This window comes from Scyliorhinus torazame, chromosome 4, assembly GCF_047496885.1.
Source record: "Scyliorhinus torazame isolate Kashiwa2021f chromosome 4, sScyTor2.1, whole genome shotgun sequence".
NCBI lineage: Eukaryota > Metazoa > Chordata > Chondrichthyes > Carcharhiniformes > Scyliorhinidae > Scyliorhinus > Scyliorhinus torazame.
Window position 1 is genome coordinate 176,496,290 of NC_092710.1, and position 70,128 is coordinate 176,566,417.

The 70,128-nt window shown below is 46.9% G+C and overlaps 1 protein-coding gene across 1 annotated transcript; it reads right to left on the bottom strand.

The window, feature by feature from the left end:
• Positions 1–37,038: 37,038 nt before the first annotated feature.
• On the bottom strand, positions 37,039–51,372 carry rdh14a (retinol dehydrogenase 14a). Its single transcript, XM_072498916.1, has 2 exons — positions 50,984–51,372; positions 37,039–38,204 (listed from the first exon to the last, which is right to left on the bottom strand). Exons 1-2 carry the CDS (start codon positions 51,323–51,325, stop codon positions 37,590–37,592), a joined length of 957 nt encoding a protein of 318 aa, XP_072355017.1. The 5' UTR covers positions 51,326–51,372; the 3' UTR covers positions 37,039–37,589.
• Positions 51,373–70,128: the final 18,756 nt, after the last annotated feature.

Here is a 70,128-nt window from a genome sequence, read left to right on the forward strand (position 1 = left end):
AATATCTGAGATTCCTAATTGAAGCCTACAGTTTCATTGGCTCTTTTATTGATTATAGAACTTTGTGCTTCCCAGCTCCATCATTAAGATCTGGAAACCGAACAGATAACCAATATTTTTGTGCTTTTGATGTCCCTTGTTGGGGAGTAGAGCAATAAGGAGAAATAATCTTTTTTTTTTATTGCTATGTTTTCCCAACTATCAAGTCACAAGCTTTTAGAAAGAAAACATTGCTCTAACCTTTTAAATAAAGTTGTGCTCAATACGTTTTACGATTAAGGAAGGGAATACATAGTTTCTCTAAACAGTTGCTGCTGCCTCAGGCATTTCTAATATGAAAATTGAACAATGGATCCAGATTGGCACCATGCTATCTCAGTATGATAGATGTCAAGGGATATAAATCGGTGAAATAAAATACAGGATGTGGTGCGTGGGTGGAGGGAGAGGAGAACAAAACACTTTTATTTTAAATATCACTGCAGTGGATTTTTGAGATTCTGCCCAGAACTAAATTTGATTGAACATATTTTATCCTGTAGGTGTAATGGAAATTTTTCTGCCAACGGAGTGGACAACTGACATATGTAAAACAAAATCACAGATTTGAATTTGCATGCATGCGTTGGTCATCCATGCTGACTTATAACAGCAGCTGGGATTTGATGAATTCTTTAAACATAAACCTAGGAAAAGGAAAAGACTACCTTACTGACCACAATGAGTTCCAGGTGCCTGTTTTCTTGTAGAAGGTGGCTATGTTTTCTCATTCTGAGATTCTTATAGATTAGAGGTCTTAATGTTCATGTCATAAACAGGCAATTTCATCACCAAAATACCAATTACTTATGCTTGGTAGGAAAGCTTTTTATTCCGATGTATAGAATTAGTCCGAAAATGTAATTCACTCTGGAATGGAACAATGTGAGACATTGTATTAATAAGAGAAATACGGCTACTGATGTGGGACCATTTACCTATTGTGGTTACTTAATCAAAATGAATCCTCTGAAATATTAGTTCAGTGTTCTTATTTGAATGTTCCAAGTAATAAGAACCAGAAGCTAATGATAAAATCAATTTTCAAACTAATCTTTTTTGCTATGTTCAGTTAATGACACCGATGACAGGGCAAATGGCTTATATTTTACTGTGTCTAATGAGGGTACTTCCTGTGAAAGTTTTTGCTGATCTTTGAAATGTGGTATTGTACATGTGTTTGTGGTTTATTAGTAGCAGTAAATCGACAGTCAAGTCTCCAACCATCAAGGTGTCCAGGGTGAACTGGAACAACTTGTAAAGTGATTGTAATACAGCCTGTTTTTAAGTTATGTTAACAGTAGTTGGCAATCACACTACCAGCTCCTAATACACTGCAAAATACACAAATGTTTCATAAATGTTTATAATACCATTTTATATGACATGTGGACATTGAACAGAAGCCTGCCTTTTCTGAATAATGTACAATTTGGAATTTTCCCACTAAATCCTTTTCCAGCTGCAAAAAAGATCCCAAAATCCAGCATCTGAATCACTTTAATTGAATGTGCATTAAATATAATTTCTCTAAATCAGAAGGACTTGCTCTTAAGCGCAAATTAGTGTTGCCTGAGCCAAAGAAGGATCTGTATGATAAATAAAGCACAGTCCTATAAAACAGACAGGCTTTTCCTGTGGGCTACACATTTTTCTTGTATTTTTAATAACTTTTTTCCAGCCCTTTATATACAAAATGTCACTTCTTGTCAGAAACTAGCATGGTTTCTCAAATTAGCTGGTTACATCAGCATTAATCCTCCTTTTGTGCCATGCACCTTGTAATGTCATAGGTTGTAAACCATTTAGCACTTATCACTAAAATGTAAAGGTACAGATGAATCTTTTTGAATACCCAATGACTTTTGAAACTTGCATGTTTATTAACTGCTAAAATTGTTTTTTCTTTAACTCTAGATTGGCTAAAAGTGAATAAAATCTCACTACTATTCTCTCTGGTTCTCCCCCATTGATGTCTGTTCATTATGAGTTCCTACAAACACCTTTACTATTTTATGTTTGGCCTTCCATATCATCTTTTTCCCACCTGGAATCCATTTCATGTTTCTGAAAGTACCAATCTTCAGTCAAGAGGCCCAATATTTTCACGCTGTTATTAACCTGTTAATGGATCATTAATGGGACACACCAGGCAGGATTCTCCGTTGCCTGACACCAAAATCGTATTCGCTGACTGAATTTGAGACTGAGTTTGCGACTGAATCGGGGCTGGCGCCATTTTTCAGGTGCTACACCCCCTCCAAATCAGCCTCATCGAGCGTGCGCCACACGCCATTATGACAGCCATTGAATGTCAAGGGGCGATGGTTTGATTCGCTCCTTTTGAAGATGGTCATTGCCTGACACTTGTGTGGCACGAATGTTACTTGCCACTTGTCAGTCCAAGCTGAGCTTAAGACCTTATGATGGAAGGAAGGACTTTGATGATGCAGCTGAAGATGGTTGGGCCTAGGTAATTCCTCGAAGGAACTCCTGCAGTAGTGTCCTAGAGCTGAGATGACTGATCTCCTATCACCACAGCCATCTTCCATGAGTCCAACCAGCGGACAGTTTTTCCCCTGATTGCCATTGACTCTAGTTTAGCAGGGGCTCATTGATGCCATACTCAGTCAAATACAGCCCTGATATCAGGTGCAGTCACTCTCACCTCACCTCTGGAGTTCAGCTCTTTTGTCCAGGTTTGGATTGATTGAGGCTGTAATGAGGTCAGGAGCTGAGTGACCCTGGCAGAACCCACACTGAGCAGATTATTGTTAAATACGTGCCTCTTGATTGCACTGTTGATGACCTCTTCCATCATTTTACTGATGACCAAGAATCAGTTAATGGGTAATTGTTCAGGTTGGATTTGTCCTGCTTTTCCCATGTAGCTGGTTGATGTGTTGTAACTGTACTAGAACACCTAAGACCGTAAGCCACAGGAGCAAAATTAAGCAATTTGGCCCATCGCGTCTACTCTGCCATTCAATGAGATCATGACTGATCTGATATGATAATTCTCAACTCCACTTTCCCGCCTTATTCCCAGAACCCTTGATTCCCTTACTGATTTAATTCTGTCTACCTCAGCTTCGAACATACTTTTTAAAAATAAATTTAAAATATCCAATTCATTTTTTCCAATTAAGGGGCAATTTAGCATGGCCAATCCACCTAGCCTGCACGTCTTTTTGGGTTGTGGGGGTGAAACCCACGCAAATACGGGGAGACTGTGCAAACTCCACACGGACAGTGACCCAGAGCCAGGATCAAACCTGGGACCTCGACGCCCTGAGGCAACTTGCGCCACCGTGCTACCCTAGCTTCGAACATACTTAACGACCCAGCCTCTATAGCCATCTGCAGTAAAGAATTCCACAGATTCTCCTCCCTCTGAGAGAAGAAATTCCTTATCATCTCTGTCTTAAGTGGGGGACTCCTTACTCTGTTGCTCGACTCTCCCACAAGGGTAGGTGCCTCTCTTTTCTAAATAACACTGATGTGGCTGGAGAAGTGAGGTCCGTCATGCAGCGGAATGCTTGTTCAGATGCGAGTGAGTAACACAGACGTTCACTGGACCTGTGCAGTCCAAAATTCCACAATGTGCACCAAATTAACTGAAGCAGCTAATTAGCACATAATCTGACTACCCCCAGCACTTCTGGCATACACACAGCATGCTCACTCTCGCACACTTCTCAGAGTGGGGTGCTGCCCTCATTATGCCGGAAATGACTGGAAGCACAATGTTCGTCATTTGTAGACTTCGGGGCTTCTATAACACAGGCACTTGTGCCAATATGGGATCCGGTCAAGATGGTTTTATATGTCGACCAGCACAAAGTTTGAGGTAATCTGCTCTTATTGTTTTTAATTTCTCCTGAAAAGGCTCTTTACTAAACACAAAGCAATCATATTTAAACATGATTAAAGTTTATTAATAAGGCAGAGTAATGTACTTCATTAAAATTAGTTACAAGAAATTTGACTTTCCTGCAGGAAAAGGTACATATTTAAGTATAACTAAATAAATACCAGAAGTAGCCAGTTCCTGTAGACATTTGTACAAAATGCTGCCAGCATACTCCATGCAGCTCTTTATGTTGGCAGTGCATCTACGTTGAACATTAATTCTGTCATTGCTGATGTACTTTACCATCCTGATTAACTATTGCTAGAATAACTCAAGCTCAGCAAGGCAGCACAAAGTCCCACAGTCGCATTCATGTTGATCATATGAAAACAGCATAAATTTTCACTTACAACTCATTTACAGTTTTTCTAATAATTGAGTTATACTGTTCAAAAACAAGTAGACAATTGTCATTCACATGAACAAGTGCTGACTTCACCTTACCTCCCATTTTATCCGCGCTTTCATATGCACCTACACAATCATTGCTGTTTTTCACCAGGGCAAAATGGGTGATTTTTTATGAGTTTATTCTTTCATGCTGGCATTGCCAATACTGAATGCCTTGCAATTTTACTTGTCTTCATTTAGTATTTTTCTTGACATGCTTCTTTACTCTGAATTGGTCTCAATTCCTTAGGCTCAACTTTATTATGACCGATGAAAAATTTTAATTAGAACGTTGAGAGAGAAGCAATTGAACACAAACTGCATATTTTGTGGATTTTTAGCTGACACGCACCTTCTTGAGTCTGGGATGTTCTCCTCCAAGAGCTGTTATATGTTCCAAAGGCAACACAAGCAGCAGAATGCAAGAGCTCTGTGGCATATTCAATGTTGATCTGTATTGCGATATGCTCACTCCTTGCAAGACCCCTTTCTATGAAGCAGTATGTTTGGAGGTGGCCATTCCACTGACAATCATGATCAAAGGCTCCACATTAAAGGTACAAATCTTTTTCATACATTGTTAACCAAGTCCAGCAACAGCCAAGTCAGTTGGGTGTGAAGGCTGACTTTGTGTTGAGTTATGAAAGCCTCTGCGGAAGTCTTTTCACTGGTGTCAAAGGCATGTTAGGGTTTGGCACAACATCTGTTTCTCATCTTGCTCCTATGTTTAGGCCTAAGTTTGTCCTTTATAAACACAATCAGAATAAATGTGTAAGACAGCCTGTTTCGCTACCTGTTACTATACCTAGGCGTTCATTCATTTATGAATGTTAAAAAAAATGCACTTAGAACTTTGATCTGGAAAGACATCCTTCTGCTCATTTTCTTCCCTTGCTGTGATCATCTTTTCCAAGTCATGTAACCTTTTATGTGGACTTCTTCCCTTATGGAATTGATGCTCCACACTTAGATGGATGAAACATTGGCCTTGTCTGCTTGTCAAATACCAATTTGTATGTTTAGCGCACTAATTAGAGCTTTTCATTAACTCAAACAGATCCAGTTTCCAACAAAATTACATGCCCAATTACACTTTTGAGTTCTTCTATCAAACCGTCCAGGTATCAATCAAATTCTATTGGCAAGCATCAAAAATGAATTCCTACCATTATCAGTTCTACATATTTGACCATAAAAGTTGCAACAGCTCCAGGAAATTCCAGGCTTCTTGAGTGAGCCAGCTTTATAAACTTTTCATATTACACATCATGATCTGAGACAAACTCTAAGGTGGAAATTTTAAAGGAAAGATAAAATGTTAAGGGTCTGGAGGAGGGGGAGGGAGGAGCTCGGCTGCAATTTTGGGCAGCACGGCAGCATTGTGGATAGCACAATTGCTTCACAGCTCCAGGGTCCCTGGTTCGATTCTGGCTTGGGTCACTGTCTGTACGGAGTCTGCACATCCTCCCCGTGTGTGTGTGGGTTTCCTCCGGGTGCTCCGGTTTCCTCCCACAGTCCAAAGATGTGCAGGTTAGGTGGATTGGCCATGATAAATTGCCCTTAGTGTCCAAAATTGCCCTCAGTGTTGGGTGGGGTTACTGGGTTATGGGGATAGGGTGGAGGTGTTGACCTTGTGTAGGGTGCTCTTTCCAAGAGCCGGTGCAGACTCGATGGGCAGAATGGCCTCCTTCTGCACTGTAAATTCTATGGTAAAATTTTAAATTGCAGACACTTAGGATATTGACCAAAGTCAACGCAGTCATTATTTACCTATGCAGATTGCAACTCTGATATGTCCTCAGAACTTGACTGCTGTTTTTAACTGACATCTGGGCAACTGAGGGGTGCTATTCCCCATCAGCCAAAGCTGCTGGAATCTAGAAAAAGGGCCAGAAGAGGCCCAGACAAGTGTGATTTTGTTTTATGGGTTTCCTTATGGCCCGGAAGCCAAAGACCCAGTGAGAACCTGCCTTGTCCTCCGTGATGTGTTATGTACTCTGGGGTAACACAGGCTGCAACTGGATGCAGCTTTAACCAAAAGATACTCCAGACCTTGAAGTTAGTTCAATCTGATTTATTGAACCAGTAGCACAGTTAGCACAGTTCTCTATGAGTTTGACTCTCTGTTAACCTAAGTGTGGTTACTCTGTCTGACTGAACCAGACTAGCTTTTAGCCACGTGCTGGAGGTGTGATACTGTACATACACCCTGACTCACTCTGTAGATGTTCATCAGTGGAAAGAGGCAGAGTGTGAGTGCCTCGTGCCTTTTATAGTAAGATACCACCCCTGAGTGTCCTGCCTGCTCATTGGTCATGTCCTGTTCTCTGTGTTCATTAGCTGCCTGTCTGTGCCTGTCTGCATATCATTATCTGCATGTCTGCATATCATGATACTCCGGATACAATTCCCCTCGCTGAACCTTCCAATCTACTTACCTTGTGCTAAGAACAACACCCTGGATCCTCAGCAACAGTGACCGAGTCGCCTGATTTTAATGGCTAAACAGTCGTTTCCCACCAACGTCACTGCCCATTTGCAGAAAGTGCAAAATGACAAATCAATGGGATCCAGCCACTAAAATTGGCAGAGGTGCCCTGCTGCACCCACACTAGCCAACCCTGCCCGTGTTTCTGCCGAGGAGTGAAGTTCAACCTTTAACTCACACAGAACTTGATTAAAATGAAAACAATGTTAACACATTCTACTTATGCTTGCCGGATCGTCCCCTTTTCTCGTATTATTTCTCTTCACCTTTCTCTCTGCAGGTTAAATTTTACCTTTTCTGTTACTTTTTTTTCCTTAAGCCCTATCATTCTATCTAAACAAATTAGCTGTTAATTGGCTGAAGTTCATCTCATAAGAATAGTTTTTCAGCCAACCGAGACGCATGACTGTGAAGACATTCTTAATTGCATCAGAGATGGGAGCAGCTTAATCTTGACTTTGTAACATGTACAATTTAAAGAAGTAGGGTGACTTGCCGTATATATCCTTAAAACACACTCCTGTCTTGATGAAATGAAATGAAAATCGCTTATTGTCACAAGTAGGCTTCAATGAAGTTACTGTGAAAAGCCCTACTCGCCACATTCCGCGCCTGTTCGGGGAGGCTGGTACGGGAATAAGAGATAACCCAACATTGATGTACCATTCAGGGTTAACTTTAATTGCCTGTCCATGTTGTTCAAAAAAACTTTTGATATTCCAATTCCTTCCTGAACCGGCTGGTTAAAACAACATTCTTAATTTAATAAAATTGACATCAACTTATTCCAAAATTCTGAGCATTTATCTTCCATTATTTAGTCCATAAGGAGCAAAGGAATGCATGTCAAAGATCAATGGAAACTGGTGCCTCCAGTCATAATGCACATAATCTGTGTCTGTGAACTTAATCTTTTAATTGCACATTTTTAATAGTATTAATTCCACATCAGGTGCAGTAAACAGTTAGTGGTAAGATCACGAGCTTTTGGCGATCGGTTTCACATCAGCATTCCAGATTTCAAATCGCTGCTTAATTCACCTAAAGGCTGCAGACTGATTCTGCCTAATTACTGTCGCTGAATCTGAATTTCTTTACTTTTTGGGTTTCATCATTGATGTAAAAGCCTGGTCTTAGTGTGTCTTAAATTCCTAACAGTACACGTTTCTCACACTAAGATTTAGAAACCAAATTAACAGAACAGAATAATGGTAAATTATGAAAGGAGATAAATATCTTCAACTTTGATTCCATGTTTTTTTTTCAAATTAATTTCTCCTTTCATAGGATCATAGAATGAAAATGCACAGAAAGAGACCATTCAGACATGTTCCCTGAGCCGGTTCTTTGACAGAGCTGAAAGAGATCTTAAATTTGGTCACCATAATATTTTCCTTCAGTTGAGAACAGCTGACCTGAAGACACTTAATGGTCCGCAAAATGTGAGACTCACACATTTCCTAACACTGCAGAGTACAAACCTACCAGCCCCCTTTATCGAATGACAACTTTTCCTGGGTTCTTAGATCTGCTCCCAGTTCTGGTTTTGATCCTTGGTCTTTTAAAGGTGTTGAATGCGTCCAGTGGGCCAGTATGTCAGCAGTCATTTGTTGTGACACAAATGGATATCATACAACAAATACATGCGACACGTAGGTATTGGGTCAATACCTGTTTCTGGCTCCTAGCTAATTTTGGTTAACCTTTTATTTTATTGAAAGAGGGATATTGCTGAAGGCACTGGATACTGCAAAGACCATTGGCCCTGACAATATTCCAACAATAGTGCTGAAGTCTTGTGCTCCAGAACTTGCCGCACCCCTAGCCAAGCTGCTCCAGTAAAGCTACAACACTGGAATCTACCCAGCAATGTGGAAAATCTTTCAGGTGTGTCCTGTACACAAGAAGCAGGACAAATCCAACCCAGCCAATTACCACCCTATCAGTCTACTCTCCATCATCAGCAAAGTGACAGAAGGAGTCATCAACAGTGCTATCAAGCGGCACTTACTCAGCAATAACCTACTCACAGACGCTCAGTTTGGATTCCGCCAGTCACTCAGCTCCTAACCTCATTACATCCTTGTTTCAAACATGGACAAAAGAGTTGAATGCGAGAGGTGAGGTGAGAGTGACTGCCCTTGACATCAAGGCAGTGTTTGACCGAGAATGGCATCAAGGATCCCTAGCTAAATTGGAGTCAATGGGAATCATGGGGAAAACTCTCCACTGGTTGGAGTCATACGAAGCACAAAGGAAGATGGTGGTGGTGGTTGGATGTCAATCATCTCAGCTCCAGGACATCACTGCAGGAGTTCCTCAGGGTAGTGTTCTAGGCTGAACCATCTTCACCTCCCTTCCATCATAAGGTCAGAAGTGGGGATGTTTGCGGATGACTGCACAATGTTCAGCACCATTCGTGACTCCTCAGATAATGAAGCAGTCCATGTCCAAATGCAGCAAGACCTGAACAATATCCATGCTTGGGTTGACAAGTGGCAAGTTACATTTGTGCCACACAAGTGCCAGGCAATGACCATCTCCTAAAATAGAGGATCTAACCACTGCCCCTTGACATTCAATGGCATTACCTTCGCTGAATCCCCACAATCAACATCCTGGGGGTTACCATTGATCAGAAACTGAACTGGACAAGCCATATTAATACTGTGGCTACCAGGGTAGGTAAAAGGCTAGGAATCCTATGGCAAGTTACACACCTCCTGACCCCACAAAGCCTGTCCATCATCTACAAGGCACAAGTAATTTTCCATTACACATTACAGCTGTGTAATGGAATACTCTCCACTTGCCTGGATGAATGGAGCTCCAACAAACAAGGAATTCGACACCATCCAGCACAAAGCAGCCCACTTGATTGCTCCTCCTTCCTCAAATATTGAAACCATCCATCACCGACGAACAGTGGCAGCCGTGTGTACCATCTACAAGATGCACTGCAGTAACTCACCAAGGTTCCTTAGACAGCACCTTCCAAACCCAAGACCACTACTATCTAGGAGCACAAGAGCAGCAGATACCTGGGAACTCCACCACCTGGAGGTTCCCCTCCAAGTCAATCACCATCCTGACTTGGAAATATATTGCCATTCCTTCACTGTCGCTGGGGCAACATCCTGGAACTCCCTCACTAACAGCACAGTGGGTGTACATACACCTCAAGGATTACAGCGGTCCAAGAAGGCAATTCACCACTACCTTCTGAAGGGCAACTAGGGAGAGACAATAAACGCTGGCCTAACCAACGACGTCCACATCCCATAAATGTATAATAAAAAAAATATACAAAATAGTCTCTCACTCCTTTATGATGAAATTTGAGGCAGCTAATTTAGAGAATGGAGTCTTCAGATTGGGCTCCAATGGGCAAAAGGATAGAGAAAACATTGCACAAAATTCACAAGGAGTTGATTGAGTATTACTCTCCCTAAATCAACAGCTGGTATGGAAGCATCCAGAGAAAAGGGGTCTCCACATCCACTGGCAGTCTGCTTCCTGATAAGCCAAAAACTGCATGTGCTTTCATGATGTTGGATAGAATCCATCAGAATTTTGTCATCTGGGCGGCACGGTGGCGTAGTGGTTAGCACTGCTGCCTACGGCGCTGAGGACCCGGGTTCGATTCCTGGCCCCGAGTCACTGTCTGTGAGGAGTTTACAATTCTCCCCGTGTTTGCGTGGGTTTCACCCCCACAACCCAAAGATGTGCAGGTTAGGTTGACTGGCCATGCTTAATTGGAAATTAAATGATTGGGCACTCTAAATTTAAAAAAAATATATTGTCATCTACATTAGAATATGTACTTTCAGGATTATAAACCTATTTATCTCTCAGTGAGATACATTAATGGAAAAGAAGCATTAAATGGGACAATGGAGTGGGGAAAAGAGAACGAAGGAAGGAAAAATGAAGAGAGGCCTTGAAGAGGGAGCACGAGCTAAAGAAGTGAAAAATGTCTCTTGCAGCAAAAACATTCAATATGAGAAAAATCTGACCAGTGCTGAGCTGTACAAAAACGCAGACGACATTCAATTTTTAATATGTAATAACGTGGAACATAAAGAAATAAATCTGACCTTGCTGCAGTAATTAATTGTTAGATTTGCATGAAAATATATGATTAATTTATTTCGCTATTGTTATAAGTAGTTGATATGCTTACACAAAGTGCTGCTGATTACATGTTTTTCATAAATTAAAATATTCCCATATTGATTTGCTCAGTTCTGCTTTTACTAATACGTAGCCTGGGAATTGTCAGGCTGTAATCATACCTGGCTTCTGTATGTCCCTGAATTATTGCACCAGTTTTGAGGTTTTATATAGATTGAATTGCATGTAATTGCATTGTTAACATTGTTGAAATCTTTATTTTTTTATTTTCTCTATTGGTTTGCATTTTATAGTTACATTGCAGAGAACATTAAACTGTTACCTAGAGATCGTTACAATACACACATACAAGAAGAAAATATGATACATATGCAAGAGCCCAGGAGGGGAACTAACAGCGAATGAAGAGGTAGTGGTATTGGGGACCTGCTTTTGGGCACATTCACATTGATCGTCTGCACTCGCCCGCCAGGGACAGTGGGAGTTAGGTCCCTCTTCACCTCCTCCATTGGACTCGACAGGTTCTTTTTTTGAAAGAAATTTAGAGTACCCAATTCATTTTTTCCAATTATGGGGCAATTTAGTGTGGCCAAGCCACCTACCCTGCACATCTTTGGGTTGTGGGGGCAAAACCCATGCAGACACGGGGAGAATGTGCAAACTCCACACGAACAGTGACCCAGAGCCGGGATCGAACCTGGGACCTCGGCGCCGTGATGCAGCAGTGCTAACAACTGTGCGACCGTGCTGCTCTAGACTCGACAAGTTCAATTTGTGGATCCTTGTCCAGTCGTGGGCTATTTGGATCCCCAAGTATCGGAATTTGGTTAGGGCCAGTTTGAACGGCAAGTTTCCCAGCTCTGATTTTCCCCTCTGTGGGCTCACGAGTTGTCTGCCCTTGACAAAGTGTGATGAACGGTTACTGTATTACTGCACCCTTATCATCATGTAAGGTGATGTCCCCTTTAAGACCAGGCTTGGAACATTGGGGGAATCCGCCTCCGGCTCCGCCCACCTGGGAGCCGTATATAAGGGGCCGCCTTGTGGGCGGCACCCAGTAAGCACCCGTCTCGGCACCAGGCTAGTTCTTAGCTTACCGTTTATCTTCTTTACTGTTTTACTCTCCAAGCGTCATTATTGAGGGTACAACACAAAGCCCGTCTGATCTTCATAGAATCATAGAATTTATAGTGCAGGAGGAGGCCATTCGGTCCATCGAGTCTCCACCGCCCTTGGAAAGAGCACCCTACCCATGCCTCCACCCTATTCCCGTAACCCAGCAACACCACCTAACCTTTTGGACACTAAGAGGCAATTTCACATGGCCAATCCACCTAACCTGCACATGTTTGGACAGTGGGAGTAAACCAGAACACCCGGAGGAAACCCATGCAGACACCAAGAGAAACTAAAAACTCCACAAAGACAGTCACCTGAGGGCAGAATTGAACCTGGGATCCTGGTGCTGTGGGGCAGCAGTACTAACCACTGTGCCACCGTGCTGCGACTACCTCTGGTACGCAACTCCTCAGTCACCTCGCCAGGGCCTTCGCCAGGACTTTGGCAACAGTGTTCAAGAGTGAGATGGGTCTGTATGATCCACACTCCGTCTTTGTCTTTTTTAGGGATCAGCCATAGTGAGGCCTATGCCAGCGTGGCGGGAGGGTCCCTCTCGATAGCGAGTCATTGAACATCTCCCACAGGTGTGGGGCCAGTGCTGCCGCAAATGTTTTGCAGAAGTCCACCGGGAATCCATCCGGATCCAGTGCCTTCCCCGCCTACATGGAGTGAATGCTCTCTACAACTTCCCCCAATTCTAGTGGTGCTTCCACTTTCTATTTTTGTTCCTCCCCACAACTGGCATGTTCAGTTCATCGAGAAATTGTCTCATCTTTGAGTCCCGCTCCAGGGGTTCAGAGGTGTACAGCTGATTACTACTACACTCCTGTATGCTTCACCTGATACCGGTGTTTATGTATTTATATTGTGTACCTTGTGTTGCCGTATTACGTATTTTCTTTTCATGTACAAAATGATCTGTTTGAGCTGCTCGCAGAAAAATACTTTTCACTGTACCTCGGTACATGAGACAATAAACAAATCCAATCCAATAATAAGTCGCGAAGGCCTCATCGATCTTGCTTGGCTCCGTGACTCGTCTGCCATTCTTATCTTTCACCTGCGCTATTTCCCTCATGGCTGCCTACTTCCTCAACTGGTGAGCCAGCAGGTGGCTGGCCGTGACTCCATGTTCATGGAAGGTCCCCTGTGTCTGGTGGAGTTGGTGGACTGCTTTCCTAGTGGAGAGCAGGTCAAATTCCATTTGGAACTTTCTCCTCTCCCCCAGTTGATCCATGGTCGGAGCCGTGGAGTACCGCTGATCCACCTGCAATAGTAAATCATACTGGGATGGCCACTTTCAGCATATAAAATGGACACTCGCAGAGCATACAGGGAAAATGGGCAATGCAAAGTACCAAACAGGCACAGAGCCTGAGTGTATTTAGAAGACAGACTGCAGACAGAACCGAAACTCTTGGCCGATTTGCACATTGATGGCCCATCTCCGATAAACAAAAGACTAGTGCTCAGGTAGCCGATACCGTCACAGACATTCCGGCGCCACTACCTCAGCAAGAAGATACAAACAAAGCAAGGCCATTGGCCACTTAGGACACGCCCAGCCATCAAGGCACCCGCCCCTTTATTGGCTCAGATCGATGGCGGTGATCAAGAAGCTGCCCAATTAATTGGGACCAAGTTTAAGGCCCGCCTAAAAGCGCGCGAAGCCCCTCCGAGTATAAGAAGGAACCCCGCCATGTGTTCGTTCTCTTGGAATCAGCTCTGAACTGGAGAGACCCCTCCACCTGCACCACCAGAAGCAAGTAAGTTCAAGTTCAACGCTCGCTACCAGACGGACGACCTTAGCTGTACTCCTGTTACCTCTTCGAACCCAACAGCCTCAGATCCGAACAACGGCCACTGTTCCTCTGACCTAAGTGTGCACCCAAAGTTAAGTATAGGTGTCAGTGATAGACATAGTTTAGCCTGTAGTGTTATTGTGCATGAGTAAATCATACTGTGTGTAAATAAAGTACCATTGACTTTGAACTAACTAACTGGTGTATTGGCTCTTTGATCGGTATTCGGTTGAACCTTGTGGCGGTATCGAGAGATACCTGGCGACTCTGAAAGCATATTCATAATTAAGATTAAGAAAAGCGATCTCATTAATTGCATATTTATAGCCATTAAAAGATAGCAACAGTACTGCCGACATCTGACGGGACTCGACCTAGAAGTGACCTTGTTACTCCGAGAGAACCCAACTTTGAATTAAAAACCCAATTGGAAAAAGTAAAAACCAAAAACGTAAGACCAATATCGATCAAACCTCCAAGATTCGGAAGTGTGTAATTTGCATGCGTACTAACAAGGGATATAAGGTAACCTCGATAGATTTTGTTGCGTAAAACTGTCGGGAGTTTTGCAGACCGGAAAATAGCTTGAGCCGTACCCATGTTTGCACCACCGCTTTATTCCCCCCTGTTCCAAATTTACGGTAGAAACCCAGAGATTACAGTAGAGATGGCAATGAAGGCAATGGAATGTCTTATGCACCCCCAGGAATTCGAGGTCGCAGCGACCAATAGAGCAGTCCCATATGGGAAGAGGAGATTCAGAAGTATCTAAAAGGGAAAGGATGGCTCCTTTGGAATGAATTTTGCATAAATGAGGAAACAGGTCCCGGAAGTACAGGACAGACTTGGTGGGATAACCTGACCGAGATCCATACAAAGAGTATGGGAAAAGTTTGCAAGCCGATGACAATCGTGTCCTGCTTGGCACAATTGCGAGGCACAGAGGAGGTCGTGAAGACGCTCCGCAGAGAGATTCGAGACAGAGAGAAGAATAGTGAGGAAGACGTCACCGAATGCGAGAAAGTTAATAAGTAACTCAGAGAGCAATTAGCAGCGAAGGACAAGGAGATGGCTGATGTCAAACGGGCACACCAATCTTGTCTCGCTCACCTAAGCAGCTTTCAGTCCCAGTACGATAAGGCCTACCAAGACACGCAACGCGCGGTATTGGTAAGAGAAGAGGCAGAACTTCAAGTCGAACAATTATAAATACAATGCCATGATTTAAAGGCAGCCCTACGAGCACTCCACAGTTCCACCACGGAACAAAAACAGAGTTCGGTAGACCACGCCAAATGCCGAAAGCAAATTGCAGACCTGCAATCCCTGCTCTCAGTACAAAATGGTTTCCAAGGTACATTTGGACCCCAGCTAGATCAGGAAAATGGCCCCGATTGGCAGGAGTTAAATGAAACTGCCCATCGCTATGTGCATGGAGCATGTACTCAAGATAAAACCCAGAAAAGGAAAGCACCCCCACCCCCGACTGCACAAGTAGTGCACAATCCCATGATCCCTGTCACCACACAGCGCAGGGCCACAACAAACGGAACCCCGATTTTCTCTACACCACCCCATTAACCGTCACCCAATTAAGGGACGCGTGAGGCAAAATCAAACCATTCCAACCCACATTGGGCCCGCACCATTATTTTGCAAGAGTTAAGCAACAGGCGACCATGTACGGCCTGGTTGAAAAAGAGCAAGTTAAGCTCACAGTTTTGAGCCTTGACCCCTCAGTCGTGGCAGCCCTTCCCGACCCACAAAATGTAGGAGGAGGTACCCTCCAAGAAATGCATGCAGCGACCCTCGATGCGATCTGCTACAATAAGGTAGAACCCGTAGAAGGACTCAATAAATGCAGACAGAAAAAGACCGAGCATCTAACAGCATTTACTGGACGCCTTTGGACACACTTCACAGCAGTATTTGGAGAGTTAGCCCACGCCCATTTGACACCAGAAAATATGGCCAAATGGACTCGTATCCTAGTCTCCCACACGACCGAAGCATGACAGAGATGTTGCGCCAATTATGACCCCCTCAGACGACACGCATAATGAGAAATGGGTATTAAAGAGATTATCCCGAGCTTGGGAACAGGCCCTTCAGGGAAGGTTAGAACAAGGAAAAGTAGAGGAAGAGCAGATAGATGCTAACATGCATCCAGTCAGGACACATCAAAACCCCGCATGGGTAAACAAAGAAAGAAACAGCCCACAGCAGCCTAAATCACAAGAATGCTACAATTGTGGACAGTTAGGACATTACGCCCAAGAGTGCAATGCCCACCAGGAACAGCAGCAAACCCAGCAGGCAAATGCCCTAAATAAGAACAGAGCCAAGCCCATTCACAGTGTTAGCGCCCGTTCCGAGAACGCAGACATGAACGGCACCAATTGACGGTGTTCAGACTCCGCAACTTGGGTCTGTAACACCCTTTGGGACAAGTCCGGAAGGCTGGTAGTAGCAGGCACAGTCCGGGGACACCCCGTAATTTCTTTGGGACACAGGAGGCTCCCGTACCACGTTAAATTCCTCCACAATGTTCCAATGGGATGCATGGCCCACCACAGACATCATTACCCTCAGAGGCTTCACAGGACACTTACAGCAGGGACACATTACGGCCCTTGTGGCTATTCAGATAAGCAACATTAAGACAAAACACCCCGTTATTCTAGTAGATCGACCCCAGACAGCCGAACACATTTTGGGGCTAGATTTCATGAGCTCCCACAATCTTTCGTTTGACCCTGTCAATAGATGTGTGTGGAGAATGGCAAAGGCAGAATGAGCCCCCGCCACGCTCACAGTTGGAGACTACGCACATAGGATTAGCGCAGTAGGAGACTTCTGGTTTGATCCACGAACCATTAGTCAAGACAAAGAAGTTAGAGACATTTTACAGAAACACAAAGCATCTTTTGCCCAGCACAAGCACGACTGCGGCAGGATCGCAGGTTTAGTTAACATCACTGGTCCCGATCCTAAACCCCAGAAACAGTACGGTTTCCCCCAACAAGCAGAGGGAGAAACTGCAAAAGTCATACTAAGTTTACTTGACCAAGGCGTACTTCGTTCAGTAGCCTCAACTAACAATGCCCCAATTTGGCCCGTCAGGAAACCCGATGGCTCATAGCCACTGAGCATCGATTATAGGGAACTAAACAAAGTGACCCCATTAGCAGCTCCCACTGTGGCCACGGGTCCCGAGACAATGTTAAAACAGGAACTCCAGTCGAATTGTTTCACAGTTTTGGACATCAGCAATGGCTTTTGGTCCATTCCATTGGATAAAGCATGCCAATACAAATTTGCTTTCACCTTCCAGGGACAGCAATACACGTGGACGTGCCTACCACAAGGCTTCCACAACTCGCCCTCCACTTTGGGCAGTACGATAGCACAGTGGTTAGCACAATTGCTTCACAGCTCCAGGGTCCCAGGTTCGATTCTCGGCTTGGGTCACTGTCTGTGCGGAGTCTGCACGTTCTTCCCGTGTGTGTGTGGGTTTCCTCCGGGTGCTCCGGTTTCCTCCCACAGTCCAAAGATGTGCAGATTAAGTGGATTGGCCATGCTAAATTGCCCTTAGTGTCCAAAATTGCCCTCAGTATTGAGTGAGGTTACTGGGTTATGAGGATAGGGTGGAGGTGTGGGCTTGGGTAGGGTGCTCTTTCCAAGAGCCGATGCAGACTCGATGGGCCGAATGGCCTCCTTCTGCACTGTAAATTCTATGATTTTTCCACCGACAATTGGCAAATGGATTAGTTAAATTTTCCCGACCCGAATGCCTCGTCAAGTATGTAGACGACTTACTCCTACAGACGGACACTAAGGGAGAGCACATTTCGCTTCTCACCGAATTATTCGGACACCTTCACGAAATCGGATGTAAAGTTAACCCCAAAAAGGCCCAGATTCACCAGGAAAAGGTCATTTATTTAGGCACAGTAATCACCCATGGCAAACGCGAGATCGAGGAGAAACGCATTGACTCCATTGTTAAATTACCCTTGCCCCATAATGCTACAGCCCTCTGGTCATTTCTAGGACTGGTTGGCTACTACAGGAACCACATAGGCGGTTTTGCCACATAAAAAAGCAAGCCCCATGGGAATGGCTTCCACAGCACACGGATGCCGTGGATGCATTGAAGCGTGCCCTGAGCACAACTCCAGACGCACTCGCCCCATACGCAATAGAAGTAGCATCCATCGACCGAACCCTTTCGGCTGTGATCCTTCAGGAAAGACACGATCGTTTAGGCCCCGTAGTCTACGCCTCACAAGTTCTCAATCCGGTAGAGCAAGGATTTTCTGCCTGCGAAAGGCACTGGCTCGCAGTATTTTGGGCTGTTCAGTACTTTGCGTACATAACAGGACTCAACCCCGTAACCATTTTGACAGAGCACAGCCGAACCCAACTTCTACTAGACGGTAGACTAAAGGACGGCACAGTCAGTCAAATTCACGCAGCACGATGGACCCTACACCTACAAGAATGGGACATTACGGTTAAAAGGACTAAGATACACATGTTTCTAGCAGACAATTTACAGTACGCAGGCACCCCACATGAGTGTGAGATCATTACCACCAAGCACAACACAGAACCCTTTGTACCCAAATCAGCTCCCCCGAACTACACCCCAGAGACCCCAGCCCACAGACACAGATCTTAGGATTTATGAGGATGGCTCCTCCAGTTTCAAACGGTGAAAGAATCACAGGTTGTGCTATTTATGTAGAGGACGCGCAGGAACGCGTGTTAGAAGAAATCTCACTGAAATTGCCTGGACATCTAGGTTAGCAGGCAGCCGAATTAGCAGCCATAGCCTACTTTGTACAGCACCCCGACTCGTTCCCGCCCACAGACGACATATACTCTGACAGCCTATATGTCTGCAATAGCTTAACTGAGTTCCTACCCCTGTGGGAATCTAGAGGTTTTGTTTCCGCTGACGGAAAACCCCTACCCTCAGCCCCATTACTCCAGCATATCCTCAAGACATCAAAAGGCCGTAAATACGGTATCGTTAAGGTTCGCAGCCACCATCGTTCCTCCCCCCCCTGGTAACGTTAAGGCAGACACCCTAGCAGAAGCAGGTTCCAGACATGGTCACTTTTGGAATACTCCCCGAGAGTGCCCCAGTACACGCGGTCCAGGTCTCACAGACCAATATTCAAGATTTAGCCCAGGTACAGAAGGAAGACGAAAAGCTCAGGGAAGTTTTAAAAGGTAACTTCCCAGCCCCCTATGATAAGTACAGAAACGCTTTAACAGCACACGATGGCATAATTTTAAAAGACGCTATTTATGTGTTCCCCACCCAAGATAGAAACCAGATTATCTGCCAATTCCATGACAACCATGGACACCAAGGTAGCCCGATTTAAAATCCAACGTGACTCATTACATTGAGAATTGTTTGATTTGCGCCCAGAACAATCCAGACAGGTATGCGAAGAAAGGTCAACTCAGTCACACCCGGCCTTTTAATGGCCCCTGGATGAATTTACAGATAGATTATATAGGTCCCCTACCCTCCTGAAAAAATGGTTTCAAATATGTGTTGGTAGTGATCGACACCTTCACAAAATGGGTGGAAGCTTTTCCATCTCGGACTAACACGGCTAAAATGACAGCTAGGATTCTAACACAGCAAATTTTCACAAGATGGGGACTTCCCCATAGTGTCGAGTCAGACCAAGGCTCACACTTCACAAGACACGTCATGAAAAATGTCCTCACAATTTTCGGCGTACGACAAAAATTTCATATAGCCTATCACCCCCAATCAAGCGGAATTGTAGAACGCATGAATAGAACCCTCAAAGCATCCCTTAGGAAAATGGTACGGCAGCATAATACGACATGGGACACAGTTCTCCCATTTGCACTCATGTTCATTAAGAACACGGTATCGACTTCGACAGGATACATCCCCCACACCATCATGATCGGACGACCCATGAAGGGAACAGAATACTTATTAGGGCTTGATTTGGCCAGCCCCACAGTCACCACCCTCACCCATGGGAAAGCAGTACAACAAATCCTGGAAAACGTTAAAGCAGCCCAGCTCGCCGCAGCTGTTAAACTTGGCACATGGAAAAACAGAGTAAAGCATGTTTCAATAAAACGATACACCCAACAGAATTTTCAGTGGGACAGCGGGACAGCAAGTCATGCTTTCCCTGCACAACGCCAGTTTATTTCTTTCCCCCAAATTGGCAGGACCCTATTCAATTTCCAACAAAGTCAGCCCCTCCGTTTATAAGATCACTTAACCTAATGGCAAGTCAGGATGGTTTCACATTTACCAGCTTAAGGCTTTTGGCACACAGTGCAACCACTCCCACCACATCTCACTCACAGCAGCAGACGAACACGCCTCGCCCATGGACGACCTATTCCTACCCTCCCCCAACTAGTCCAGCCCATCCACGGACACCACTTCGACTCCACCCCCATTCGATCAGCACCGACAGTGACAGCGACAGCGCTGATACGTTAGACCTCATGGAACCACCACACGATTTAAATTCTGCACCAGGTCCCACTCCCAGCGACTCCGAACAGGATATGTCTGACCCCTACGAGACCACTTATGTAAAAGCCCCTGAACCGGACCCACCGCTCGATGACGATCGATTGCCCCCTGCTGCCTCCACCCTAGACATTAAGCATTGGCACCGTGATAATTCCTACCGACTCATCCGTAACGACGAGATGGACCCCACATCGGCTCAGGCCGCCTTGGCACAGCTACTCCAGTCACGAGTGTGGCAACCGGGAGAAGATGATGACTCAGAGTCTGACTCCCACCAGGCTAGCCCCTTTGCGACTCTTTTTACAATGGAACAATGAGGTGTCCAGATGACGAGAGAAAGGAACCGCTTGAGATTTATGCTGTCCTTCTTTCTGATGGAGCCTGCCCGTTTTGTTATTTTAGTTTGATATGTTACATATTAAATGTTTGTATTGTGTACGACCCTTGATACAGTTTATCCATGGCCCCACACCAAATTTTGATGCACTCACAACTACTCTGCCACATGGGAGTTAAAGGAACAAATTTGTCGGCAGACACCCGTTGATACAGTCATAACTACTCTTCTGATTCAAGGGCAATCATAAGAACCAGTTTATCTACGATGAACACAAATTCTTTCCGTTCTTGTCTGGTCACCCAGGCAGCGGAGGAATGGCACTGGTCCCCGCCCTGCCTGAGGACCCCATCTGGTCAGCTAAGCTCGGGCAGTGCACCTACGGCACTGGTCATCGCCCTACCCAAGGATTCCACCCATTCTTGCCCCGCCGCAGCCCACACGCACCCCATTCGGCACTTTTAGTTCAAAACTCTTTTACTATTTCTTAGGATGTGGTTTAAAGAATGCTCTTTGCCACAAGTTTTTTTCACGTTCCGGCGACCCTTATGTCACTATCCCACATGCTATTTACATCCTCAAACACTTGGGAGAAACAATTTGCTGCTGGACGGAGAAATTGTCCGCCCATTCAGCACGTCGACCACACAGGCTGCGAGACTGCTCGCACTGTGACAGTATTTCTTTTTCAGATGTCTTGTCCCCAAAAATATTTGGTGTAAAAAAAAATGAGGGAGTCACATATGGTGACAATTCTAATGGGCAATTGATGATAAAAGGAGAGACAGACAGACATACGAGATATTAAACAAGGTAATAACAGATATTATGCTTGTGCCTACAGGAAATCCAAAACACCAGAAGACAGAGAAAGACCAAGAGAAAAATGAAGACGGACATAATAACCTACATTTGGATCATCGTGGGATCACTACAGTTGCACGCGGAAGCGACCCCTCTGACCCCCACCACACAAGTCTTGAATGTATCCCATCACTGCCATACACCACACCCAGAAACAGCCACTGACACACCAACCTGGTGCGACAACCTCATAAATGGTATTCACTTTCATACATCGTAGAAGAGCTATTAGTGATCGCAATACTCTGCAGTGTCATCCAGACACTGAGACTTTGAAAATGGCGAAAGAAAGCTTCCCGCACTCCAGTATACACCCTTAGACCCCCTATTTTCGGACTCCAGCAAACCCCTCACTTTCTCTAAATAAATAAAGTGCATCGACTATTTTTTTTTTGTTTTCTAATAAAGAAAGGATTTGAATTTTCTGTACTTGACCGCCAAGATACAGAGAAATGTAACGCTGCTACTGTATAGTTTTATACTGTTTGTAAATTACTTTATTGGCTAAACAGCCTGAATATAGTTTAGAGGAAGATAGCTAGAGGTTCCCGTGTCTGAACAAAGAAATGTAATGCAGGCTTGTATGTTATAGTGCCCCTTAGGATTTTATAATGATATGATGTAAATAAAAGCAATTTAGGTAAAGGTTTGAATCCATAGGACAGAGTAGGATAGAACCTGTTCTTGATTGCGGGTGCTCGACTTAGGCAGAGAACAAAGAAGATTCAGTAATGTGATCCTTCACGCTTCGCGTTGAGGATCATAAGGAGGGCATGTAGCCATCTGGGATGGCCACTTTCAGCATATAAAATGGACACTCGCAGAGCATACAGGGAAAAATGGACAATGCAATTAATAAGCAGGCACAGAGCCTGAATGTGTATTTAGAAGACAGATTGCAGACAGAACCAAAACTCTTGGCCGTTTTGCACATTGATGGCCCATCTCCGATAAACAAAAGACTAGTGCTCAGGTAGCCGATATCGTCCCAGACATTCCGGCGCCACTACCTCAGCAAGAAGATACAAACAAAGCAAGGCCAACGGCCACTTAGGACACGCCCAGCCATCAAGGCACCCGACCCTTTATTGGCTCGATTGATAGCGGTGATCAAGAAGCTGCCCAATTAATTGGGACCAAGTTTAAGGCCCGCCTAAAAGCACGTGAAGCCCCCCCAAGTATAAGAAGGAACCCTGCCATGTGTACGTTCTCTTGGAATTGGCTCTCAACTGGAGAGACCCCTCTACCTGCACCACCAGAAGCAAGTAAGTTCAAGTTCAACGCTCGCTACCAGACGGACGACCATAGCTATACTCGAACCCAACAGCCTCAGATCCCGAACAACGGCCATTGTTCCTCTGACCTAAGTGGGCACCCGAAGTTAAGTATAGGTGTTAGTGATAGACATAGTTTAGCCTGTAGTGTTATTGTGCATGAGTAAATCATACTGTGTGTAAATAAAGTACCATTGACTTTGAACTAACTAACTGGTGTATTGGCTCTTTGATCGGTATTCGGTTGAAACTTGTGGCGGGATCAAGAGATATCTGGCGACTCTGAAAGCATATTCATAATTAAGATTCAGAAAGGCTACCTTATTAATCGCCATATTCATAGCCATTAAAAGATAGCAACATCCTTGCCTAGCTGCCCTCTCCTTTCTCTCCCTGAGTGCCCTGTATGCTATTATTTTACCCCCTTATAACCGCCTTCTGGGTGCAGGATACATACGCGCCGATAGCTTGTGATATTCTCTTGCAGAACACACCTTGTTGGTGAGAAAGGCTGTTTCCAGCCTCCATGGGGGGTTCTGGTCCTGCCCGTCTCCAACCTCAAATCCAGGTGGTGTGTTGAGTGGTCGGAGATTATTATTGAGGGGTATTCCATTCAAAATACCACTGGAAGCACCGATTTACCCACTACAAAGAAGTCAATAGTGGAGTATCTTTTGTGTACTTGGGAGAAGAAGGGGAACTCCTTCTAGGACCCTGCTGACCATGACACACCGATCCCTGAGTCTGTCACTGTACTTGTCACTGTAAAGGTCGTCCTCTTATCAAACAATGTGGCCACCCCCCCGGCTCTCATTCCGTAGCACACTTGGTAGGTCTGTCCTATCCAGATTGTTCTTACCCTCCATCATTCATTCTCCCTCAGGCGGAAGGCTACGTTGGCCGTCAAGCTGTTCAGATGAGCAAAGACTCTGGATCTTTTCACCAGACTGAGTACTCTGATGTTCCAGGTGACTATTCTGATGGGGGGGGTGTCTTTGTTCCCCTCCCCGCTTGCGGGGTCAGTCATTCTTACCTTGTGGTTGTTCCCCTGCATGCCGGCATATCCCTTTGTTTGGGGGCCATTCAAGATGGCCACCGTTGCCTTTTGTTCCAGCTGTCCCCGTGTGCGACCTGTTGCAACTAGCATTCTACCCTCCCTACCCCTCCGTTTCCCTCACCTATTCTCTGATTCCCCCCCCCCCCCCGCCCCCATGGACCTACCTGTCCTTCACCATGCCCCTGTGGGCTTCCCTCCCATGTCTCCCCCCCGATGGCCCTTCTCCCCCTCTTCCCCCTAACTTGTTGTTTTATCCCCCCTTTCTTCCACGTGCCTCCTCCCTCTCGGGAGCTACGTCATGGCTCCTCTCTCCTCTTACTTTCCACGTGCCGGCATGTTTGCCAGTATGGTGGGTCCAACCTGGGACTATCGGCTCCTACCCTTCACCCATTTTGTTCACGCCCCCTGCCCTGTTCTCGCTTCGGTGTCTCTCTGCCCTCTCCATGCCCCACCCCCACCCCCCAGGGTATGCAGGTGTTCCTTACGGAGAGCAACAAAATGAAGAAGATAAAGGAAAAAAGAGAATAAACAGAAAGAGAACATTGTTTGTGCTCTGTGTGTTCATCATTGCTGTCCTCCCAACCCGTTTCTCCAGATGAATTTGTCTGCTTCTCCCTGCATTTTAAATTAATGTTCTTTGTTGGCATATGTCACCCAGAGTCTTGCCAGGAACAGCATCCCAAACCATGCCTTGTTCTTGATAGGGCTGCCTTAGCCTCGCTGAGAGCCTCCTCCAGGTGCTCTGGTTACCTCCCATTGTCCAAAGATGTGCAGGTTAGGTGGATTGGCCATGCTAAATTGCCCTTAGTGTGCCCAAAGGTTGGGTGGGGTTATGGGGATAGGGCGGAGGAGTGGGGCTAGGTAGGGCGCTCTTTCAGAGGGTCAGTGCAGACTCGATGGGCTGGATGACCTCCTTCTGCACTGTAAGGATTCTATGATTCTGTGGTTCTCCTGTATTTGGCCTTTGTCGGATCGACCTGTGGGCCTGGTCTACTTCTGGGAGCTTGGGGGTGGGGCATTCTCTGCCCCACCTGCTTCCCCAGCATCTGCGCTTCGTACACTGTTGGGTTTCTGCCCTCTGAGCTGTAGCCTGACAAGACCTTCCCCTTGAACGCTCCCTGGACCACCCCAACCGTCCCACTTCTGTCTCGAGCGAGGCAATCCGATCACTGTGGTCAGTGGCCGCTTTTGCCAATTCCTGGATCATCGCCTCTCGAGTCTCCAATCGCTGCTCCATCCTCTCCAGCACCTCTTTGATGGGGGCCAAAGCGATTATTATGGTTGCCTTCATGGCTACAATGGGGTCCTCCTCAATGGAGTGCCGATGTTTCAGGAACTCTTACATTAGGAGTTCCATCCACTGCTTTGTCAGTGGATGGGCCTGCGTTTGCGTGGAGCTCCCTCTCGGTCCGCCATGTCCTGCTCCGCTTCACTCCTTGAGTCTGCGTCTGGATTTTCCTCTCCTAACTCTTGCCACTTTTGCTGTCCTTTAGGCTTCTTGGCTGATTTAAGGGCATTTCCTCAGGTGGTAGTTTGTTTTAGGGTGGGGGTGGGTGGACTTTTTGTTGGCTTAATGACCGATTTTCAATTTAAAAGGAGTTTGAAGTTACTCGGGGAAATCCACCTTTCATGCGACTGTTCGGCACATCGCCGCCGCTGGAAGTGCTATCTCCATTGTTCTGAATAGCGATGATTAAGGAGGACATTTACAAAATCCCAACCTTCATATATTTTCACACATTGCAAAATATTTGTAATGGCTCAGTGAGAGCAATGCTGCCTCTGAGCCATATGCTAGTGGGTTTAAGACCTGGTGGAAGCTGGATCATTCAAAGTATTTAAAGTGGAGGATGATAAATATTTGGTAGATTGAGGAACAGAGGACTATGGGGAAATGGCATAGAAAAGGACTAGAGGACGGCATAGATCAGCCATGGTGGCATTGAATGGTGGGGCAGGCCTGAAGGACCTGGCGGCCTACTCCTGTTTCTATTTCTTGTGTTCTTATGTTCAGGGACATTGGGCTGGATTTAATGTTGGCGACAGGAATCTCAACCATCGGTTGGAGGAATGGTGGGAACACCGTAACACTTCCGTGGGGAGGCCCGACCAAATCCTGTACCCATCAGGCACTTGGCTGTCAGTGCCGGCCTACCCTGGGTTTTAGGACCCTGTGAGTGGAAATCCCACCTGCTGAGCGATTCCAGCCAATCAGAGGCCAGCAATTCTCAATGCTGGCGGTGCCACTGGGAGTGGTGACTGCTGCCAGTAACACTCCAAGGGTTTCACCAGGGATGTCTGGACACAGGTGAGTGAGGCCGGGATGGGAGTTGTGGGAAGGAGGGTGTAGGGGTCTGGCAGGCAGGGGCAGGAGGTTGCTTTCAGTGTCCCTCCCCCTGCACTTCCTGTTGCCAGGTGACTCGATCAGCACTAAATGCCTGACACCGCAAGATCCATCCCTTCTCACCACTCCCGGGGTTTACTGGGATATCTTCAGGAGACATAGGAAAGCCATTTAACTCCTGTTTAATCCCTGATCCAGCATTAAATTCTAGAAGGGCTCAGCCAAATCGAAATCCTGCCGTGAGCAGACATGTTTCTCACATTGGCCCCTTTCGGCCTCCCTCTTAATCGTAGGATGTTTTCCCACCAGCAGCAGACAGATATGGAGCCTCTCCCGCAGTTAAGCCCAGCCACCATTTTTCCGTCATGATAGGCTGCCTTAAATTCCGCCTATAACCACATAATCCTTTAGGATGACACTTAACTCTGACACTTGTCAGTTGTGTCAGCTTTAAATGGTATATTAAACCAAGGCCCCCATCCTTTCTGTCTTCTGAACAACGACTCTTCAGTGAACACCAACAATTTACCTCATTGTGGAAACCTTGATATGTGCAATCTTTAATTAATAATAATCTTTTTTGTCACAAGTGGGCTTATATTCACACTGCAATGAAGTTACTGTGAAAATCCCCGACTCGCCACATTCCGGCGCCTGTTCGGGTACAGAGGTAGAATTCAAAATGTCCAATTCACCTAACAGCACGTCTTTCGGGACTTGTGTGAGGAAACCGGAACACCCGGCGGAAACCCAGTCAGACATAGGGAGAACGTGCAGACTCCGCATAGACAGTGACCCAGCCCGGAATTGAACCGGGGGCCCTGGTGCTGTGAGGCAACAGTGCTAACCACTGTGCTACCGAGCCGCCGAAACATTGACTACAATTCAAAGTGAAACATTAGCTGTAGCTGAAGGGCATTGGTCATCCTGATGACTACTGGACCCAGTTACTGCCTTTTCAAATTCCCGCTGACCATTTTGTGCCAGACATTTAAGGTTGAAAAGAGGTTTGAAACACGATTCCTTGGATACTCGTTAACCTGACTAATGATTCCTTTGTGGCAGCTGCCAAAACCAGTACAATCCAGGCAAATGAGGCTTCTGAAACCAAGATAATCATTACTCTTCATGTCAATGGCATCTTGTAGCAGAATGTCACAAGTCTGTAGCGATCAGGAGGCACCTTCAGCATAGCCTACTTGGGACTCCAAAGATCATTTGACAGCTTTTGCATGCTCCATAGCAAAGTGAAGAAGAGGAAGCCAAATCAGAATCAATGCTAAGGACTGCCCACATGGGTACAGCTTGCAGAAGATCAGTGTGTGTGTGTGCGCGTGGTGTTGCAGATCACCCAGGGAGTTGGATTTCTGTTAGCAATATGCACTTTCATATGCATGTTGTTGTCTGGAGCGATGGATAATAATGGCAGAGAACAAACCTCCTTTCCATCGTACGACTGGCCAGTAATCTCTCCTGTTCTTCCCCCCTTCCATTGACGTGTGTTGGAAATACTTGTACGTTGGTAACCAACCTGTTTGGCCAGGTTACAAGTGTATCTTCCTTTTTTAAAAAAAATGTAAATTTAGAGTATCGTAGCCATGTAAAATGGCTGCGTTCCGATTAATCTGGTCAAAACCCAGTTTAAAACGGCTAACCCGAAAGACTGCTGGGAAAAGCAGCCAAAAAGACACAAGCAGGCAGCTGCAGACAGGTTTGCAGCTTCAGCTCGGGGAACGTAGCTCAGATTGATACTCAGGGCTATCAACAGCCCATCAACCCAGGTATCCACAGTTTCATTCAGGACTGTTTACACCTAATCTACTCAGACATCCACAGCTAAATCGGCTATCCCCGGGAACAATTGCAACATATTAGCAATTGAATACCGGGCCAGACTTGTCGGCGCCTGCAGTGGCCGAAACAAAGACAGGTGAGCGACCACCCCCCGATCGAGAAATCGCCTCACCATTGGACACATCGACCCCAGAGATTGGGGACAGAATCCAATCACTTGGGACTCAGGGTCAAGGGCCGCCCCGGGAGGCGGGAAGCCCCATGGCCCTATAAAAGTGAAGGTCCAAGTTCAGATCTCGCTCTCTCTCATCTTCGCCTGCTCGAGACCTTCGCAAGACCAGCCACCGTGTATCGTAAGTTTGAATCCAACGATCGCTATCCGGTAGAGACACCTAGCCACCGACCTGTAGCAGCCTTTGAATCCCACGGGCCAGATTTGATTGGACAAGCCATTCGTTTCCCTGACCTGGTGGGCTCTTCCTAAGTTAAGTATTGGCCAGTAGTGATAGGTTTATCATATAAATAGTAGTATTAGGGTATTAATATTGCTTGTTGTATATAATAAATGACCGTTGGTTTAATCCTTACTAAGCGGTGTGCTGTGTTATTAATCATAACCTGAACTTGAACCACATGGCTGTATCATAAAGATACCTGGCGACTCATGAGCAAAGGTGACCTAAACAGAGCAAATAGACTAAAGCTAGAAAGAGCAACATAATTGGCGACTCTGGTGGGACCCGACTTAGAAGTGGAAAACCACTCCGGGAGAACCCCAACATTTTGAATTAGAATCCAATCGGAAACAAAACAAAAACACAAGTGTTTAAGCGGTTCTGGTTAATAATTCACAATTCGGAAGTGTGTATATGCATGCGTAACTAACAGGGTTATAAGGCAAAACTGATAGCTTTTTTGTTGCATCAAAACTATCGGCAGTAGGTATTTCGGAAATTAGCACAAGCCGTACCCGTATCTATCACACCACCTTGACCCCCTGTTCCAAATTCGAACGTACCGAGCAGATAAGAGAGAGCCATGCAGGCAATGCAAGCGATGCAGCGCCTCATGAACCCCGAAGATTTTGCTGTCGCACCAGTCAGTGTCCCGTTTGGGAGGTGGAAATCCGCAAAATTCTGCAGGGCAAAGGATGGCCCCTGTGGAAGGATTTCTGCAGTAATGACGACTCAGGTCCTGGAAGTATAGGGCATACTTGGTGGGAGAACCTGAGTGAGATTCACAGAAAGAGTTTCGCAAAAGCGCGCAAGCCAATGGCAATTGTGTCCTGTATGGCAAAATTATGAGGCACAGAGGAGGTCGTCAGGACGCTCCGCAAGGAAATAGAAGGCATACATCGGATAAATAAAACCGATATATGTGAAATTGAGAAAGAGAACCAGGACTTGAAAGGGGAATTAGCAGCAAAAGACGAAGAGGTGGCTGACGCCAAACGGGGTCACCAATCTTGTCTGGCGCACTTGAGTAGTTTCCAGTCACAATATGAGAAGGCTTATCAGGACCTGCAGTGTGCAGTCCTGGTGAAGAAACAGAAAACCAGTTAGAGAAGCTCCAGAAACAATGCAGTGATCTCAAGGCAGCCTTGAGAGCGCTCCACGCCACAACCACGGAACAAAGGCAGAGTACTTTAGACCATGCAAAGTGCCGAAAGCAGGTTGCCGACTTGAAAGCCCTGCTTTCTGTCCAAAAGGGATTTCAAGAAACCTTTGGGGAAAGTTTAGAACAGGAAGACGGCCCTGATTGGGAAGAATTGCAAGAGACAGCGCAGAGATATGTTCAGGGAGCATGTGCGCAGGGAAAACCCCAAAGGAGGAAAGCACCCCCACCCCCCACACAACAGATAATACAGGCTCCCATGAACCCTGTAACAACCCACCGCACCGCCACAGCAGACGCGGCGGACGTCTTATATTCCACCCCCCTCACAGTGACCCAATTACGGGACGCGTGTGCCAAAATTACACCGTTCCTCCCCGCTTCAGACCCACACCATTTCTTTGCCACCGTCAAACACCAGGCGACCATGTACGGCCTGGATGAGAAAGAGCAGGTAAAGCTCACGGTCCTCAGCTTAGACCCATCGGTCGCAGCAGCCCTTCCCGACCCACAGAATGTAGGAGGAGGCACCCTTGCAGAAATGCATACCGCGATCCTGGATGCGATCGGGTGCAACCAGGGCGACCCCGTAGACGGTCTGAATAAATGCAGACAGAAAAAGTCTGAACACCCCACAGCGTTCGCAGGACTCTTGTGGATTCATTTTGAAGCCGTTTTCGGCAACGTAGATCGCGCCCATTTGTCCGCAAACAATATGGCCAAGTGGACCCGCACCCTTATCTCCCATGCCACGGAAGCAGGACAGAATGCCTGTAACAATTATGACCCCTCGGAGGAGGCTCATAATGAGAAGTGGGTGGTCAAGAGATTGTCCCGCGTTTGGGAACAAGCGGCTCACGGTAAATCAGCCACTAGAACACCCGAGGAAAACCAAGCTGCCGCAGATGTGCAGGCAGTAAGAACCACTCTTCACAACCCCGCCTGTGTAAACGAGGGAAAGAACAGCCCCCCAGCCAAACCGCAAGAGTGCTACAATTGCGGCCAATTGGGATATTTTGCTAGGGAATGCAAAGGCCCTAAGAAACCACAGAGTGCCCAACCGACAGGCACTCTCGATAAGAAAAAGGCAGAGCCCGTAGCGACCGAGAACTGAGGTGTCCACATGATGATTTAAAGGGGACACTTGGTGAAAAGTGTTGTCCTTTCTGATGGAACCTGCAGAATGTTTTACGTTGTCTGTCTGTTTGTTAAATGTTGTTCGTCCTACAGGAGAATTTTCTCACCGCCCCACACCCATTCACCTGAACTTTTTAACTTTTCCCGCTGACACCCACCGTGGCCACACGCCCATTCTGCCGAAACCTCTGAGGACTTGCCTCAGACACCCACCACCGCCACACGCCCATTTGGTCGATACCTCTGAGGACTTGCCTCAGAGGCCCACCAGACCAGACGCCCGATCGTAGCTACTCTTCTGATTGGATGGTAGAATCAGAACAGTAACCCCACCATGATGACTACATTTTTGTCCGTTCTTTGGTCGCTCAGGCAGTGGAGAAACGGCGTGAGACCCGCCCTGCCTGGGGACCCCCCCCCCCCCGTTGGTCAAAAACGCTCGGGTAGGAAGATACGGTATTGGTAGCCGTCCTACCCGGGGACTCCACCCAAATCGTACCCGTCGCAGCCCACACGCACCTCATTCGAACTTTACTTTCAAAAACCGTTTTATTTTATTTAGGCAACCTTTGGGTTGCTGCCACATGCTATTTACATCCTAGAGCATTTGGATGATAAAGTTAGCACTGGTCCACCATTGGGAAGTGTGTCGTGTCCAAACATTTGTTTTGAAAAAAAAATGGGGGGAGAGTCACATACTGTGACCAATTATAAGGGTTTAATTGGCCCCAAGAAGGACAGACACACCAACACACCAGATATTAAACCGAAGTATTTACACACACTACGCTTGTCTTACAGAACTCCAGAAGCTCCAAGTCCGGAGAAAACCAGCAAACAGGAAAAGGAAAAGAAAGAAGGCAGCCATGAGGACTTCTTTCTTCGTGCTCAACATATTTATTATGGACTTTTGGTTGCGCGGGAACGCGGATCCCATTACTCCAAACCCCCCTGCCGTTAACGCTTCACTGCCCCGTAGTACCGAGGGCCCAGTCACCAACCACGCTGCATTATCCTGGTGTGCCAAGTTCATAACTTGGTACTCTCTATCATACATCATTGAGGCACTGTTGGCATTGGCTATACTCAGTTGTGCAGTACAGACCATGCGCCTCCGCAAGTGGAAAAGGAGAGCGTACCGCGCTCGAACCCCGGTCTATCGGATCCAATCCCCGATATTCGGCTACAACCAGACCCCAGACCCCCGCGACATATGAATAATAAAACATGCACTGGCAGGTTTTTTTTTCCTGTAACTAAAAAAAGGGAATGTATGGAAATGTATGATCCTGAGCTTGACTGCCAAGCCAGGAAAGAATATATCAAATGTTGTAATTGTTATTGTATAGAGAGATAAGACCGTAAGTATGAAGAATTGTTTAGGTAAAATTAGAGGTTCCCAGTTTAATTTTTTTCCAGACACATGCCCCTGCCTGACATAGCGCCCTCAAGAATTGTTTAGGTAAATCTTTGTGCATAGCCAGGGTCAGAGTAGCGGCCATGTGGGAGGTGCCCCCCCCCAGTCGGGAAACAAAGAGGACAAAATTTATGTGATCCTTCACGCTTCGCGTTAGGATCACAAGGTGGGAATGTAGCCATGTAAAATTGCTGCGTTCCGATTAATCTGGCCAAAACCCAGTTTAAAACGGCTAACCCGAAAGACTGCTGGGAAAAGCAGCCAAAAAGACACAAGCAGGCAGCTGCAGACAGGTTTGCAGCTTCAGCTCGGGGAACGTAGCCCAGATCGATACTCAGGGCTATCAACAGCCCATCAACCCAGGTATCCGCAGTTTCATTCAGGACTGTTTACACCTAATCTACTCAGACATCCACAGCTAAATCGGCGATCCCCAGGAACAATTGCAACATATTAGCAATTGAATACCGGGCCAGACCTGTCGGCGCCTGCAGTGGCCGAAACAAAGACAGGTGAGCGACCACCCCCCGATCGAGGAATCGCCTCACCATTGGACACATCGACCCCAGAGATTGGGGACAGAATCCAATCACTTGGGACTCAGGGTCAAGGGCCGCCCCGGGAGGCGGGAAGCCCCTGGGCCCTATAAAAGTGAAGGTCCAAGTTCAGATCTCTCTCTCTCTCATCTTCGCCTGCTCAAGACCTTCGCAAGACCAGCCACCGTGTATCGTAAGTTTGAATCCAACGATCGCTATCCGGTAGAGACACCTAGCCACTGACCTGTAGCAGCCTTTGAATCCCGCGGGCCAGATTTGATTGGACAAGCCATTCGTTTCCCTGACCTGGTGGGCTCCTCCTAAGTATTGGCCAGCAGTGATAGGTTTATTATATAAATAGTAGTATTAGGGTATTAATATTGCTTGTTGTATATAATAAATGACCGTTGGTTTAATCCTTACTAAGCGGTGTGCTGTGTTATTAATCATAACCTGAACTTGAACCACTTGGCGGTATCATAAAGATACCTGGTGACTCATGAGCAAAGGTGACCTAAACAGAGCAAATAGACTAAAGCTAGAAAGAGCAACAGTATCCAATTCATTTTTTTTCCAAGGGGCAATTTAGCGTGGCCAATCCACCTACCCTGCACATCTTTGAGTTGTGGGGGCGAAACCCATGCAAACATGGGGAAAATGTGCAAACTCCACATGGACAATGACCTAGGACCGGGATCAAACCTGGAACCTCAGCGCCGCGAGGCAGCTGTGCTAACCACTGCGCCACCGTGCTGCCCTACAAATGCACCTTCCTTAGCCATTAAGTCCTGGGGTGGAAATCAAACTCTGAGCTTCAGGGACAATGCACCTCAAGAGCTCTCAAGACATAACTACAGCCAAGAAAACTGGCACACAAGTTGTTTATCCAAGATATATCCAGCAAACTGCTTGTACTGCCAGTTTTAGTTTCTTAGTAACATCACTGAATTTCTTGTCTGAATTTCTTTGAAATCTAGAGCAGAATTTTACAGGACCCAATATCATGTTTTATAAATTAGACCCAGGAGACATTTGCATATTCATCTGTAGTTTGGAAATGTTTCCTGCAGTTTATGTGGAATTTAAAAGCAACAATGGACATGAAACTTATCCTTTAAAATCTCCCAAGACTCAAAGCCAAATGTTTTACAGAATCAAAAGCTGTGGTGTAATCATTTTACAAGATGCTCTCATGGCACACTACTTGTGGTTGATGCTAATGGCAGGAGAGCAAACGTGAAGGCAATCTACGAAGGGGCAGAACTCATGCGACATTTAATGACTAAGTAATGGGCGTATCAAGTGGAGGCCACTGAGGTCTGATTTCCTTTTTGGTTAATGATCATATTTTACAAGTTTGTGGATGTGGTTCAGTGAACTATACAGATTTTAAAAACACATTTGTTTCTGACAAATTAGTGAAGGTTTCAAAGCAGACTTTACAAAAATTATTGCATGACCTGAACAGCATTCTGTTATCCAAACATCAGTAATAGATGGAATTTACTGCTGCTCCATTGCAACTCGCCGTGCCTTCGCTTCAGTGAGTTCACTGCCCTTACATCCTCCTTTAGTCACTTATTCCATATAAACTCACCTACTTCTCGAACATTTCACCTCATGTGAACTCTCTTCTCCCATCATGCCAATCATGGGTAAGGTTATCTATGATCACTTCCTTGTTCCTTCTCCACTCACACTTCCCTTCCCCTAACAACCCCTCTTTTGTGACAGCTCCTGGAACAAACTGTCACCCAAGCCAATTCCACCAGAACGTTAAAATTCCCAATTTTCTAGCTTTTGGCCCTCTGTTCACCACAGCTTTTCTACTGATATGGATTTTCTCAATCACACCCCCACCCCTGCTGCTGATGTTCCCATTGAAAGCCTTAGGGTGGGATTCTCCGTTGCTCGACACCGTTTTCGTACCCTGCGATCGGGCGGAGAATCCCTTTTTAAAAATAAATTTAGAGTACCCAATTCATTTTTTCCAATTAAGGGGCAATTTAGCGTGGCCAATCCGCCAAACATACACATTTTTGGGTTGTGGGGGCGAAACAAGGAAACACGGGGAGAATGTACAAACTCCAGTGACCCAGGACCGGGATTGAACCTGGAACCTGCGCCATGAGGCAGCAGTGCTATCCACTGTGCCACGGTGCTGCCCTGGAGAATACCTTTTGATGCCAAAATCGGGGGCAGTGCCTGTTTTTGGATGCTCCGCCCCTTCCAAAACGGCATCATTGGGGGGGGGGGGGGGGGGGGGGAGCATGATGCAGATCTACCTGGACCTTATTCAAGAAGCTTACAGCATGCAATCCACTTGATTGGCATTTAGATCAGGTAGTTGAATATCTTTTGTCAAGAAATTACTCGCGCTCATAGTTAAGGGTAGAATGACTGAACACCACCAAAATATAGAGCTGATCACCCTGACAGCAAATCCACTGGCAAGAGGCCACAGCTGGGAACAATTCACAAGGGAAGGAGAAGGCTTGATGCTTGCTGGGGGAGGTTGACTGTAATTGCTTCAGGAGAAAGGCATGGTTGGCAGAGAGGAGACTGAAGGCTTCTTGAGAGGACAGATTAAACATTACTGCTAAAGACTTATTCAGCTGATAGTGCCCATCCACCCCCCCGCCCCCCCCATCTCCATTCATTCTTAGTTCCTGATCTTTGAGAAATGCATGCAGCATTGCTAAATTTTAATTGCCTCCCAATTGTGCTACAGAGGACCGATTCAAGTCAATAAATAACATCAGAACAGTCGGATGCCAGGGAACCCATCACAGCATGAATAGCAAAATGCCACAGGGCTTATATGTCAAAGTTTTCAATCCCCATCACAAACTCTATTCCCAAAACATCAATCTTAAGGATTAAATTTATCTCAATAGTGTTGTCTCTGGCTACAGTAATCACGTCTATTGTGTCACTTTCAAGTAATCTCACTGATCTACAGTTGTCTGGTGGTTCTGGATCAATGCTGATAAAGACTCGCAAATTTTCAGACGCTAATATCATTTTTTAATTCTGTTTGTGCATTTTATATTAATAAAGTCAAAAGTGAGTTATAAATTATACCTTGTCAAATTTAATTGTATGACATAGGTTTTGTAATGTTCACGTTAACGTTCCACACGTACAAAGAATTAGTCAAAACAAGGTACTCGTAATGTTTCTGTGCTTTGAAGATGCTAATTACCACAGATGTCAACATACAAATAAGCCTTTGAAGCCTTGAAAAACGGGGGTCGATCTCTACGCCGACTATAAAAGTGAACTGCTGACGTGGATGCTGGTTGTCCCCATTTAAAAATGTGATCAGAATTCGACAGAGTGGCAGGTATTAAAACTACAGCATCAAGACAACAGCCCATATTGGCTACTCAATCCCATGCACAGAGCTATGAATTATTATAATATACATTTATGGGGTGAAACGTTGAGGCTGACTGCTAAAGCCAGTATAGCATGTCGTGGCTGAAAAGGGGGATCAACTTATATATGGAGTTTACGCAAAAGCATGTTTTTTGGGCCCAGAAAAGTTGAGTTGTCTTATACAAGGACTAAACTTGTACATCATGATTTAGGGTAATTTTGAGCCATTCGATCGACTTGACTGGGTGACATCTTTCAACTTTAGCACTTCTCCATTCACAAAGTATATTGTTTAAAAACACTATGATAAGGTACTTTGAACAAAATATTACTACAACACTATCAGAACCATCTGGGGTTTGTGATCTAAACCGCATTTTGGGATATTTCCCAGTGCAGAGCAATTGCCCAAAGGATGATTGAACTTCCCAAGCAACTGCCATTTATTCCTTATCTGGGAACATCTGGGGAGGGGTGTGGGTTCCCCAGCGCACCTTTGAGACACCCCCGATACACTGCCGTGGAGCTCAGAGGTTACAGCACATTAATTTCCCAACTGCATCACCTCTTTTGTGCCTGCATACCAAAGGATCTTTGAACTCCCATATGTTTCTCAAGCACAGATGGTGGTCCTTATTCTTTTCTATAGATGGTCAAAACATAATCTTCTTGGTAGCCTGACTGAATCAAGGTAATTGCTTTAATCCTTCAAATACATCAGTAAATTCCAATTCTTGTGAAAAAGTTATATGGACACAATCTTGAAATATTAAACTTTTAAACTTCTGAAGCTATTCCTAAAATAGTTTTTATATAAAAGAACAAAATAGCAGGCTTCAATATTAGTTTTCAGGAATCATATTTATTTGCTAAGTGTTACAAAATTCAAAGTAATTTAAGTCCTTTAAATTATGCGGCAGTGGATCAAATGGGTCAAATTTACCAGGTAGCTCCAATAAAGTATCAATTAAATAGGACCAGGCATTTCCATTACATAATACGATAACCCTTCCTTTTAAAAGAGTTGTTAAGTTTGAGAAAGAGGTTTAGGGTTGTCTTTTGCCCTGCAGAAATACAATGGTTGTCGTGGGGGAATGTGACTCATTAACAAAAGTCAAATAACACCCACGTTAATTGTTGCAAACCAGGAAACAGCAATTTTGAATCCTATGGAGAAAACCAGTCGTATCAAAAACGGCACTTTCCAACAACTTACTTTAGCCTGTCATTCTGTCTAACCGCAAACTTTAAAATATATTCTGGGCTGTGCTTACTGATATAACAATTGTTTTTCACAGACAGCAAAATGTATTCAGCTGGACAATAATTCACACAAAATGTCTATTTGCATTTCAGGTAATAGCTTTGCAGAATATTTACAGCACTTTCGTGGTTACATTAGTCCCACCATACTCTCACTCATATCCCACAGTTTCCTTGCAACTGCGTCGTCCATTGCTTTAGGCAATAATTCCTCTTGTTTGCAATCTCCAAAATATTTCCCTGACACCCCTTTAACTTCTGGAGAGGTAGCCAGGTAAAGTGTGGTCTGCGCTCCTTGTTCTGGTGTTTTAAAGAATGCCCAGGACACCACCTTGAAAACCGGCAATCCAAGTAATGGGATATTGATGTGTCTTCCCAGGTTAGTGCGCACAATGCCTGGGTGCAGTACATTTGCAGTGACGCCGGTTCCTTTCAGCTGTTTGGCCAGTTCGTGAGTGAACAGGATATTGGCCAGTTTACTCCTGCTGTAACCAAAACTTTTGTTGTAGCTTTTTTCACTGTTCAGATCATCAAAGTTGATTTCACCATACTTGTAGAGCTTGGAGGATACCACCACGATTCTGCTTGGGGCAGAGCGCTTGAGGAGGTCAAGGAGGAGATTGGTCAGAAGGAAGTGTCCCAGGTGATTCACTCCAAACTGCATTTCAAAGCCATCCTCAGTTTTCGTGTAGGGACACTGGAAGATTCCTGCATTGTTGATCAGGACATCTAGCCTTGGTTCTTCCTTTTTTTTTGGGGGGGGGGGGGAAGAAGTTATTAAAAAAAACTTTTGATCCACTACTATGATGCATTATTCACAAACAATTAAAAACAATTGGAAGAAATAAGAATCATCTACCCTCTGCAAGGTTATTAATAATGTCACTTAAATAAGAAATACTTTGCAGGTTGCTCTTGTATTGCAAATGCAGGTTAAAAAAATAACTATGGAAAAGCCCTCAGAAGAATGGGAATTCACTGCAGGACCAACACAAGCTGGGTTTTACTTGGATACATCTCTAGTTTTGAACCTATCAAAGTTCATAATCAAGGGGCTGGTTTAGCACATTGGGCTAAATCGCTGGCTTTGAAAGCAGACCAAGGCAGGCCAGCAGCACAGTTCAATTCCCGTACAAGCCTCCCCGAACAGGAGCCGGAATGTGGCGACTAGGGGCTTTTCACAGTAACTTCATTTGAAGCCTACTTGTGACAATAAGCGGTTTTCATTTCAAATAAAGCTACATGTGGTAGGATGGATGGAAAATGGAAACAAACCAAACAAAAAAGATTTTTAAAAGCAAAAATGCAAGCTTATGTAGGATGGAAATATACATGTACACAAACTAAAAGCCCTCAATAAAATACCCAACAACTCTTTGAAAAGCGTTCAAACAGTTAATAAAGACATTGTAATCGTTTCTTGGCCTTTTGGCTAAGATAGAGTGTGAGGTCAGGTGTAATGCCTGGATCTGGTATGTCTCTCTTGTGGGGACCATGAATTGGATTCAATTTGAATTGGTTTTTGGAGCAGACAAGGAGCTGGATTAGGGGTTTGCCCCTGTCCACACTCTGAGCCCTGGCTTTGTAACTCTGATAAAGTAATTTAAAAAAATAAAGACATTGTAAATATGACAGATTCAACCAACTAGTACCGTTATTATCATCAGACAATAAGGTCTCCCAAATTGTTTAAATGCGAGCGTATCACAGTTCAAATACCATGCAACCACTCTTGAATCTGGTCTTCTGTCTTCACTTTAAAGGAAAAAACTGTCACCTTAAAATCATAGAATGTCTTTTACAGTGCAGAAGGAGGCCATTCGGTCCATCGAGTCTGCACCGGCCATTGGAAAGTGCACCCTAACCAAGCCCGTACCTCCACCCTATCCCCACACCTCCAATCTATCCCCGTAACCCGACCTAACCATTTTTGGACACTAAGGGCAATTTAGCATAGCCAATCCACCTAACCTGCACATCTTTGGACTGTGAGAGGAAACTGGAGCACTCGGAGGAAATCCACGCAAATACAGGGAGAACGTGCAGACTCTGCACAGTGACCCAAGCCAGGAATCAAACCTGGGACCCTGGAGCTGTGAAGCAACTGTGCTACCAAAAATGTGTCTTAAATATTGAAAAAGTGCAACTGGCCTTGCCCATTCTAAACTTCCTAGTTCACCATTAGTAACAAAAACTTCATTCTAATCTTACCAAGACTTACCCAACTCAGACATAGCAACTCTCATGAATATTTCATGGGAGATGTGATTCCTATGTCAAATTCAGCCTCAGTCATGTCCTTGTGAGAGGGCTCGGAAAATTCAGGAATTTTTAGCAGTCTTTCTCTGTATAGGCACCCAATTCAGAATTGCATGCGCACCCAATCGGTGCATTCCCGCAAGTGCACCTAGACTAGATAGGCAACTGCAGAGGAAGCCAGAAGAGGGGGCTGCCAAAGCACATTGCTTTGTTGGGCCTGAAGCCAGTGAATGCCTCTCACAGAGATTTCCATCTATTCCAGCTATTCAATGTTGCTTTCTGTGACTGCCTGAACCTCTTAATGAAGTTTTGAGAGATTCAGACTCACTCTGTGAAATGCCCCGTACATGGTCACAGATCAGACTTGTGTCCTCACGTTCCACTGTTCAGCTCTTAGAATCCTTGACCTCAGTAACTTACCACAAGCAATAAAGAGCCAGAGCATTTCTTCACCATCAAACTAAGAATCCCTTTCCATTTCCACATTACCTCCTCCCTCAGACACTACAGACTTTAAATGTCCAAACTCTCCAACATCCGAGTTCTGTTCAACCCGGTGTCTGGTTTGCAGTGTAGACATGGCACCTTCTCCAAGGTGTGTCGATTTGCAGAAAGCAAGCACGCTTTCTTTGAATCAATGGTGACTGGGGAGAGAGGAGTTAGTTCCTACATAACATATATTTGAAGAGAAAGTGGCAGGGCAATGGGGAAAGTGCAGGGATGTGAAACAAACTGGATAGCCCTGCTCCATCTTGAATTAATAGCAGGCCATTCAAAAAAAAATGTTTTTGTAAAACAGTTTCAGATGCAATCATGTAGATTTTGTAAAAGTCTCTGACCTGCTAGAGATTAAATAAACCATAAATGAGGTTTGTATACCACTGTCAATCTACATTGGTTCACATTTGAAATTAAAAACATGGGGTGGGATTCTCTGTCCCATCACACCCATTTTCTGGTGCGGCGCCCCCCCCCCCCCGCCCGTGGGATTCTCTGTCCCAGTCGCCAGCCGATAGGGTTGCCCATTGTGGGTACTTCCGCGCTGTCTGCAAATACTTGAGCATGAGTGTGCTGCCGGCAAAACAGAGGATCACACTGGCGGAGAAACCAGACCCATATCTTTATACTAAATCTCTTGATTTTTAACAATTATATCTTGATTTATGAAACAGTTAGATTACCAACTTCTCAGGTAAAATGAAATTGGCAGCCAAAATTAATAATAATAATCTTTATTAGTGTCACAAGTAGGCTTACATTAGCACTGCAATGAAGTTACTGTGAAAAGCCCCTAGTCGCCACATTCCAGCGCCTGTTCAGGTACACAGAGGGAGAATTCAGAATGCCCAAATTACCTAATAGCACGTCTTTCGGGACTTGTGGGAGGAAACCGGAGCACCCGCAGGAAACACACGCAGACACGGGGAGAACTTTCAGACTAGGCACAGACAGTGACCCAAGCGGTAATCAAACCCAGGTCCCTGGTGCTGTGAAACAACAGTGCTAACCACTGTGCTACCATGCCACCCATATTAAACTGCAGGAAGCAGTTGATAAGCTACAAAGAACACCAACAAGCTACCCACTCTGGACTAAAATGTAGCCTAGTGGTTATCTCTCTACAAGCAATTCTCAACAGGCTACAAAAGATCAACTGCAACTGGTAATTTCAGTCGGTGGGATATGGCATTGGGCAAGCCTTTCGGCTAAGTGGAATACAGTTATGACTGAAGGGAGACATGAGAGTGGGAGTGGGGGGTAATATAAACTTTAACCAGGCACAATCCATTTGACCTCCATGATACTACCCCCTCATTATAACCCAGGGCTTGTCTGTTTCGAAAGCAGTGTGATGTGACAAAAGGCTTAATATCACAGAGACAAGAAAAGGTTTGTAGCCGCGAAGAAGCTCAGAAAAAGTAAACCTTTAAGGTATACAGGAAAATAAACAGAGGTGTGCAACTAAATTATGTATAGCTGTCTTGGCTATGGATTAACGACTGACCCCCAGCTTTAAATAGCTGGTACAATGGAGTCCACGTGCACATATAGAAGGGAATAGAATGCCCTTCATAATTAAGACTCTCTGGTTCAGAATTTTGTGTTTTTACTGACTGCAATACTGACAGAGAACACCAACAAGCTGCACACAGTGTTGCCAATGGTGCTGAAGTATTTAATAGAACCCTACATACCCAGCAACTGGAAAATGCTGAGAGCTGATAGAATCAAGAGTTCACACAAAGAAAAGCAGAATAAAGGGATTAAGAGGATTACTGACGATGTTAAAAGAGAAAATTCTGCTCAATGGCAGCTGCATCTAAAGAATAATATTGTAACTGTCCCTTGATTTAAATTACAAAATCACCTTTTCAGAGCTAGTATCTGAAACATGTGCTTCTGTAATATATATAGATTAAAACGTGTTATCACAGAGCAGACTAATAGATTTCAGTAATATAAAATCCTAATCTGTTAAATAATTAAGTGTGCAATCCTGTTTTATAAACGAAAGACTTTTTATTCAAAGGGACATATCTTATATAGGTCCTGTAAAAGCCCTTTTACTTAGTAGCTCCCTGCACCAAAGGACAGTTCCCTTAAACTGGAAGCAGGATAATTTTATCTCGACATTTAAAATTAGAGAAAGGACCTGGCTAATTCCAGGTTCATTAGTTTGACACAAGTATTGGGGAAAATCCTCAATCATGAGTGATGTGATATATGACTACTTACAAACAGAAGGACATATTAGGGAACCAAACAAAGTTAGAAAAACATCGTGCCGTATAATTTTGATTGTTCTTTTTGAGTAGGTCAGCAATTCAGGTGGATGAGGGAAGCCTTGTCGTCATTGCATACAAAATACATTTGGCAAGACACTTCACAAGCCTCGCTATGTGGTCAAAGCCTCTGGTATTTTCAACATTGGCCCAATAACTTCCAGGTTCTCCAGCTTCTCATTTAGGAGGTGCCCAATGATGTGCTGGGAATCCCTCTAGGAAGTCCCACGTAAGGGTTTACCCAGCAATTGCCCAGAAGTGCTAACTTCCCCATGGCAATTGTACTGGGCTAGGAACCATCCGACAGAAACAATTTAAATTGCCAGCTCCGGATGTTTCTGCCACTTGTACCAGGATAGTTCTCTGAATGAGTTAGAGGGGAAAAATTCACTTTAAGGTACTTTAAAAAAAATGTTTTTATTGGTTTTCACATCTTATATTTCACAATTAATTCATAAGTTATATATTGCATAACCTTGCAAAAAAAGGGAAAATTAAAAAAAAAATACAATGACAAAGAGAAATCAGCACACATATTTACAGGCAATTGTCTCCTCTCCAGCTGTGGCTGTGATCCCCCTTTGTTGGTCTACATCTGTTATAATCACCAATGTGGACCGAGCACGTATTTACAGATGTCTATATAGTTTGATTTGGGTTTCAGCTTGCCCTCGGGCCCTCCCCTCCGACTTTGTCCCTTGTTCCTCTCGTCTACTTTGTGTGCCTTTGCTCCCTGCCCCACCTCTCTTCTTTTCCCCTTAGTCCTGTGGCTTGTTTGTACCACCCTCCCCACTCTACTGGTTGCTGGCTGCAATCAGATCTTGGAACAAGTTGGTGAACAGTTTCCACGTCCTGTGAAAGTCGTCTTCCGACCCTCGGATGGCAAATGTTATTTTCTCCAGCCTGAGAAATTCGGCCAGGTTGGACAGACAGCCTTCAGCTTTGGGTGGTGCTGATCGCCAGCCGAGCAGGATTCTCAGGCGGGCGATCAGGGAGGCAAAGGTTAGAGATCTGGGCATGCAGGTCCACAGATCTTTGAAAGTGGCAACACAAATGGACAAGGTAGTCAAGAAAGCATGTAGAATGCTTGCCTTCATTGGACGGGGCATCGAGTATAAAAATTGGCAAGTCATGCTACAGTTGTATAGAACCTTGATTAGGCCGCACTTGGAATATTGCGCACAATTCTGATCACCACACTACCAGAAGAATGTGGAGGCTTTGGAGAGGGTGCACAGGAGGTTTACCAGAATGCTGCCTGGTCTGGAGGGTGTTAGCTATGTGGAGAGGCTGAATAGACTCAAACTGTTTTCATTAGAAAGACAGAGGTTGAGGGATGACCTGATAGAGGGCTACAAGATTATGAGGGGCATGGATAGAGTGATGGGCAGGCACCCTTTCCCAGGGTGGAAGGGTCAGTCACCAGGGGGCATAGGTTTAAGGTCTGTGGAGCAAAGTTTAGAGGAGATGTGCGAGGCAGGTATTTTACGCAGAGGGTGGGGAGTGCCTGGACGCATTGACAAGGGAGGTTGTAGAAGCAGATACATTAACAGCATTCAAAAGGCACCATGACAAACACATGCAGAGGATGGGTATAGAGGGATATAGCACAATAAGTGCTGAAGGTTGGTATCAGGCTTGGATGGCCTGTTCTTATGGTGTATTGTTCTTTGAACGTCGTCCAGAATCTGACAAGTCTGGGCAAGCCCAGAACACGCGGTTGTGGCTGTCTGGACCTCTCTGGCACCATTTGCATTTGTCCTCCACCTCCGGAAATAACCCACTCATTCGGGTTCTGATTAGGTGTGCCATGTGCACCAACTTTAGCTGCGTTAGGTTCAGACATGCTCATGTGGAGGTGGAGTTGGCCCTCTGCAGCACTTTGATCCAGAGACCTCCTCCTACTTCTATGCCTAGTTCTTCCTCCCATTTTTCCCTCGTCTCGTCCAGGAGGGAGTGTACCTCCTCCAACAGTCGCCGCACAGGTCCACAGTTTCCCTTCCCTAGGACGCCCGAATCCAGCAGTTTCTTGATTAGTGAATATCCTGGTATCTGGGGGTACGTCATTGTTTCATTACGGAGGAGGTTTTTGATCTATATGTGTCTTAGTTTGTTTCCTTCCGGTTCCATTTGTGATCGTCGTGGGCTATTTGGTTCCCCAGGTAGCGGAATTTGGTCTGGGCTTGTTTGAACGGCGGTCCCCCAGCTCTGTCCCTCCACCCTCCACGCCCCCTCTCCCACGTCCATCCCACGGGTTCAATGAGAAGATCTAACTTTTGCTTAGATTGGGTTTGTAGCCCGAGAAAGCTCCATTATCTCTTCCAAGATGGCCCGTGGGTGCGAGATGGAGAGGAGCAGATCATCCGCGTAGAGTGAAACTCTATGCTCTCTGTCCCCCCCCCTCTGCATACCTCTCCACCCCTATGCCATTCTGAGGGCGATCGCCAGTGGCTGAATTGCCAGAGCAAACAGCAGCGGGACAGCGGGCATCCTTGTCTCATGCCTCTGTGCATCTGGACGTGATTAGAGTTGGTGGTGTTAGTCTGTACACTCGCTATGGGGGCCTTCCAAAGTGGCTGTTTGCGGTGCCTTTATGTTCCTGCCTCCATATGTGATCTGCCAAAGCCAGTCTAGCACCCTCCACCACCCTCCCTCGGCTTTCACCCTGGGTCTGTGCCAGCACTCCCCCCCCCCTCGTCCCGATGAGATCTCCCCTCCAGCCTTTCTCCGTTTACGCCCCGGACTACACTCCCATCTAAAGTATTCTCTCCCCGTCACCAGGCACCCTCTCCCCGGTGGGAGATATGCCACCCCCCCATCCCCCCCAGGGTTGATCTATACCTCCCCCAAACTGATGGGTGTCTATTCCCCTTTCTGCCTCCTAATACTCTCTTGTGACCTACTGCACTTGCCCCCTCCTTTCTAAGGCTCAGCATCAGAATTGGAGATGAGACGGTTCAGTCCCGCGCAAATAGTCTCTACAGGTTTCCTTCTCCGATACTTTGAGGTGTCTGGTTCATTGTTGATTACATTGCCTTCTCAGCCCATGCATGTGGACGAATTCATCTGCGTCAACCGGTGCGGTAAAGTAGTACTCCCTGCCCTGGAAAGTCACCCAGAGCTTGGCAGGGTACAGCATACTGAACCGCACATTGTTCTTATAAAGGGCTGCCTTGGCATTTTAAATTCCGCCCGGCGCTTGGCCAGGTCTGCCACAATGTCTCGGCACACCCGGATCCCTCCCTATTACAGGATCTTGTATGTCTTAGTTTAGGATTTTCCATTCTTGGTATTGGTTTTGCAATGATGGCCTGCGACTATTCCCCGGCCTCGGGCAACTTCTGAGGGTTTGGGGAAGCTTTCCCTTCCAACCAGTTTGCCTAGCATCTGGGCCACGTAATCCGTAAGGATCCTGCCCTCAGTTTCCTCCGGTAGGCCCACAATGGTGAGGTTCGGGAGGCATGACCGATTTGTTTGGTCCTCGACCCTTAGTGTCCCTTGCGTCGCTACCAACCTTGCTATCTCCGTCTCCGATCTGGTCGGTTGCGGCCTTCTCCAGCTCACTGATCGTCACATCCTGCATTTCAAACCGCCTTTCCGTCTTTTTCGCATCGTTTGCAAGGTGACCAGCTCCTCCCCTACTGACACTTTCACTGTTGCCATCATTTCCAGTTTGAAGATTTGAAGTTTGAACTCTTGGGAGTTAAGAACTCTCTCCTTTCGATCATGGGGAGGTCGCCCGGCATATGATTCGGCAGTCCATCCCGCTCAGGTATGGCCGGGTCCTCATCGCCACGTGTGTTTGCCATGGCCTCTGTCTTTCTCTTCAGGTTCTTACCACCTTTGCCATCTCTTTCGCTCCTTGGGTTGCTGCTACTTGGCATGTTTCCTTTATCTTGCTGGTGTTGGAGGAGGGTGAGATTTTCCCAGATTTAGCGGGCTACTTCGGGTTTAAAGTGCCTAAAGTCGAGTTTCCAGGAAGAGAGCCACCTTTCGTGCATCCGCTCAGCACATCCCCGTCACCGGAAGTCCAGGGTAGTTATTTTAAAAACCCAGACCCAGTCTCGCCCCCCCCCCCCCCCCCCACCCCCCCACCCACCACACGGGGAATCCACCGACCCGAATTCACCACTATCCCTGGCCCAAACCCCACGTCCCTCCCGACCTGATTCCCCCTCCCTCCATCCCGGACTGACCCCTCCTCTCCCTCTCTCACGGACTGACGGCTCCTCTCCCTCCCTCACGGACTGACGGCTCCTCTCCCTCCCTCCCGGACTGACGGCTCCTCTCCCTCCCTCCCAGACTGATACCCCTCCCTCCCAAACTACCTCCCTCCCAGTCTGACCGACCCCCCTCCCACCCAGACTGACCCCCCCGCCCCCTCCTGGCCTGCCGAACCCACCTTACCCTATCCCTGCCCCAGACTGACCGCCCTCGCCTTCTCCCAGACTGCCCCCCCATCCATTCCCTAAACTTTTATTACTTACCTGCTCCCTGCAAATTGTCCCTTTAAACCTCCCTTTTACTGCAACTACTGCTACAAAGAGGGGGAATGACTTACCTCTCTGCGCCCGTTAGTCCATGGCCATCCTGCTGGGGGGCTAACTTCACTGCTCCTGTCTATCCCAGATGAGTGAGGAAGGTTGGGCAAGACAGGGGCTGAGGACTTACCTGAGCACAGATAAGTCTGGTAGGAGTGGCAATCCGATGGAGATTGCCACTCTGCAAAGTTACGGCCCATTGAGTTCGACAACTTTAGATATTGACCTTTCTCCCCCATCTTATATCCTTTCTTCTCTTAAATGATATTCCATCTACGTATTGCCTCGATGCAAAACACCCCCTCCCCCTTACACCAGGCCATCTGTCATTTGTTCGAAAAGTTGTTACTTTTTGTTGCAGTTTCTTTTGCTCTAACGTTCTGCCTCCTTTCAATTCCGATAAAGTCGAAACATAAACTCTGTTTCTCTCCTGTTAGATGCTGGCTGACCTGCTGAGTTTTTCCAGCTTCCTCTATTCTTGTTTCTGGTGTGGAGATGCCAGCGTTGGACTGGGGTCCAACATCTATATATATGTTTCTGGAACATACCTCTTCATTCACCTGAGGAAGGAGCAGCGCTCCGAAAGCTAGTGACATCGAAACAAACCTGTTGGACTTTAACCTGGTGTTGTAAGACTTCTTACTTGTTTCTGGTGTTAGTCGTGGTTATTGAATTGGATTGAGAACATTTTGGAAATACAAGTCTATCTACATCAACTTAACTGGTGGTGTTCTAGAGACATCGGTATTGGGACTGTAGCTCTTTACAGTTTTTATTAATAATCTCGATATAGGTATCAGAAGCATGATCTTCAAATTTGAAAATTATAATCATAGAATTTACAGAGCAGAAGGAGACCATTCGGCCCAACAGGTCTGCACCGGCCCTTGGAAAGAGCACCCTAATAAAGCCAACACCTCCACCCTATCCCCATAACACAGTAAGCCCACCTAACCTTTTGGACACTCAGGGGCAATTTTACATGGCCAATCCACCTAACTGGGAGGAACCCGGAGGGAACCCACGCGCACACAGGGAGAACATACAAACTCCAGAGTCACCCGAGGTCGTAATTGAATCCAGGTCCCTGGAGCTGTGAGGCAGCAGTGCTAACCATTGTGCCACAAAAATTGTGACTGTCAAGACAATTGACACTGCTGGAATACTTCAGCTAGATCTTGGTTTATTGGGAATTGAGCTCATGACAGGCAAACAATGTTTAATTTGGAAAAGTATGATGTTATATATGTGGGAAGGTCAAATATTTTGGTCTCCTTACATGATAGGTGAAATTCAGGCTTTGGAAAGGGTGCAGAGGGGGGCAGTTGGACTATTTTTCAGTATAAAGCATTTTAGTTGGCAAGCCAGATTAAAAGAGCTGGAACATTACACTTAAAAGATCATTTGGGGACAATTTGTTCAATATTGATATAATTATTGTGCTGGTGTCGACATTTTGTTCCAATTAAATAGCATAGGGAGGATCAGGGGGTTACAAATTAAAATTGTGTAAGGCCAGATCTAGGTTAGACATCAGGAGGCGTTCTTTTCCAAAGAATAGTAAATCTCTGGAGCCGGCTGAAGGTTAGTCCAGCTTGTACATAATCATATGCCTGGGTTATTCCCCCAGTATTCAGTTGATTATCACCAGGCTGATTATTTTACCCAGTATCTATTTTTTGTTACCAAGTGCTGGATTATAAATGCAAGGACTAAATTAGTTATCTCTTGTTTTTACCCAAATTGTTTTTTTTATAAATTCTGTTTTATTCCCAAATATGGTATTTAATAATAAATAATAATTTTATTATTGTCACAAGTAGGCTTACATTAACACTGCAATGAAGTTACTGTGAAAATCCCCTAGTCACCACATTCCGGCGCCTGTTCGGATACACAGAGGGAGAATTCAGAATGTCCAAATCACCTAACCGCACATCTTTCGGGACTGTGGGAGGAAACCAGAGCACGCGGAGGAAACCCACACAGACACGGGGAGAACCTGCAGACTCCGCACAGATAGTGACCCAAGCTGGGAATCGAACCTGGGACCCTGGAGCTGTGAAGCAACAGTGCTAACCACTCCCATATATTTACCCCCCTCCCCCCAGGTATTTAGCCCCCTCCCCAGGGTATTTACCCCTCCCCCAGGTATTTACCCCTCCCCCGGGTACTTATCCCATCCCCAGGGTATTCCCCCTGGGTAATTACCCCCAACCGTTTTAACTGACCCACTCCCCCCGGATATTTACCCCCTCCTCCCCCGGATATTTAGCCCTTCCTCCCCCGGGTGTTTACACCCTCCTTCCCGGGTATTTAACACACTCCCCCGGGTGTTTACCCCCCTTCCCCATGGCATTTAACCCCTCCCTCGGGTGTTTACCCCTTCCCCGGGTAATTACCCCACCCCCAGGTATTTACACCCTCCCCCGGGTATTTACACCCTCCCCCCGGGTATTTACACCCCCCCGGGTGTTTACCCCCCTGGGTATTTACACCCTCCCCCGGGTATTTACTACCCCCTGGGTACTTACCCCCCCTCCCCCGGGTATTTACCCCCTCCCCCGGGTATTTACCCCCTCCCCCGGGTATTCCCCCCCCCCCGGGTATTTACCCCCCTCCCCCGGGTATTTACCCCCCCCCTGGGTATTTACCCCCCCTCCCCCGGGTATTTACCCCCCCCCCGGGTATTTACCCCCCCGGTATTTACCCCTCCCCCGGGTATTTACCCCCTCCCCCGGGTATTTACCCCCTCCCCCGGGTATTTACCCCCCCTCCCCCGGGCATTTACCCCCCCCGGGCATTTACCCCCCTCCCCCGGGTATTTACCCCCCCCCGGGTATGTACGCCCCCCGGGTATTTACCCCCTCCCCCGGGTATTTACCCCCTCCCCCGGGTATTTACCCCCCCCCCGGGTATTTAGCCCCCCGGGTATTTACCCCCCCCGGGTATTTACCCCCCCGGGTATTTACCCCCCCCGGGTATTCCCCCCCCGGGTATTTCCCCCTCTCCCCGGGTATTTACCCCCCTCCCCGGGTATTTACCCCTCCCCCGGGTATTTACCCCTCCCCCGGGTATTTACCCCCTCCCCCGGGTATTACCCCCCTCCCCCGGGTATTTACCCCCCCCGGGTATTTACCCCTCCCCCGGGTATTTACCCCTCCCCCGGGTATTTACCCCTCCCCGGGTATTACCCCCCTCCCCCGGGTATTTACCCCCCCCGGGTATTTACCCCTCCCCCGGGTATTTACCCCTCCCCGGGTATTTACCCCCTTACCCCGGGTATTTACCCCCTTACCCCGGGTATTTACCCCCTCCCCCGGGTATTTACCCCCCCGGGTATTTACCCCTCCCCCGGGTATTTACCCCTCCCCCGGGTATTTACCCCCTTACCCCGGGTATTTACCCCCTCCCCCCGGGTATTTACCCCTCCCCCGGGTATTTACCCCTCCCCCGGGTATTTACCCCCCCCCGGGTATTTACCCCCTTACCCCGGGTATTTACCCCCTCCCCCGGGTATTTACCCCCCCCCCCCCGGGTATTTACCCCTCCCCGGGTATTTACCCCCTTACCCCGGGTATTTACCCCCCTCCCCCGGGTATTTACCCCCTCCCCCGGGTATTTACCCCTCCCCGGGTATTTACCCCCTTACCCCGGGTATTTACCCCCTTACCCCGGGTATTTACCCCCTTACCCCGGGTATTTACCCCCTTACCCCGGGTATTTACCCCCTTACCCCGGGTATTTACCCCCCCCCCGGGTATTTACCCCCCTCCCCCGGGTATTTACCCCCTCCCCCGGGTATTTACCCCCTCCCCCGGGTATTTACCCCCCCCCCCCGGGTATTTACCCCCCCCCCCCCCGGGTATTTACCCCCCCCCCCCCCCCCCGGGTATTTACCCCCCCCCCCCCCGGGTATTTACCCCCCCCCGGGTATTTACCTCTGTGATCCTCTGACAGAAGCTCCTGACCGAGCGCAGTGAAGCCAGGTCCAGCTTGCGGACCAGCAGCTCCCCGGCTCCGCCTGTCTCCTCGCGGATCTCCCGGGCCGCCTGGGCCGCCGCCTTCTCGTCCCGGCAGGCCAGGATGACCCGGGCCTGGAGCCGGGCCAGCGCCGCCGCCGCCGCCCGGCCGATGCCGCTGTTGGCGCCCGTGACGATCACCGTGCGGCCGCGCATCGAGGCCGCCTCGGGGAGCGGGGCCGCAGCGCCCGACATGAACCAGCGGCACAGGGAGACGGCGATGGAGAGACCGGCCACCGCCGACAGGCAGACGGCGAGCATCGGGAGGCCGGCGGTGAGCGCACCCTGGGGAAGCTGCAGTACCGCACTCCGCCAGCGGGGGTCAGCCTGCAGTACCGCACTCCGCCAGCGGGGGTCAGCCTGCAGTCTGGCTGCAGTACCGCACACCGCCAGCGGGGGTCAGCCTGCAGTACCGCACACCGCCAGCGGGGGTCAGCCTGCAGTCTGGCTGCAGTACCGCACTCCGCCAGCGGGGGTCAGCCTGCAGTCTGGCTGCAGTACCGCACACCGCCAGCGGGGGTCAGCCTGCAGTCTGGCTGCAGTACCGCCCTCCGCCAGCGGGGGTCAGCCTGCAGCCTGGCTGCAGTGCCGCACACCGCCAGCGGGGACCAGTCTGGCTGCAGTACCGCACACAGCCAGCGGGGACCAGCCTGGCTGCAGTACCGCACTCCGCCAGCTGCGGCCAATCTGCAATCACCGGCCTGAGTGACAGGGCAGCATATGTCAATCATCGCCCCAGATCCAAGGGTTTATCTTGGCATCCCTGGGAGTTGAGAATCTTTGCAACCAAGGAGGATCATAGCCTACGGATACACAGCCATTTGGCACACTTTGGTACAAGACTCTTTTGCTTCTGCTACACACTGGGGTTCCTAAAGATGGTGGGGCAGCTGGCAACAGTGGCCCTCGCATGTTCCCATCCATGAATCTGGCAAAAGGGTTGCAGGGAGCTCGAGGACTAGGCCAGATATGTTATTTTGCAGCTTTCTTTACCAGCGCCTGCATATCCTATTTTAGAGTGAAACTTCGGCCTGACCCTAAACTTGATCATGTGTGGGCCAGTTAAGTCAAAACAGGCGTGCCTAATGACTGTGACCTTTGTGGACTATCCCTTCTCAACATGTTTGCAGGTTTTGACAAAATTGGCCCCACTTTCCTCATTCAGTGCCTCTCTGCTGTTATTCAGGCGAGTGGGACTGCCCTGGCTTAGTCCCAACCTTTTCTTTGTAATTGTCCGCAGGGAATAGACAGCAATGGCTTCTCTTCCCACTCAGGCTCTGTTGCCTGTGGAGTTCATCAAGGATCTATTCTTGCCCCCACCCCATTTAATTCTCATCTACATCCCACCTCTCAGAAAGACAATTCAAAAACATATCAGGTTTCGTATGTATGCTTGTGACACTCAGCTCTATCTCACCACCAGCTCTTTGGATCCCTCAACTGTCTCCAAATTTGTTTTTATTCATTTACGAGATATAGGTGTCACTGGCTAGATCAGCATTTATTACCCATCCTGGTGGCCCAGATTTGCTCAGATTTCTTGAGACCAAGCCTGAAAGGGAAAGTGGGCGGGATGCTCTGACCTGCACGCCGTCGGGAAATCCCCAGGCGTGAGTGCGCTTGCCGGCCTAACGGAGAATCCCGATAGCAGAAAATCCAGCTCCAAATATTCCAGGTACAAAACTGATGATCAATTTTCAGGGGCTACCTCCCTGGAAAATGTTGATTTTTTTTACAGTAACATTTTGAATTCTGGTTAATTTTTAGCATTTATACATCATTGGTCATTAATTTTAAAATTACAAGAAAGTGAATCAACTCAACTTCTCAAATTTTATCTGACAAATCCTTGCAATATCCAATTGCCATTGATAGTCATTTGATTCATTCTGAAGGTCAAACTGTTTCCCATCCAGGTCCTGGACTTCCCAAAGATGCTCTCTCCTCCTGCTTGAACTATCCCAGTTCCTCCTGACAAGTATTTCCCTCTCCATCCTCAATTCAAGCTGGTACCTTTTGCTGAGAATTATAATCTGCCAATCAATTGAATCATGGCTGATCCTGAATTTCAACTCCACTTTCCAGCTTGCTCCACATGTCCCCTTGATTCTCTGAGGGAATAAAAATCTATCAATCCCAGTGCTAAATATAAGGTGGGATTCTCCCAATAAATGACTGGGCGAATTCTCTGTTTGGGAGACTATGGGCAGGATTCTCTGTTGCCCAATGCCAAAATGGGGAACGCGATCAGGGGGAGAATGGCTCCCAGCATCAAAATCGCAGCAGGCGGCGGTTTGATGCCGGGTCGCGATGCTCCGCCCCCTCCAAATCAGCGTCATCGGGACGTGCGGCATGCGCAGTTGCAACCCCGTTGGAATGTCATTGGTGGGCCCACCCACGATGGGCTAAACAGCTAAACATCTGGCTTGTAATGCAGTACAAGGCAGCAGCGCCTCCCCGAACAGGCGCCGAAATGTTGCAACTAGGGGCTTTTCACAGTAACATCACTGAAGCCGACTTGTGACAATAAGCTATTATTATTATATCCTTGTGGAATTGCTTTAACAGGGCTGTGATTGATAGCTTCCACACACACCCAGCTGTCTGGATTGTTCAATTCATCTCCCTTCATGCTTGCGTGGATTTCAAGTAGTCAATTGTGAAACTAACCGCAGTATTTATAAACATCTAGCTGTGGTTAACAGCTCCTGGACCACATCAAAGACAGTTAACTGCTCTCACTTCCTATTTATCTCTGCAGAAAACGCTTAACTGTCCCAGGTTCGGTTCCCAGCTTGGGTCACTGTCTGTGTGGAGTCTGCACATTCTCCCTGTGTCTGCGTGGGCTTCCTCCGGGTGCTCCGTTTTCCTCCCACAGTCCAAAGATGTGCAGGTTAGGTGGATTGGCCATGCTAAATTGCCCTTAGTGTCCAAAAAGGTTGGGTGGGGTTGCTGGGTTATGGGAATAGGGTGAAGGTGTGGGCTTAGATACGGTGCTCTTTCCAAGGGCCGGTGCCGACTCGATGGGCCGAATGGCCTCCTGCACTGTAAATTCTATGATCCTGAAATGATTTCAGAAGAGATGTGTGCTAGGACACTGCGCTTCGCAGCTGCTGCTTTCAGACGTTGAGCTTGTCAATTAACAATTGTCAAAACCCTCCCCTTCCGCCCTGTTCCCTCCCACCCTCCTGTTCTTCTCTCCCTCCCTTTTTCAAATAGATGGGACCGTTGTGTTTAAGTGAGAAAATATATTTTATTACAAGGAATTTTTAAAATTACAGCAGTCTTATTATATCATTGTTCAGCTGATAAAGTTAAACGTTAAGTTAAATGTTAACTGGTTTTGAATTTATAAAATTATTTTCGTTAAGGTTTCACATTAAACTTTACAAGCTTCTACAATTGTCTTACTGAAACATCAGAACACAACATTTAATTGAGATAATCATAAATGAATAAGATAATTGAAGTAAACAAGGCAGAAACATATTTAACATGATGGCACACTAGTTAGCACTGCTGCCTCACAACACCAGGGACCCGTGTTCAATTCAGACCTTGGGTGACTGTGTAGTGTTTGTACATTCTCCCCGTGGTTTCTTAGAACCATAGAATAGAATCATAGAATTCTTACAGCGCATCAACCCATCAGTCTGCACCGACCCTCTGAAAGAGTTCCCTAGCTGAGTCCACTCCCCCGCCCTATCCCCAAAACCTAACCTGCACATCTTTGGACTGTGCGAGGAGACCAGTGCACCCGGAGGAAAATCACGCAGACATGAGGAGAATGTCCAAAGTCCACAGTCACCCATGGCTGGAATTGAACCTGGGTCCCTGCCACTGTGATACAGCAGCGTTAACCACTGTTCCACTGTGCTGCCGCCATTTACTCCGGATGCTTCGGTTTCCTCTCACAGTCCAAAGACGTGCAGGTTAGGTGGATTAGCCTTGCTAAATTGCCCCCTTGTGTCCAAAGGCTAGGTGGGGTTACAGGATAGGGCGGGGCCTGGGCAGGGTGCTCTTTCGGAGTGTCAGTGCAGACTTGATAGGCCGAATGGCTTTCTTCTGCACAGGAGTGATTCGATAAACACTGATCAAAAGACATCAGATGTTACAAGGAGAGTGACAGCAGAAAGCCCTGGGGTGCTTTTAAAATCTTTTGACCATAATCTAAATTAAAACATACAAACATTTTCAAGCATGAAACAAGTAAAATCCTAAAATAATATATTGCAGATTTAAATAGTTTCACAAATTTAAAACAAATAACCAAATCTATGTTCACTTATAAATAATTACCTTTAATCGTAAAAAATAAAATTAAAAACGACTTTAAAAGAATCAACAACAAAGTCTGTTTAAAAGACCAAAAAAAGTGGTTTTAAAAATGTCTACATACCTTTAAAACACTTGTTAAAATAGTTGCCTTTTGTTTTCTGTCTAATTTAAATGCCTGCCCTCAATGGGCGTTCCCACGTTGGCCGCATCTTAAACGGGCGGGGCTGCACTCCTCCTGCACAGCGCTGGAGGCCTGAAGCTGCTGAAGCGAAAGGAAGGTTGGACGCATCATTGGAGCGGAGGTAAGTGTGCAGATTTCACTTTTAAAATCGGTGACCCGTGGTTTCCCGCCGCTATCCATTGTTCTCCCGTTGGGGATGAATTGAACCAATTTTCAGCTCCCCTTGTGGGATGCAATTCAGTGTTCCACGGCATGCAAATTTATGCATGGAGTGGAATAGGAGAGATTCTTGCTATTGGGTTGCCACGTCCAGCCGGTGGCCCGATAGCAAGGTCCCGCGGCCAGCATCCCCCCCCCCCCCCCACACTACATATCGGCCCCGACACCCCTCCACCGCCCATCGCAAATCGGCCCCAAACTCTCTTCACTGAAAATCGACCCCGACCCACCCATACCACATAGAAGCCCCCCACCCCTAGATTTTATGGAAGCCCCCCACCCCCACTAGCCCTAAGTAGGGTGGGTACTTGACCTGCCCCCTGGATCCCTGTAATAGGGGAACAGCCCCACGCGGGTCCTTGTTATTGAAAACTTAACATAAATGAGACAAGTAATTGGAATGTCTCTTAACCCATTACTTAACAGTTTCCCCTTCCTTGGAGAAAAAAAAATTAGGTGAAAACAAAATTACAAGAAACTCAAAAAAAACACATGCAATTTTCCCCCCTTTTCTTTTTAATTTTTGGAAAAAAAACAGTCACAGAAACAGGCGCCCTTCATTAACAAAGAAATCATCCTCGACTACCAGGCACTTTAGGCACACCAGGGATATAACAGGATCAAATCTGTGTCTAAAACGAGGTGTGATATGCAAGCAGACTTAAATTGGGTCTCATTCATTTTATTGCAAACCAAAATTCTAATGGGATAATCCCAAATACTACCCCACGTCTCCTTATCAACATTTGTTGCTAAGTCTTTTTCCCAAGACTGCAAGGTACCCAATGTACTAATGCAGGATCTAGAACACAAGGTAACATAAGAACTTGTTGATGAACTGTTTAGACTACACAGAGTTCAGGATTTTTCCCACCGGGGAAATAAAAAAGTCAAGAGCTAAGGTTGTCTTATTAAGGATAAAATATTTAAGCTGTAAGTACTTCAAATAGTGTCTGGGGATGTCAAATTGTTGGCATAGCTGCGCAAAAGATGACAAGAAACATTTCTGAATATGTCTCCAGCTTACGAATGTTTCCACCCCTCTAAGTATTGACTCCATGGTCCATAAGACCCAGTGGGAAGTCTGGGTGGTCCTGGATGGGCGACAGAGTGGAAGTAAGTTTAGACCTCCTTTCTAATTGGCAGACCAATCTCTACACTGTGAGAAAGATGTCATCCAACCATTTCACCAGTACCTTAGACAGCAATTTCAAATCGATATTCAAAAGAGAGATTGGCCTGTAAGAGGCACATTCTTCCCGACCTTTACCTGTCTTCAAAATCAGGAAGATGTTCACCTCCCAAACAACCCTGCCTCAAAAGAGTTGCAGTGTATACCCACCAACAGTTCCATCAACAGATCCTTAAATAACCTGTAAAACTCACACCCAAAACCATCTGGCCCCAGGGCCTTTCCCAGTTTAATAGCTGTAGCCAGCTCATCTTTAGAGATAGGAGCTTTAAGGGCCAAGTGCTGATCCTCCGACGCCGCAGGGAATGCAAGGGAAGAGAAAAAATGTTCCATACGTGCCATCACATTACCAGACTGATCTCACCCGTATAACCCTACATAGAAATCCCCAAAAGCCTCATTAGTCTCCTATGTCTTCATTAGCACCCCACCCCCCAAATGACGCACAGAGGGGATAGTCCTAGAGCCTGCCTTCTTCTGTCATGCAGACCAAGTACTTACTTGGCTTATTTGCAAATTCATACATTTTTTGCCTTGCAAAGTAGAGGTACCTCTCAGCCTGCTGTGACAATAAGAGTCACTGGTGCTGTGTTAACCTCCTTCAACAATTGCATGTTAGGTGCCTTCCGATACCTCTACTTAGTATCAGCCAAACAGACCACCAAGCGACGCGGCTCTCTAGCTCTTGGCCATTTGTTGGCCGTGTAAGGAATATCCGGCCCCCTGGTTTAGGCCTTACAAATCTGCTACAAAGTGGAAGGAGTGACATTAAAATCAATTAATTTAGTAGAAAAACACAAACTCTTTCTGAAAATATGTGTGAAAAGGTATATCCCTTTGGAGGAAGGCGTCAAACAGCCATGACCTAGACCAGGGGATGAGCCCTCAAGCAGAAATGACAATACTGCCTATAGAACAAGAGGAGACCAAATGTAGGATCGTCCTCGGCACAAAACAATTGTCAATTCTAGTGTGACACCGATGGGGGCTGAGAATAAAGTAAAATCTCTATCCCTAGGATGCAAAGTCCTCCTCACGTCCAAATCTCCCACTTCCTCACACACCGAGGCCAGTGCTCTGTTTAACCTTTTTTTTTGGGGGGGGGGGGCAGTGGGGTTTCTAGTGACTGGAAGCTTGTCCATCAAGGAGTTCAGATGCCGCCCCCCCCCCCCTCGAGAAACAAATTAGCCAAGGCCAATTCTGCAAAGTCCAGAAAAGCCGTAGTGATAAACTGCGGAGAGTCCACCCATAAAGACATATATCCACCAGCCACCCTTCGGCAATGGCGCCACTCTTTTCTACCATAATTAAGCCATGAATAGTGGGAAAAGATTATGGATAATGGACATGTGGCACAGCTACCATGAATAATGAGAATACGAGTCCCCAAAACACTCAAGGATTAAATATTAACATCACCCTTTAAACAAGGTATATGACAAAATCAGATGAACAAGACCATGATAGGGCGAGCCTCTAGATTTGGAATTTTGAGTTTTCTGAGTTGAAGACTATTAGTCCAATTCCTTGCCCTTCATGGACTTAAAGAGCGCCAAGGCAATGGTAGGATTTTTGAAAGACTTAAAGGAGTCATCGGTTGTCACATTCAGGGTCGCAGGATAATGCAGAACATAAATTCACTCCAGCTGCCTTTGAACTTCATCAAAGCCTCAATGCTTCAGCTGTGTCACCACCAAAACATCCTGGAAAAAATGGAAACACTCGTCCCTTCATGGACCAGGTCCCACACTGTGCCTCACATTCTCCAGGACTCTCTGGAAATCTTGTAAATTCTGGAAGCGAATGATTATAGGCCTGGGATGTTGATTGCCCCTGAACCTCAAATGCAAGATACGATGTGTCCTTCCCAATTTGAAGGTCCAGCCTTCACATCCAGTCCAAAAAAAGGGGACAACTAACTCTCAAAGAACTGAATAGAAGCCTCACCCTCCAGTCCCTCAGGCAGACCAATGAATCAGATATTCTTTCACCAACCTTGGTTCTCCAAATCTTCCAGGATTCCTGACATGCCACATGATTGGTTTTCCAAGGATTGAATACAAGCTTCAGCTGAAGGTGCAACATTTATGTCATTCAGGATTTTTTCCTCCGTTTCATCAAGCCTTTTATTGGTATTCTGCAACTCGGTCCGATGAGCACTGAGGTTTGGTGTCAGCAAGGCTTCATTTTCAGAGCCTCTGAGGTAATCTCAGAGAGCGCAGGGTCAAGAGACCGCTCGGGGATCAAGTCGCCATACCGTAAAGGCAGCCCCACCCCCGTTAAATCCGACCGTCCATTTATCGCCATGTTTCTTCACGTTTACGAGCACATTCTCACCAAGCTAATCCAGAAATCTTCCAGGGGCATAACATTAAATGTTTGTTAACACATTAGGCAAACCTGTGCCGGACAATCAGGATAAATGATTATAAAGTGAGTGGCGCCAGAGCCCATGGAAAATCTGTATTTCTGCACCTGCATCACTTAGTCTCATTTTTGTGCCTGTCGTAATCTTTTGTGGGCTCTTTTGCCGATTTTGAAGGTAAATTTGCCAATCACCCTATAATATTTGTGTAGTTTGAACCCTGCAGGAAACTCTAAGCAAGGCCAGTATTAGTCGAACTGGGTCTTTGCCTAATTTATGGCCCATTTGGTGCCCTCTGCTGGTGTTACACTGGGAAAAAGCTGAAAGAGCCAAGGATTTTTGGTTCCTCTGCCTCGGGAGAAGAGGTGATAAGGGGAAAAATAATAAGATGGTTATTTATTTTTACAGACAAATACAATTTTTTAATAAGAATTATGTAATTCTCCTTCACTTGCACTGTCTGATCTGTGAGATAAACTGTATTCATTTCCACGGGTAAGATTTCAGTTTTCAGGTACAATTATTATAGATCTCAGAATTTTGCTTGGCCATATTTTATAATCTATACTTTTAAGCAGGAGGAAGAAAATCAGCAGTTACAAAAAACTTAACACCCAAATACAAATCAAATTCAGCCAGTTTATATGTTACTTGATGCATTGACAGTGCTGGACTTAGCTATATTATAATTGTTAAAAATAACTTCGAAGAAAAAAACTAGTATCCAGTGATATGTTTCTCTCCAGAGATACAAGAAGAATGTTCTTCCCTACTTATTGGCCATTTGAGAACTGAATTTTGATGATCTCATCACTAAACCTTTATGCTGCATTACCCTCCCTGTTTGGATCGTTGAGCTGATAAAGTGAGTGAATATCAAGTCAGTTCCAGGAGTAAAATCTTAACAGGAACAAGCGTCCCCTGGAGACTGCTGATTACTTTAATAACCTCTCTGTGAAATAAGTTAGTTCCAGTAAACAAGTTTATTGTATTATCATTCATGGGACTGCGTTTCTTACTGATTCATGACCGTTTCACAGACAATCCTTTTGTTGCCCGTGATGAAAAATATGTGAATGTGCAATTTTTTACCCTTGGAGTGAGTGAGTCAGTTTTAAATAACCCAGCAGAAGCCTTTTGTAATTAAAGAGGAGAGAAAAAAAAAGTTTTTTTTTTCACACCCTCATCCTGGAGGTTACAAAAGAAAATGTTATGACCGATCCCAAGGAGAGGTGGCCCAAATTTGTGTTCCAGGGCGAGGAGGGTTCAACTGACTCCCTGGGCGGAATTCTCCATCGACCGACGTCAAAATCGGGAAAGGCAATTGGGCGGAGAATCGGCTTTGACTCCTGATGCACAATCAATACTCTTGAGATCACGAGGAGTCATATCGATTCAGCTTTAATCAGATAGAACTGTACCCAGCAGCGATGTTACAGAAGTGGAGGCTGCTGGGAAGGCATTGGTTCTTATACCCCGCCTCTCAGGGCGGGGCTATGTACATTGCCCAATGGTAGACCCCGCGGTCTAGCCAATGGTCATTCCTCTCTCAGGTACTGCAATACCTGGTATTACCACAACTCTGAAACCATGGCCGGCGCCGAGTTCATGCCAAACCCAATTCTCCGTTGCCTCGACAGCGTTCCACTCTGCATGTACAGTAAATGCCGTTGGCATATCATTAGCGGTCCCAACCCGGTATTCTCTGGGGCCTCGATGATGCTCCGCCCCCACTGGGGGAATTGCTGATGGTGAGGTTCACTTGTGCTGTTGGAAATCTGAAAACAGGCACTGTGGCTGATGAGGAAGTGAGAGGAGATAGAACACGGGGTGGTGCGACCGTGGGCTGCCGGTCCTGACACTGACCTGGCCGGCTGGAGAGCCCAGCTAGGGGCCGGGGAAGGGAGGTGATGGGGGTGACGGGGAGACAGGCTGTGGGGCCGGGGTGATCCCCCACGGGATTGGATTGCTGTCCACACAAGGACCACCATTGCCGCGGCCTGCAAAGCAGCCATCTTGCTGTGCACCATATTGACCACCCACCGTGGCCCCTATTATGTTCTAGTACAGAGACAATGATTGAGTCGGCGTATCAAAGAACATCTACTTCTAGACTAGTCAAATTTATTATTGTATAACAAACTGTGGGTTGGCAACTAATAGTAACCAACTGGAACAATTACAAACACAATTAACCACAACAAATTTTCCTGCAGAATCCCCCTAGGTTACAGTGTCTTAATGATCTTCTTAATGTAGATAGATCTGATGAATCTGATTGACAGGCTCTTGCATTTCTGTAGGTGCAACTGGTATAACCACATCACTGTTTGGAACTTCAGATTGTACAATGATATTTGATTCTTCCTCTGGTTGTGTTGGTTTTGAAGAATGTACATTTTCATTGACATTGGACGGGATTCTCCGTTGCCTGACGCCGATATCGTAATCGGCGATCAGGCCGAGAATCCCTTCCAACGCCCAAATCGGGGGCGGCGCCGGTTTGACGCCTGTTTTCAATACTCCGCCCCCTCCAAAATGGCATATCACGTTGCACACTGCATGCCGTTGAAACGGCATTGCCACCTGGGAACCCAGCGTGGCGGCTGTGGACCCGGTCCAGCACCGCCACACCCAGTCGGGATCCATGCTGCTGGCCGGGGATCTTCCACGAGGGCTGGGGGGACTGGTGGGGTGTGGCCAGGAGGTCTCTTTGTAGCCATCTGTGATGGCCACTTAAAACCAGGAACAGAGAAACTCGCAAAGCCTGGCGGGTAAAATGGACAAGCCAAGACTCAGGCAGGCTCAGAGCCTGAAATGCATATTCGTAAGCAAGAAGTCCAGATGGTATCGAAACTCCGACCAATTAGCATTTTAATGGGGACGATTAGCATTTGATGGCCCATCTCCACCAAGGCAAAGGACTGGTACTCGAGCGATCGGTACAGTCCCAGACATTTCGGCGCCACTCCCTGTTCAAGGGAAGCGTAAACAACGGGGTCAGTGACCGCTTGGGACATGCCCAGCCATCCAGATCCCCGCCCATTTATTGGTTAGAAATCGAACATAGTGATCAGGCATCACCCAATTAGTGGCGTCCAAACTGAAGGACCACCCGAAAGAGCGCAAAAACTCCCACGTATAAGAGAGTCCGCCATATGTTCGTCCTCTTTTGGACCTGGCGCCCCGGCACCGTCCATCTCCAATCGCAGCACCACCAGAAGCAAGTCCAAGTTCAACGCCTGCTACCAGACGGATGAGCCCAGCTGAGCAGCAGTTACTTCTCCAGGCTCGATAGATCCAGAATCAAACAGCGGCCACTGTTCCTCTGACCTAAGCTGGGTGCCCGAAGTTAAGTTCAGGTTGTCTTAGTCGATAGGTGTAGTTAACTGGTAGTGTTTATGTTGCATGACTAATTGTGTGTAAATAAAGTACCCTTGACCTTGAACTAACTAACTGGTGTTTGGCTCTTTGATCGATAGCCGGTTCAACCTTGTGGTGGTATCATTTGATACCTGGCGACTCTGAGCATTAGAATATAGATATCAAAAGAAAGGAGGGCAAACTCACTGATTGCCGTAGTTACAGCAGAGCCACAGAAAAGGCAACAGTTTTTGGAGACTCTGGTGGGACTCGACCCAGAAGTCACCGTGTCACACTGAGAGAACCCACAAAAGCGTTTGAATTAGAATCCAAATTGGCAAAGTAAAGGAAACCACAAGCGAAACCAGTATCAATCAAACCTCCAGAATTCGGAAGTGTGTAATTTGCATGCGGACTAACAAAGGGATATAAGGTAAACTCGATAGATTTTGTTGTGTGAAACTTTCGGGAGTTGTGGAATCCGGAAAATAGCTTGAGCCGTACCTGTGTTTGCACCACCGCTTTATTCCCCCTTGTTCCAAATTTGCGGTAGAGACAGAAGTAATTGTAGGGATGGCCATGAAGGCAATGGAAAGCCTTATGCATCCACAAGAGCCTGAGGTCGCAGCGTCCAACAGATCAGAACAGTGTCCCGTATGGGAAGAAGAGATTAGGCGATGCCTAAAGGGGCAAGGATGGCCCCTATGGTCGGAATTTTGCGCAAATGAGGAAACAGGTCCTGGCAGCACAGGACAGACTTGGTGGGACAGCCTGACCGAGATCCACAAGAAAAGTTTAAGTAAGGTTCATAAGCCGATGGCAATCGTGTCCTGCTTGGCACAATTGCGAGGCACAGAGGAGGTCGTGAGGACGCTCCGTCGGCAGCTTGAGGAGAAGGAGAGAAGCAGAGAGGGAAACATTAGTGAAAGCGATAGATTAAATGTGCAGCTCCGGGAGCAGTTAGCGGCGAAGGACAAGGAGACGGATGATGTCAAGAGGGCACATCAATCTTGTCTTGCCCACCTCAGTAGCTTCCAGATTCAGTATGACAAGGCCTACCAGGACACGCAACATGCGGTACGTAAGAGAAGAAACAGAGAACCAGGTAGAACAATTGAGGAAACAATGCGATGATTTGAAGGCAGCCCTCCGAGCACGCCACAGTTCCACCACGGAACAGAGGCAGAGTTTGGTGGATCCTGCCAAGTGCAGGCAGCAAATTGCAAGATTGTAGTCACTGCTATCTGTCCAGAATGGGTTCAGAGATATCTTTGGCCCACAGTTAGATCAGGAGGATAGCACCGATTGGCAGGAATTCAGTGAAACGGCCCAACGGTACGTGAGTGAAACAGAGAATCAGAATAGAGCCCCCTAGACCCCGAAAAGAAAAGCACCCGCACCACCGACTGCACACGCAGCACCCAACCCAATGAACCCCATCACCACGCAGCGCAGGGTCACCACGGAAGACCAACCCGATTTTGTGTACACCACCCCACTAACCATCACCCAGTTAAGAGATGCCCGCGATAAGATTGAGACTTTCCACCCCATATCAGACCTACACCACTTTTTCGAACTAATGAAGCAACAGACCCTCATGTACGGTTTAGACGAGAAGGAAGAGGTGAAGCTCATAGTTATGTGCCTTGACCCGTCAGCTAGTTCAGCCCTTCCCAACCCACAAAATGTAGTAGGAGGTAGCCTCCAAGAGACGAAAACAGCCATTTTAGACGCCATTGGTTACAATAGAGGAGATCCGGTAGAAGGACTCAACCGGTGTAGACAGAAAAAGGGAGAGCATCCAACTTGCTGGACACCTCTAGATCCACGTTACCGCTGTATTCGGTGAGTTAGCCCTCGCCCGTTTATCAGCAGACGGTGCGGCCAAATGGACCCGTACCCTCGTATCCCATGCCACAGAGGCAGGACTGAAGGCATGTGCCAGTTACGACCCCTCAGACCCGGCACACAATGAAGTGTGGGTTCTGAAGCGCTTATCGAGAGCTTGGGAACAGTCCCTACACAGAAAGACAGAGCAGGAGAGAGTAGACGCCACAATGAATTTTCTAAGGGCACACCAAGACCCCGCATGGGTAAATGAAGGCAGAAGTAACTCGCAGCACCCCAAAACAGAGGAATGTTATAATTGCGGACACGAGGGACATTATCCCCCCGAAACAGCAACGGAATCAGCACACAAATGCCCCTCCTAGACACAACGCCAGACCCATCCACAGTGTTAGCGCTCGAGCAGATAATTTGGCCTTAAACAGCACCAATTGACGGTGTTCGGGCTCCCCAACTTGGGTCTGCGAAACCCTTTCGGATAAGTCCGGAAGACCGGTAGTTGCAGGCAGTCCGGGGACACCCAGTAGAGTTCCTTTGGGACACAGGAGGGTCCCGAACCACGTTAAACTCCTCCGCGATGTACCAGAGAGATATATGGCCCACTACGGACACCATCACCCTTAGTGGCTTTGCAGGTCACCTCCAGCAGGGACACAAACAGCCCCTGTGGATGTACAGATTGGCAATATTCAAACAAAACGCTTGGTCATTTTAGTAGTTTTGCCCCAGGCAGCCTGGGCATAGATTTCATGAGGACACACAACCTTTTGTCTGACCCAGTTAACAGATGTATATGGAAAATGGCTGGAGCAGCATGCACCTCCGCCACGCTCACAGTAAGAGACTACGCACACAGGATTAGCACAGTAGGGGAGTACTGGTTTGATCCACAAACCATTACCACAGGCAAACGGTCAGAGAAGTCTTGAGAAGTCATAAAGCATAGTTTGCCCAGCACAAGCACGACTGCGGCAAAATCCCAGGAGTGGTTAACATTACAGGTCCCGATCCTAAGCCCCAGAAACAATACGGCTTCCCCCAGCAAGCCGAAGGAGAGAAAGCTAAAGTAATCCAAAGTTTATTGAACCAAGGAGTGATTTGACCCGTAGCATCGACAAACAATGCCCTGATTTGGCCAGTAAGAAAACCAGATGGTTCATGGCGACTGACCATTGATTATAGGGAACTGAACAAAGTGACTCCCCTAGCAGCCTCCACCGTTGCCACGAGTCCCGAGACCATGTTAAAACAGGGACTCCAGTCGAAATGTTTCACGGTATTGGACATCAACAATGGCTTTTGGTCCATACCACTGGACTGAGCATGCCAGTACAAATTTGCGTTCACTTTCCAGGGACAGCAGTACACGTGGACGTGCCTTCCACAAGGCTTCCACAACTCCCCTTCCATTTTTCACAGACAATTGGCGAACGGCTTATCTAAATTTTCCCGCCCTGAATGCCTTGTTCAGTATGTGGACAACTTGCTCCTACAGACTGACACCAAGGAAGAGCACATCTTGCTTCTTTCGGAATTATTAGGACTACTCGCAACAATTCGATGCAAAATTAACCCCAAGAAAGCCCAAATCCTCCAGGCAAAAGTCACATATTTAGGTACGGTCACCACGCATGGGAAGCGTGAAATAGAACATAGACTAGATTGTAAAATTGCCCTTGCCCCAAAACGTTACAGCACTCCGGTTATTTTTAGGACTGGTTGGATATTGTAGAAACCACATAAACGGTTTCGCCACAAAAGCAGCTCCACTTTCCGAGCTCCTTAAGAAACAGGCCCCATGGAAATGGCTTCCACAGCACATGGATGCCGTGGATGCGTTGAAACGTGCCCTTTTCAAAGCCCCCGCTTTGCAGGCCCCAGATCCACACTCCCCATACGCGATAGAGGTAGTGACCACCGACTGAACCCTTTCAGCTGTACTCCTGCAGGAAAGGCACGATTGTTTAGGACCCGTAGCCTATGCCTCACGAGTTTTAGATCCAGTAGAGCAGAGATTTTCAGCCTGCGAAAGGCACCTGTTAGCAGTTTTCTGGGCGGTACAGTACTTCTCGTACATAACCGGACTCAACCCCGTAACCATTTTGACCGAGCACACCCCGACACAGCTTTTATTGGACGGCAGACTAAAAGACGGCACAGTAAGCCAAATTTGAGCAGCGCGATGGACCCTACTTCTACAAGGACGCAACATTACCATAAAACGGACAAAAACGCACACGTTTTTGGCCGACAATTTACACTATGCAGGAATCCCACATGAGTGCGAGATCATTGAACCCAAGCGCAGCACAAGCCCCTTTGTTCCTAAGTCGGTATCGAAAAAGACAGGCATTCGATCACAGACGACCCAGCCCATAGATAAAGCTTTGAGAATTTATGTAGGTGGCTCCTCCACAGTCTTTAATGGGAAAAGAATCACAGGATGTGGGATGTATGTAGAGGACGTGCAGGGACGCGCTTTAGAAGAGATCACTTTAAAGTTGCCTGGACACTTAGGTTCGCAGGCAGCCGAGTTAGCAGCCATCGCTTACATTGTCCAGCACATTCGTTCCCGACCTCAGCAGACATATATTCAGACAGTTTGTACGTCTGCAACAGCCTGACAGAATTCCTACCCCTGTGGGAATCTAGAGGATTTATTTCCACCCATGGAAAACCACTACCCTCAGCGCCATTACTCAAGCATATCTTCCAAACAGCGAAAGGCAGAAAATATGACATAGTGAAAGTAAGAAGTCACCACCGTTCCTCCCCACCCGTAACGTGAAAGCAGACGCCCTAGCGAAGGCAGGCTCACGACATGGCCACTTTTGTCAACCCCCCGAGAGTGCCCCAGTACATGCGGTTCAGGTCTCACAGACCAACATTCAAGACCTAGCCTACGCACAGAAGGAAAACGAGACATTGAAGGAAATTTTAAAAGGAAACTTCCCAGCTCCCTATGAAAAGTTCTAAAATTCTTGAACGATCCATGAGGGAATTATTTTAAAAGATGGCATTTATGTAGTCCCCACCCATGACAGGAAAGAGATCATTTGTAAATTCCATGACGGACATGGACACTGTCGTAATATGCACTCATGCACATAATGAGTTACAGACAGGCAGTGTCAGACATCCAGCACAGCCAATCAACACACAGGACAGAACACAACCAATCACCAGACATAACACTAGAGGGGGGTTTCCCACTATAAAACACACGAGGCATCAGCACTCAACCTCTTTCCACTGGTGACAATTGTAGTGACAGTCAGGGTGTATATATCAGTTAGCACCTTCTACACGTGGCTCAGAGCTAGTATGGTCTAGGTAGGTAAAGTTAGTACACTTAGAGTGGTAGAGTGTCAACCCACAGCAAGCTGTGTGCACCGTTACAGAAGTTCAATAAATCGTATTGAACCAACGTCTAAGTTTGGTGTCTGCTTTCCAATACAACTGCATCCAGTTGCAGTCCGTGTTACCCCAGGGTGAATAACACGACATGGTACCAGGAGTCTACTTCATCTAAGTCATTTACCTTGCGTGATTCAGTAACGATCAGCAAGTGCCTTCCAGCGGCATGGAGAAGATCCAGGCTCCTCCACAGCTACGGATCTCCGGCAATCTCGGCCCCAACTGGCGGGTCTTCAAGCAGAGGTTCAGTCTCTACATCGAGGCCTCGGGCCTCGAGGATGCGTCCGATGCCAGAAAATTGAGCTGCTCCTATCGACAGCGGGGGACCAAGCTATCCAAATCTTCAACTCGCTCGCTTTTGCTGACGACGAGGACAAGACCAAATTCAAGACCGTCTTAGCCAAATTCGACAGTCACTGTGTGGTCGAAATGAACAAGAGCTTTGAGTGCTATGTCTTTCAGCAACGCCTTCAGGGTAAGGATGAACCTTTCCAATCGTTTGTAACTCATCTCCGGATACTAGTGCAGTCCTGCAACTATGGGGACACCACTGATTCCATCATCAGGGATCAGATCGTGTTTGGGGTCCACTCCGACGCCTTGCGGGAGCAGCTCCTTAAAATAAAAAACATGACCCTGCCAGTCGCGATCGAGACGTGTAAAGTGCTTGAACAGGCGAGAAGTCGGTACTCCCGTCTTAAATCAGCAGAACAGGACCAACTTGCCTCCCACGAGCAAGAGAGTGTGCAGGCCATCGCCCGGATGCGGCGCCTGAGTATTGATGACGGCGGCCATTTCACGCGCTTTTCCAAGGGTTCCACGCATGCGCACCGCGGACGGGAGAACAAAGCCGCCGAAGACCAAACTGCGCAGGTGCGAACGGCGGCTGACCGCACTGCGTATGCGCGACGGCGCACGGAGCGTAACGATGTCAACGTCATGACGTACCCGAACTGCGGCACTGCCCATTTAAAGCAGCAATGCCCTGCAAGAGGCAGGCGCTGTTTAAATTGTGGGAAGCCTGGACATTATGCAGCCTTGTGCAGGTCTGCACCACCCGGTCATGAGCCAGCGACCCTATTTCCAAAACAAACGCGTTCGATCTGTGCAGCAAGGGCAATTGGATTCTGACCCTGGTAGCACCACGGATCCAGAAGACGACTGCCTGGAATCCCCATATCGTGTGGGCATCATAACTACGTGTGAACATGCCTCCTCAAATTCAGCAAGGCGCCTATCTATCCGCAACGTGGATTTTGCGGACGAATGGCGTGCTGTCGTACACGTTAACCAGCGCAGCATCCAGTTCAAACTGGACACTGGTGCTTCAGCCAATCTCATATCTCAGGCCAATCTTACCCGCATCAAAAGGCAACCAATAATTCTTCCGCCAGCCTGCCAGCTTCTTGATTATAATGGCAATGCCATAACGGCATTAGGATCGTGCCATCTGCAGGTCTCCAACAAGACCATCAATGCCACACTGCGATTCAAAATCGTCAAGCCTGACAAGGCGTCCCTCCTTGGTGCCCATGCATGCAAGCTACTCAACCTCGTACAACAAGTCCATACCATGTCCTCTGGCAATGTAGATCTTCAGGCTGACATTGATGACATCCTGACACAATACCCGGATGTGTTCAGTGGAATGGGTACGCTGCCGTACTGCTACAAGATCTTACTCAGGCCTGATGCCAAGTCTGTGATCAATGCACCACGTCAGGTGCCGGCTCCTCTGAAGGAACGTTTAAAGGCGCAGCTGCAGGAGCTCCAAGACCAGGGTATAATCTCTAAAATGACGGAACCGACTGACTGGGTCAGCTCGATGGTCTGTGTGAAGAAGCCCTCAGGAGAGTTGCGGATATGCATAAATCCCAAAGATCTCAACCGGAACATAACGTGGGAACACAACCTATCCTGAAGCGGGAGGAATTAACCAGTGAGATGGTACACGCCAAATTTCACGAAGCTAGATGTGTCGCATGGCTTCTGGCAGATACAACGGGATGAGTCCAGCAGGAAGCTCTGCACGTTCAATACACCTTTCGGAAGGTACTGTTACAACCGCATGCCGTTCGGCATTGTTTCAGCCTCGGAAATCTTTCACAGGATCATGGAACAGATGATGGATGGCATTAAGGGTGTGCGTGTCTACGTTGATGATGTAATCATATGGTCCACGACAAGCAGTTTCGACG

What these genes read in the sequence shown, in the direction of transcription:
- rdh14a (XM_072498916.1), bottom strand. Translation starts at nt 51,325, where the DNA reads ATGCTCGCCGTCTGCCTGTCGGCGGTGGCCGGTCTCTCCATCGCCGTC. An exon ending in TCTGTCAGAGGATCACAGAG is followed by an intron (nt 38,205 to 50,983) that starts GTAAATACCCGG and finishes CCAAAAAAAAAG; the next exon opens with GAAGAACCAAGGCTAGATGT.